The sequence below is a fragment of the Lolium perenne genome, chromosome 2, assembly GCF_019359855.2.
Source record: "Lolium perenne isolate Kyuss_39 chromosome 2, Kyuss_2.0, whole genome shotgun sequence".
In the NCBI taxonomy this organism is placed as follows: Eukaryota; Viridiplantae; Streptophyta; class Magnoliopsida; order Poales; family Poaceae; genus Lolium; species Lolium perenne.
Window position 1 is genome coordinate 84,770,393 of NC_067245.2, and position 72,089 is coordinate 84,842,481.

Consider the following 72,089-nt stretch of genomic DNA (forward strand, 5'->3'; position numbering starts at 1 on the left):
AATAAAGTGTGCATCTTAGAAAACATGTTTACTACCACAAATATAGAATCATGGCCTCTCTTAGTACGCGGCAAACCCAACATGAAATCCATACTAATATCCTCCCAAGGTGTAGTAGGTGCCGGTAAAGGAGTATACATACCGTGAGGCTTCAGCTTGGACTTGGACTTGTTGCAAGTAATGCACCTCTTCACATACCTGTCCACATCCCGCCTCATCTTTGGCCAATAAAAATGGTCAGCTAGCATGAGTAGCGTCTTCTCACGCCCAAAGTGACCCATCAAACCTCCAGCATGTGATTCCTGCAATAAGAGCAAACGCACAGACGATTCTGGAACACATAGTTTGTTAGCTCTAAACAAGAACCCATCATATGTGATATTTTTCCCATGCTTTACCAATTGCACACAAGCGATATGGTTCAGCAAAATCATGATCAGTAGCATACAAATCACATAGTACTTCTAATCCAGGAATTTTCACATCAAGTTGAGTTAATAGCATATTCTTCCTAGATAGAGCATCAGCAACAATATTATCTTGTCCCTTCTTATGCTTAATAATGTATGGAAAAGACTCAATGAACTCGACCCACTTAGCAAGACGCTTATGCAAAGTAGATTGAGCTTTCAAATATTTCAAAGCTTCATGATCAGAATGTATGATAAATTATTTTGGCCACAAGTAATGTTGCCAAACCTCAAGAAATCTAATTAAAGCGTACAATTCTTTATCATATATAGGATAGTTCAACTTAGCACTAGAAAGTTTCTCAGAAAAATATGCAATTGGGCGACCCTCTTGCATCAACACACCACCAATTCCAATACCACTAGAATCACATTCAATCTCAAATTGCTTATTGAAATCAGGAAGTGCAAGCAACGGTGCAAAAGTTAACAATCTCTTAAGTTCATCAAAAGCATGATCTTGGGTTGCGACCCACTCAAAAACAACACCCTTTTTAGTCAAATCATTTAAAGGTGTAGCAATAGTACTAAAGTTGGGCACAAATCTTCTATAAAACCCAGCTAGACCATGAAAACTTCTTACTTGACTCACATTCATGGGAGTAGGCCAATTTTGAATAGCTTCAATTTTAGACACATCTACTTCTACTCCATGCTTAGAGACAACATAACCTAGAAACATGACCTTATCTTTGCAAAATGTGCACTTCTCAAGATTACCATATAGTTTATTATCACGCAACACTTGCAAAACATGTCAAATATGTATAGTATGATCAGATTCATTGCGGCTGTAGATTAATATGTCATCAAAATACACAACCACAAACTTGCCAATAAATTCACGCAAAACATGGTTCATCAGTCTCATGAAAGTGCTAGGTGCATTAGTCAAACCAAAAGGCATTACTAACCACTCATATAAACCAAATTTTGTTCTAAAGGCTATCTTCCACTCATCCCCTTCTTTCATCCTAATTTGATGATAACCACTACGCAAATCAATTTTAGAGAACACAGCAGCACCACTCAATTTATCTAGCATATCCTCTAAATGGGGAATAGGATGACGATTTCGAATAGTAATGTTGTTTATCGCTCTACAATCTACGCACATACGCCATGTACCATCTTTCTTAGGAACAAGAATAACAGGAACATCACAAGGACTAAGGCTTATGCGGATATAACCTTTGTCGAGTAGCGCTTATACTTGCTTCTGCATCTCCTTCATCTCTTCGGGATTTTTCCTATATGGCACCCGATTGGGTAGCGAAGCTCCGGGAATCAAGTCAATTTGATGCTCAATACCTCATAATGGTGGAAGTCCTGCGGGTACCTCATCCGGAAACACGTCGCCAAATTCCTGCAAAACATTAGAAACACCAAGAGGAAGAGGGGTCATGTCAGTAGAAACCAAAACTGTACCCCTGTACAAGAGCACAAGAGGCATGGCTGTAGGATCCTCTCTAAATTGTCTCATGTCTTCTTTGGTGGCTAATGAGACTAAGGAATTCACTCTCTCACTTCTCGTTATATCAACAATTCTCTCGCCTATCTAAAGAAGCATCCTCCAAGTTTACTTCAAATTTCTGACGAGATTCATTGACAATTTGCTGTGGTGACATAGGCTGTAAGTTAATTTTCTTGCCCTTGAACTCCAAGTGATATGTATTTGCGGCCATTGTGTTGCACAGAACGGTCATAGAGCCAAGGCCGACCCAATAAGAGGTGACACACCGTCATAGGAACCACATCAAAGTCAATGCAATCCTTATACGGTCCAATAGCAAACTCAACACGCACCATGCGGTTTACCTTCATCTCACCATTGTCGCTCAACCACTGAATATAGTATGGATGCGGGTGTGGTAGATACTTCAACTTCAGCTTGGTACACAACTCCTTGCTTGCTAAATTTCGGCAACTCCTGCCATCAATAATGACCTTGCAAGCCTTGTCAGGACCAACTAAAGCCTTTGTTTGAAACAAATTGCAGCGCTGAGTAGATGCACTAGGCAACACATTAAGAGCACGCTGCGACACAACAATGGTGCGAGCTTCAGACAGATAAGCATCTTCACCATCAGTGTCATAGTTATCATCTTCTGGAGCATTAGGATCAACATCATCTCCAGTCTCGTACTCATTGTCCTCATTGATAATCATGACTTTGCGGTTAGGACAATCTCTCTTGAAGTGACCTTTGCCAACACATGTATGAAAAGCCATATCACGATTGCGTGCAGTAGACATGTTAGAGCCACTCGTACTTGCAGCAGATTTGGACTTCTTTGTGTTAGCCACATTGGAGGCCGACTTGCTAGGCGGAGTAGAGTAGGGTGCGGAGCGCGTCGAAGGCACCGGCGCCGTAGATGGGGCCGCGTGGGGTGTGAAACGCCCAGCTCATGTAGCTCGTCCTTTAATCTTTGCTTCGTCAGCCAACTGTGATTCAGCTTCTCTTGCATGATGTAACAATTGATTCATATTGGTATAACTGTAGTGACGAACAATGCCTTTGATATCATACTTCAAGCCGTTCAGAAAACGCTGCATTGTCATCTCAAGAGACTCACGGACACGACCACGCTGCATAAGCATCTCCATCTCCATGTAGTATTCATCCACAGTCTTCACACCTTGTCGCAATAGGGTAAACTTATCATATATATTCCGCAAGTAATTTGTAGGCACAAAGCAAGAAGTCATCGCCTCCTTCATAGCACGCCATGTACGTATAGGTTGCTCATCATCCTCGGCTCGGTTGCGAACAAATGCATCCCACCAACGCAAAGCATACCCATCAAATTCAGAAGAATCAAGCTTGTTCTTTCTATCTTCAGTGTAATGCGGATGTAAACTCCATAACTTCTCAATCTTGAGCTCCCAAGTGAGGTATTCTTCAACATCAGCACCTCCTTCAAACTTGGGTATAAAAAACTTGGGCTAACCCAATCCATCTTCCTCATCATGTCCACGACCATTGCGGCCAAGTGGAGCCCATCCTCGAGGACGATTACTGAAAGAACATTTCCCGCCCTTTTGGGTTTTGTGTGTTTGATGTCAACACTAGGTATATTTTTATGTGTGTTGATGTAGACAGGTACAAGTTATCAAGATATATGTTGGATCGGTGAATTGGTATGACTGTTCTGAAGCTCTGCAGGTTTTTTTGTCTCTGGCGGAAGTTCCGGCCCCAGCTGGCGGAAGTTCCGCCCTGGTACGTTCAGCAGGAGCCTCTCAGCGCAGTTCTGTGTTCAGATGTTTTTCCCTGACCGGAAGTTCCGGTGGAGTTGGCCGGAAGTTCCGGTCAGCGGAACTTCCACCCAACTTCCGGGCAAGTTCCGGAATTCTGGTTTAGGGGCTCTGTGTTGTCCAGTATGGTTTTCGCAAGATTCCGGAACTTGGCCGGAACTTGGCCGGAACTTCCGGTCACCGGAAGTTCCTCCCAAGTTCCGCCCCATCATCTCTTGAGCTGGACAACTATCGAAGGCGGAAGTTCCGGCCCTCCTAGCCGGTACTTCCGGTGGAAGCCGGAACTTCCGGCCCTCCAGGCCGGAACTTCCGGTGTAAGTGGATTTCGTCCCCAACGGTCAGATCTGAGAGCTCCAATCATATAAATAGCTTTCTTCTCCAAAGGGACAAGTTGCTCAATCATTGCAAGAAAAATCTGCCAAGCTTCACCACCATTAGAGCCACCTCAAGAACACAAGATTTGCAAGATCTCCTTCCTCCCCCAACCAAAGCTCTTGATCTTTGGAGATTCGAAGGAGAAGACACCGATCTACATCCTCACCGAAGCGTTTCTCATTTCCCCCTCTCTTGTTTGAGGGATCTCATGCTAGTGTTCCTATTTGGTTCCCTAGTTGATTTGTGTTGATGTGTTGTTGTTGATTGTTGTATTGTTACAGATTTGGGAGCCTCCAATTCAGTTGTGGATGTGTGCCCCAAGAACCTTGTAAAGGCCCGGTTTCCGCCTCGAGGAAATCTCTTAGTGGAAGTGGGCTAGGCCTTCGTGGCGTTGCTCACCGGAGATTTGAGTGAAGCCTTCGTGGCTGTTGGTTTGGCTTTCGTAGCAACCACACTCCTCCAAACGTAGACGTAGACGTACCTTCTTGCAAAGGAAGGGAACTACGGGAATCATCTCCGTGTCATCGCGTGCTCCACTCTCGGTTACCTCTATCCTATTCTATCTCTTATATTGCTTAGCTATATCTTGCTTAGTTGATTGCCTTGTCATATAGGTAAATTCACTTAGTTGCATATCTAGAGAATTTACCTTTGTGTCAAGCCTAAATTGAAAAAGAACTAAAAATTGGTTAGCACCTATTCACCCCCCCTCTAGGTGCGGCATACGATCCTTTCAATTGGTATCAGAGCCTCGGCTCTTATTTCGGGCTTAACCGCCTAAGAGTATGCCGGACGATGGACCTTCAGAAGGGGAGGCTAGGTCGGTCACCATGGATGATATCAATTCGTTGAAGTCATCCATGGATGCTCAAATGGAAAGCATGAGAAAAATGATTTCCGAGCTTTTGACTCCTCCCCGTCCCGTGGCTCCCACCATAGAGGTTAATGTCACGTATGCGGTAGTAGAGGGTGATACTTCGGTATTACCTTCCGCTACCACACCCTAGGATGGTGATAAGTTAAACACTATAAAACCCCCCATTGCATCTCCCAAGGGAACTAGTGGAAGTGAGAGCTACAATCGAGTACCTCCACCTTTTCTATCTCCCGATATACCGGTTCCCCATCCACATATAAACATCCGGGGCGACCCACCTAAGTTTTCCGTTAATGATTACGATACTTGGAAATTTGAGTTTAGCTCTCATGTTCGCAGTGCCTCCAATGAACTTTGGAGAATCATCGTGGAAGGCTTCAAGCCTTACAACCCCGACAAGTTGACTAGAAGAGAAGCGGTTGATAGTCAACTCAACAACACCGCCTTGCACATGATTCAAACTAGTGTGGGGACAAAGGAGTTGTCTCGTGTTCGGCATTTCACCACCGCCAAGGATGCTTGGGATGGTTTGGCCGCGAGTTGCATTGGAAGTGAGAGCACAAGAATGAACAAGTATAATGCTCTTCGGAATAAAGCCGAAGGATTCATGAGGCTACCGGATGAAGATCATGAAGACATGTATGGAAGACTTCTCACCGTTGCCGGTGCCTTTCGGAATGTTGGTGCCACTCACATTAATGACTCTTGGATCAAGGAGAAGTACATTGAGTGCATGATGCCGTTTGAGCCTATTGATGTCAAGACTCTCGTCGGTAGAGAATGCTATGCCTCTCTCACCTCTCAACAAGCCGTGCACGAGATGCAAGCTCTCAAGGTGCTTGAGCAAAACTCTCATGATTCCCGCAATCGTGCCATTGGGATGACAAAAGGGTCCAACCTTGCCTTGGTGGTCAACTCCCGTGAAGAAGTGATTCCTCAAGAATCTTATAGGGCATCTTGGAGCATGACCTATCCGGAAGACTTGGAACACCACTACCATGACCACATGGCGTTCCATGCAAACACCTTTTGGATTGATCCTTCCAAGGCCAAGGAAGACAACATCAATAGAAACAACTCAAGGGGTCCCTCAAGCTCGGGCCCAAGAACAAGATCTTGCTACAATTGCAATGACAAGCGCCATTTCATTGCCGAATGTCCCTATGAGAATAGGGAGACTCATGGTGGAAGGCGCATCCCCAAGGACAAGAGCAAAGACTCAAAGGGCAAATATTCAAAGCCCCCCAACAAGAAATTCTATAACAAGAACAAGAAGGGCAAAAGGCCCTCAAGGATTGTGCTAGTGGCTAATGAAGAATACTCTTCCGATGAGATTGAAAGTGCTAGTGATGATGAAGAGGAAAGCTCAAGAGAAGTGGCCGCCATTGTCACCACCAACATTCCCTCTTCCTCTCTCTTTGATTCACCCAATGAGAACCCTCAACGCAAGAATGCACATTGCTTCATGGCAAGGTCCACCTTGGACATATCTATTGTGCTATCAACTCAAGAAGAGTATACCTCCGGAGATGAAGATGTTGATGATGAAGAAGATGCAACCTCAAATGGATTGGTTGCCCTTGCCTCACTCTCTACTAACTCTTCATCAACAAGTGAATCTCCCAATGAGGTCATTCATGTGGAGGAAGAAAGTTGCCTCATGGCTAAATCTTCTGAGGTATCATTTCCCAACCCCTCTACGCCTAACATTTCTAATGATCTAGGGGTTGACCCCGCTAGTCTAAAAGTGAAACAAGAAATGCTAGAGTTTGATGATTTCATTAGTAACCTACAAGGTAACACTAAGAAGCATGTTTCAAGTCTCATGGTTCGTATAGCTCAACTAAATGATACTCTTGAGAAAAAGTGCCAAATAGAGAGAGAAGACTCTCTAGAAATACATGCTCTTAAAAATGCTCTTGAGGAATGTCAAGAAACTATAGCATCTCTTGAAGAGAGACTAGAAAATCTTGAAGAACCTCAAGATAAACTTAACAAGCTCACTAAAGCTAGAGATCTTGCTAGAGCTAAGACTAAAGTGCTTATAAAGGAAAAGGCCAAATTTGGTGTTGATCATGAGAAACTTGTGAAGGATCTAGATGAACTAGACAAGGCTCACAAAGCCTTGAAGAGTGAATACTCTCTCCTCTCCGAGTCTTATGAGCAACTTCAAATTAGGCTTGCTCATATGACATACCTAGTACCTCTACTCCTTCATGTGATCATGCAAATATTATTGAGGAAAATGCTAGGTTGAAAGATGAACTTGCTAAGGCCTCCTCTCCCCAAAGTGAACTTTCCTTGGATGATCTTTTGAGTAAGCAAAGGTCAAACAATGGGAAGGAGGGACTTGGTTATAATACCAAGGCTAAAAATGCAAACAAGAAAAATGCCAAGCCCGCACATGAGAAAGCTAATGGTGAAACCCGAAAGGGCAAAACCATTAATGATGATGGTGCGGGAATAGATAACCCTCACTATGTTCTTTTTAAAGATTATTATGGTGATGTTTATGCTAAATATGTTGGTCCATATGATGGTTATGTTGCTTGGTCTATTTGGGTCCCAAAGACCCTTGTTGCTAACAAAAGAGGACCCATTGAAAAATGGGTACCTAAATCCAAGAATTGATCTCATGTAGGACTATGCCGCCGGAGGTTCAAAATGGGTACTTGATAGTGGATGTACAAGTCATATGACCGGCGGCAAGAACCTCGTCAAGGAGTTGAGGCCCAACATAAACCATATCACTGTCTCCTTTGGCGATAATTCTACATCCGAGGTATTGGGTTTTGGCAAGGTTGTGGTTGCACACAACATTACTCTTGTGGATGTCATGCTTGTCAAAACCCTTGGTTACAATTTGCTTTCCGTTTCCGCCCTTGGCAAGATGGTTTTCGCCGTCTTTATTGATAATGATATTGTGGTCCTCTTGTGGAGCAAGACTCTAAAAGTCGCATTCGTTGGGTATCGCGAACACAACTTGTATGTGGTGGACTTTTCGGGGACCACCACGACAAGTGCGATGTGCCTATTCGGAAAGGCGGACATGGGTTGGTTGTGGCATCGCCGCCTAGCCCATGTCAACATGAGAACTTTGCAAAGTCTTCACAAGGGTAACCATATTGTGGGACTAATGGAAAATGTGTCTTTTGCCAAAGATCGTGTTTATAGGGCTTGTGTTGAAGGCAAAATGCATGACTCTCCGCATCTAAGCAAGACCATTATCTCTTCCAAGAGGATCTTGGAGCTCCTTCATGTGGATCTCTTTGGTCCCGTTACTCATGCAAGTCTTGGTGCGAAGAAACATTGCTTGGTGATTGTTGATGACTACTCAAGATACACTTGGGTCTACTTTCTCAAGACGAAAGATGAGACTCAACAAATATTCATTGACTTTGCTACCGAGGTGCAACGCCAACACAACCTCCTCATTATGGCAATAAGAAGTGACAACGGCTCCGAGTTCAAGAACTACACACTCAATGATTTTCTTAGTGATGAGGGGATTCGCCATCAATATTCCGCTGCTTACACCCCTCAACAAAATGGTGTTGCGGAGAGGAAGAACCAGACTCTTATGGATATGGCAAGGTCTATGATGGCGGAGTATAAATCCCGCTATAACTTTTGGGCCGAAGCCATCTCCACCGCTTGTCACTCCTCCAACCGGCTCTATCTCCGCAAGGGCTTGAACAAGACTCCATATGAAATACTCACCGGGAACAAGCCTAATATCTCATACTTCAAGGTGTTCGGGTGTAAGTGTTTCTACAAAATCAAAGGGGTTCGTTTATCTAAATTTGCTCCTAAAGCTTTGGAGGGTATATTTGTTGGTTACGGTGCCGAGTCTCACACTTATAGAATCTTTGATATAGCCTCCGGGATTATCATTGAATCTTGTAGTGTGAGGTTCGAAGAAAATGATGGCTCCCAAGTGGGGCAAGTTGATGTATGTGCAGGTGATGAAATACCTCAAGATGCCATAGTAAGAATGGGTGTGGGATTTTTCCGCCCCATTGAGGGACACGGTGTGGCGTCTCGGGAAGGACTATGCTCTACCACGGTGGAGCCCTCATCTTCTCAACATCAACAAACCCCATCAAGTGAAGCAAATGATGCACCAACCCAAGAACAAGAACAAGACCCTCCCTCTTGTGTGCAAGATCAAGGACAAGGTCAAGGACAAGATCAAGGACAAGATCAAGGACAAGATCAACCAAGAATTCATGATGGCTCCGACGAGTATCCATTTGATATTTGCTCCGCACCAAATGATGTCCAAGATCAAGCACATGAGGTTGAGCACACTCAAGAAATTGAAGTTGCTCAAGTTGAAGGTCAAGACGGGGACCCAAATGATCAAGTTGATCAAGTGACACCTCCAAGGCCAAGAAGAACCAAGGAGGAGATCGAGGCCCGTCATCTAGCAAGAAGAGAAAGGCAACTTGAGCGTCTTGAACACACACATGACAAGGTTCTTGGTGATGTAATGGCAAAGGTTTCCACAAGAAGGCAATTGGCTAATTTTAGCAACCATCATGCTTATATCTCCTTAGTGGAACCCAAGAAAGTATTTGAAGCCCTTGAAGATTCGGATTGGTTGGAAGCTATGCACGAAGAACTCAACAACTTCAAGCGCAACAAAGTGTGGACCTTAGTAGAGAAGCCAAAGGAGTGCCGCAATGTTATTGGCACTAAATGGATATTCAAGAACAAGCAAGATGAGTTTGGCAATGTTGTGAGGAACAAGGCAAGATTGGTGGCTCAAGGGTTCTCTCAAGTTGAGGGAATTGACTTTGGAGAAACCTATGCTCTCGTGGCTCGCCTTGAGTCCATCTGTATCCTTCTTGCTTATGCATCGCATCATAACTTTAAGTTACAACAAATGGATGTGAAAAGTGCATTTCTTAATGGTCCTTTGCATGAAGAGGTTTATGTTAAGCAACCCCCGGGGTTCGAGGATCTCAACTTTCCTAACCATGTCTACAAGCTTGATAAAGCCCTTTATGGTCTCAAACAAGCTCCTAGAGCTTGGTATGAGCACCTTAAGGAATTATTGGTAGACCGTGGGTTTGATGTTGGGCTAATCGATCCCACTCTTTTTACTAAGAGGGTCAATGGGGAGCTTTTCGTTTGCCAATTATATGTTGATGATATTATCTTTGGCTCTACTAACAAAGCTTTCAATGATGAATTCTCAAAGCTTATGACCGATAGGTTTGAGGTGTCTATGATGGGAGAGATGAAGTTCTTCCTTGGTTTTGAGATCAAGCAATTGAGAGGAGGAACCTTCATCAACCAAGCAAAATATCTCCAAGACATGCTCAAGAGGTTCAAGATGACCGAGATGAAAGGTGTTGCCACTCCTATGGTTACCAAATGTCATCTTGCACTTGATCCCAATGGTAAAGAGGTGGATCAAAAGGTATATCGCTCCATGATTGGATCCTTACTTTACCTTTGTGCATCTAGACCGGACATAGTGTTGAGTGTTGGTGTGTGTGCAAGGTATCAAGCTTCTCCTAAGGAGAGCCACATGATAGCTCTCAAGAGAATCTTTCGATATTTGGTTGATACCCCAAGATATGGTATTTGGTACCCCAAAGGCTCAAGCTTTATTCTCAATGGATACACCGATGCGGATTGGGCGGGAGACAAGGATGATAGGAAATCAACCTCCGGGGCTTGCCAATTTCTTGGTAGGTCCTTGGTGTGTTGGTCTTCTAAGAAGCAAAATTGTATATCTCTCTCCACCGCCGAAGCCGAATATGTTGCCGCCGCAAGTGGATGCACTCAATTGTTATGGATGAGGCAAACTTTAAAGGAATACGGTGTCATTTGTGACAAAGTGCCTCTATTATGTGACAATGAAAGTGCCATCAAGATTGCCTATAATCCGGTACAACATTCAAGAACGAAGCATATTGAGATCCGGAATCATTTCATTAGGGATCATGTTGCCCGTGGTGATATTGAGCTTATCTATGTTCCTACCAAAGATCAACTTGCCGATATATTCACGAAGCCTCTTGATGAAGCAAGGTTCTCTTATTTGAGGAATGAGCTAAATATCATTGATTCAAGGAGTATAGCTTGACCATCTTGCAAACACACCTTCGTCTCAAAACTTTATTTGGTTTAGATCTGGGCATGGAAATAGGGGGAGTGCGGTTTAAATTATTGAGCTATCCCTCCCCCCATAATGCCAACATTAAAGATTTCATTCTCGTTATATCATATGTTGATATGTGAGCTTAAATGATGAGTATTGGTTTGGACCCAAGATATATCTTCGCGGTGCCATACCATAACACTCATATATGGTGGCCTAGGCCACCACACTCTTCTTCGTGAAGAGTTGGAGTTATTTGGATCTTCATTGGTTTTTATTGACATCTCCTTGTTTATGGGAAATCACTCATTTTTGGCCTTCATTTGCATTATTTGCAAAAATGAGTGATCATGTACCATCTCACAGTTTGGCGTATCTGTCCTAAGCCTATCTCATCTAAGCCATATCCTTTACCTTCTCCGAGTGCACCTTGTTCCTGTCAAAATTCTGTTCCTGGCACAGTTTTCTTGTTTCACCGGAAGTTCCGGTCGTTCGACCGGTACTTCGGCCGAGTGTATCCGCCAGTTCCTGCCGCTGTCCTGACTGGTTAAGGTGGTTTCTGAGGGACCGGAAGTTCCGGCTCCAACGAGCGGAACTTCCGCCCTTAAGATTCCACTATATAAACGGTCCGGAACGGGGAGCAGTTCCTGCCTCCCTCATTTTTCCCCTTCCAAGATCTATTTCGTGTTCTTCTTTCCCTGTGGCGGCTGCTCCTCCCTCCGGCCGGATCTCCATCCTCCGGCGACCCCCGCCGGATCGACTCCGTGGATCGGCATCCCCTCCCTCTTCTCCTCCATGGCTCCCCCCGGTTTGTGCCCTCTCCCTCTCTATGTGTGGGTAGACCTCACTAGATGAACTATAGGGCATACTCTAGGCAAAGCTATGGTAGAATTTCTCTAGATACCTTTACTCTACTAGATCGTGCATAGGATGTCGTGGTAATGCGGTTCACCAAGCCATTGCCGCAGATCTGGTGAGAAACTGCCGCTGTTTTCGAACAGCCGGAAGTTCCGGCCCTTCACGCCGGAACTTCCGCCCCGGGGCGGAACTTCCGTCGGTTCTCACCGGAACTTCCGGCCTGGCGAATTTTTCTGCTGTTACCCAATATCCTGTGCAGACTCTGGTTTTGGCCTCCTTGCTTGTGTGCACTCATTCATCATTCCTATCATTTTGATTCCTTCCAGGTGGTTCCAAGAAGAGAGGCAAGTCTCATGTGGATGAGATTGAGGAAGAATTTGAGCAAACTAGGCCTTCCAAGCTCACCTCTCGTCAGCAAGCAGCTCAGAGGCTCAAGTCACCCGCTGTTCGAGGCAAGAACATCCATGTATCCGTGAAGAACATGCAATACCTTGAGTACAAGGAGCTCCGTGATATGAACCCTTACCTCACCCCTCGGAGCAATAGGGTTGGGGATAAGCGGTTCCACAACAATACTCAAGAGGAGATATTCTATGAGGTCTATGTGCCATTCAAGAAGGGGGTAGCCCCTCAACATGCCATTGACACCGGAAAGATGGCCGCATCCAAGTACTTTGATGAAGCCTATGCTATGTGTGGAGAGTTTGGGCTCTATCCCATTATGGAGCTCAACAAGGATTATGATATTGGGTTGATTCAATAATTTTATGCCACCGTCCACTTTGAGAAAGATGAAGCTAGAACATTTCGGTGGATGACTCATGAGAGGCTCCTTGAGTCGAACTTGGCAAAGTTTGGAGCCGCCCTTGGATACCCTCGCTACCCGGGCGTAGATGCAAATGGTTGGAGGTGCCATGATAGTTCATGGGCTCAAACAAGGGAAGTCTTGGAGAACCTCTACATCCCCGGTTGGGGTGTACCGGGCAAGAGTGCGGATCTTCTCCCTACTTGGGACATTATGCTTAGAGTCTACCGGGAAACCATTGGACCAAAGGGTGGCAACCTTGATGAGCTACATCTATATGAAGTGGATCTAATGGCAAACTCTTTTGCTAAGAAGGGCACCGGTGAGAAGCTTGATGTGATGGACTACATCTACCATGAGATGTGGTCATGTGTGATGGAGAAGAAGCTTCCCTCCTATGCTCCGTACATTATGAAGCTCATTGAGGACACTTGGGTTGATACTTGTGAGACTACACTCCTTCACTCCATTCCTCTCAATATCACATCCCATGAAGTGAAGTCATTGAGGACCAAGCGCCACAACTCTCCTCTTGAAGATGTTACCCCCATGGATGAGAAGCCACCTAGCTGGGCTTCCAAGCTTGCACGCCGCATGAGACAGATTTTTTGCCTCACCTCTGCAGTCAACCACCGTCAGTATCAGCAGCATGCAGAAGCCAAGAAGTCTAGGGTTCATCAGAAGAGCATCATGAGGGCCCTTGAGGTGGAAGTGTCTCCTCCCGGATCCGAGGAGAATATCACTCCGGAGGCTGAGTGGGTTTCTCGGCATGGTGTTCCTCTTCCTCCGGATGGCCTTGAGATCGAGTCTCCTCCTCACACTCCTCCCTACCCCGGCGCTTCATCGAACCTCCCTCCCGGCTGGGCTAACGCCGACCCTTGGAACGTGTAGATTCTCCTATCCCTTTTTGGTGCTTTGGTGCCAAAGGGGGAGAGTGAGACCATATTAGGTTGCTCTCCGTTGGGTATTTGCATGGGGGGTCACAAGCTCGTGTTGGCTTTGGTTTTTATTGCTTGTGATTCTATTTATCCTTGTGGTGTCGAACTATGTTCTTAGCTATTTGGTTTGTAAACTCTATCTATGTGTTTGGAACCTTATATTTGTGTATGGTAAACTCCGTATGTGAGTCTTCCTTGGTTATCTATGTGTGCATGATCTTATTATCCATATGCTTATCACTATGTTGTATTGCTAACCCTTGGAAGACGGATGCAAGATATAGGGGGAGCTTCTTTTGTACCAATGCTCATATCTAGGGGGAGCTCCTCTATATCTCTCACATTGTTGGTTTACTTTGTCCATTCCTTCCAAATACTTGTGTTGTCATCAAACACCAAAAAGGGGGAGATTGAAAGAACATTTCCCGCCCTTTTGGGTTTTGTGTGTTTGATGTCAACACTAGGTATATTTTTATGTGTGTTGATGTAGACAGGTACAAGTTATCAAGATATATGTTGGATCGGTGAATTGGTATGACTGTTCTGAAGCTCTGCAGGTTTTTTTGTCTCTGGCGGAAGTTTTGGCCCCAGCTGGCGGAAGTTCCGCCCTGGTACGTTCAGCAGGAGCCTCTCGTCATTACGTGTTCAGATGTTTTTCCCTGACCGGAAGTTCCGGTGGAGTTGGCCGGAAGTTCCGGTCAGCGGAACTTCCGCCCAACTTCCGGGCAAGTTCCAGAATTCTGGTTTAGGGGCTCTGTGTTGTCCAGTATGGTTTTCGCAAGATTCCGGAACTTGGCCGAAACTTGGCCGGAACTTCCGGTCACCGGAAGTTCCTCCCAAGTTCCGCCCCATCATCTCTTGAGCTGGACAACTGTCGAAGGCGGAAGTTCCGGCCCTCCTGGCCGGTACTTCCGGTGGAAGCCAGAACTTCCGGCCCTCCAGGCCGGAACTTCCGGTGTAAGTGGATTTTGTCCCCAACGGTCAGATCTGAGAGCTCCAATCATATAAATAGCTTTCTTCTCCAAAGGGACAAGTTGCTCAATCATTGCAAGAAAAATCTGCCAAGCTTCACCACCATTAGAGCCACCTCAAGAACACAAGATTTGCAAGATCTCCTTCCTCCCCCAACCAAAGCTCTTGATCTTTGGAGATTCAAAGGAGAAGACACCGATCTACATCCTCACCGAAGTGTTTCTCATTTCCCCCTCTCTTGTTTGAGGGATCTCATGCTAGTGTTCCTATTTGGTTCCCTAGTTGATTTGTGTTGATGTGTTGTTGTTGATTGTTGTATTGTTACAGATTTGGGAGCCTCCAATTCAGTTGTGGATGTGTGCCCCAAGAACCTTGTAAAGGCCCGGTTTCCGCCTCGAGGAAATCCCTTAGTGGAAGTGGGCTAGGCCTTCGTGGCGTTGCTCACCGGAGATTTGAGTGAAGCCTTCGTGGCTGTTGGTTTGGCTTTCGTAGCAACCACACTCCTCCAAACGTAGACGTACCTTCTTGCAAAGGAAGGGAACTACGGGAATCATCTCCGTGTCATCGCGTGCTCCACTCTCGGTTACCTCTATCCTATTCTATCTCTTATATTGCTTAGCTATATCTTGCTTAGTTGATTGCCTTGTCATATAGGTAAATTCACTTAGTTGCATATCTAGAAAATTTACCTTTGTGTCAAGCCTAAATTGAAAAAGAACTAAAAATTGGTTAGCACCTATTCACCCCCCCTCTAGGTGCGGCATACGATCCTTTCAATTACCACGTGGCGCACCACGAGCATTGTGTGCGTCATCTTGAGCTCCCTGGGGAAGAACATTATTTTTTGTCGTTCTGCGCGTAGCTTGAAACTGAAAATTTCGGCCCCGCGCTAAATCATCCCGCCTCATCCATTCGAAAATCCCGTGACCAGTTTTACCCTTTTAACCCTGGTCCGGAAGCTACAACCCACCGACCATGGAGGGCTCATTCGGTAACAATGAAATATCTTGGCTAGATCCCGAACCGTCCCCACAGGCCCACACCCACCCACCAACCATTCGCCCCATTCGCTCAAAAATACTCTCACACGCCAAAGTTCTGACTCTCTACAGTACTAGATCTACTTCGCCGCCATCATACTCCTCCACAGCGTAGCCTTGATCGTGTTGGCTGTCCACCCACAGGATCCGCTCCCCCGCCGCCCTCGCCACCGACGGATTTGCTTCAACGCCGACCTCGCCACCGACGGATCTGCTTCACCGCCGACCTCATCCACAGCGTAGCAATCAACGCCTTTCCTGTCGACGCACCGGATCCTCTCCAACGGAACCGGGTCTATTTCACCGCGCCCCCTCTACAGAAGCCGATCTATTCCACCGACTACCTCAGCGCAGCGGCTGTATCAACTTCACCGAATCCCTTGCCGGCCAACCAGATCTGCTTCACTAACGCCCGCTTCTCCTGAAACAGGGTCGATTCATCGTCTCCCGCGTTCACCGCCGCTGGAATGCAAGCTGCCGCCCCCGTCCACCCCGCCGCAGCTTGGTTAGTACGCTGGCCCGTTGGATCGCGGTGTTTCTTTAGCCATGTTTTGTGTAGTTATTTGCAGATCTCATATGCCATTAACTTTCTTGATGTGTTGCTTCGCATGAAGTTCGTTTAAATATTGTAAAGTACAAAAGCATTATCCGGTCGCTACCATCCTGTTCATTGTACTGACACATGTGTGCATCCACATATATATAGCCTTATACCCATTCATTTGCTGCCAGCTGTTTTTGTACTGCATGCTATTGTCGCACTGCTTTTATAGTCATGCTATTGGCATTTCCGGATCTGGTTGTTCTTATACCACGTCATTAGCTCACCGCTAGCCGCTAGCTGTTTTCTTGTGCCTACTATTCTCACACTGCTTTTATAATCATGCTATGTCCATTTCCAATCTGCTTGCTCTTATACCTCGTCATTAGCTTATAGCTATTTTTTTCCATGAATGCTCCTGTCGCACAGCTTGTATAGTTATTGTTGCGTGCATGTCTGGTCTTTGTATTATCGTAGACTAACTTGTCAATGTTATTTTTCCTAGGGATTGATCATGCGAACCTCTTATTAGAACATCCAACATTAACAGCGGTGACGCTAGGGAAGGTTGGAATCTGAGTTCTTGGTTGGTAATTTTGGCAGTTTACTTCCGTTATTATCTATAACCTATATGCATTGTTCCTTATGCAAGAGAATAACACTTGGAACCCTGCCATAGCAATTCCATTCATGCTTTAGTATGTTTCTGCCTATTTGATATGCTTGTCTTAGAGCAACTGCGAAGGTGATTTGAACCCGACATTTGGTCATTCTTAATGCCAGTTTACTTTATGTGGAAAACCTTGGCATTACCCTACTCTAAATCTGAATATCTGAAATTCGTATCTCATGCAAAGCAACATCTAGTTGGTTTTAATCTGATATCTGGTAAATATTGGCTTATTCATTTGGCAGCTCAAGTTTTTTGTTATTTGAAACCAGCTGATCGACTTGGTCTTAAATGTGATATCTAAACACAAATTAAGGACAATGGAGCAGGAGGATTAGCATTTCACCTGATGGCTGAACCTAAAATGACAAGCATGTCTACCACGACTAGTGCACGCAAGAGAAGGACCTGCAGCGAGCCAGTATGTGCCTAGTACATGTATCATATCTTATGTTGTGATTATTTCTGCTACATGATGTTATCTGATCTCTACATTGCATAATACATGTTTGAATAGTTAATTGTTGTAACTATGTTTGCAATATTACCAGAATGCAATTGTAATGAAGCAGTCATCATTAGAAGATAGTCGCCAAAAGAGGATCTATAGAGACCCTGTGCAACATTATGATGTAAGTCTATGCTTAGTACAAGTTCCATACATTGTCTTATTTATGCAACTTGTTATTATCTTATATCTACATTGCATAATAAATGTTTGAATAGTTCACTGTTGTAACTATGTTTGCAATATTACTAGAATGCAGTTGTAATGAAGAAGTCATTAGTAGAAGATAGAGGGCAAAAAAGGTTCCGGGGTGAGCCTATGCAACGATATAATGTAAGTCTGTGCTTAGTACTTGTGACTATCTCATATGGACAACGCTTAATACATGTTTGCATAGTTCATCGTTTAACTCTTTTTTGCATTATTATCAGAATGCAGTTGTGATGAAGCAATCTTCATCAGAAGAGAGGCCCACAAAAAGTTCTGATCTTTCTTCTGATGCAACCTCTCATAGCCGTCAACCTAGACCATTCCTTTCATCAAACAATAAATATCTCAAGGCTATGTTGTATGAAAGACATGGTATTGCTGCTTTAAGATCTGTAGCTGATATGTTGACAAAGAGTACACAAGAATCAATCAAGGCGATTGCCAAATGTCAACGTGTTATTGATGATGCTAATAGAAGTCCTCCATGATTATATGTAATTTTTTTATTTGGGCACATTAATTGCCTTGTAATTTTCCTAGTTATTTTATTTGTGTATGTAATTGTTTGTATCATTGATATCAGATTTTAGGCTTATGAAATTTAATGGTCCTTCTCATAAGCCTAACTTGGGTGGCCCAGAATGCAAGTTGACTAGTCAAACAACCAGGGCCCTACAACTTAGTGGGCCGACCCACATACAGTAGTGTGGGACCCATTTTCATTCTGGGCTGGCCCACTAACTTATTGGGCCAGCCCAATTGCTTTAAGTGGACCCCACTCACTAGCCGGGCTGGCCCGTTAACAGGAAAGTGGGACCCATCTACTTATTGGGCGAACACCATGGGTCCCACAGGCTACTTGGGCCGGCCCGTTAACAGGATAGTGGGACCCACTTTTGTTATTGGGCCGGCCCGCCAACCTGTTGGGCCAGCCCACGTGTTTTATGATGAGCCCCACTTTATAACTGAGCCGACCCGGTTACATGAAAGTGGGCCCCACCTGCTTATTGGGCCGGCCCAGTATTTTGTTGGGCCAGCCCACTTGCTATATGGTGGACCCCACTTGTTTAATGGGCCGGCCCAATAACATGAAAGTGGGACCCACCTGTGTTTTTGGACCAGCCCACTAGCTTGCTGGGCTAGCCCACTTGATCTATGGTGGACCCCACTTACTAAATGGCCTGACCCGATAGCAGAAAAGTGGGACCCACATGATAAATGGGCCGGCCCAATACCTTCTTGGGTCGGCCCAATTGCTTCGTGGTGGTCCCCACATGTTAAATGGGCCGGCCCTATAACAGGAAAGTGGGTCCCACATGTCTAGTGGGCCGGCCCGTTTGCCTGTTGACCGGTCAAACGAGTGCATTCGGCCCGGCCCGCGGGCTTAGTGGGCCGGCCCATATAAATTTTGACCAGTCAACCTTAGAGGTTAGGCTCGGCCCACGTAACTAATGGACCAGCCCAGTTGTATAGTTGACCGGTCAAACTAAGTCAGCTGGCCCGGCCCGCAAATTAAATGGGACGGCCCTCTTAAGGCGTGGCTGGCCTCGTGTGGGCCTACCATCTACCATGAGGTTTCTGCCGGTTAACGCCGTTAACTGCCAGTTAACGGCGTCTGCCACGTGTCAGTTTGCATGACATCAGCAGTCAACGGGCTCCCGAAAACACATCTGCAACAATCCGATTTTTCGTGGCGGAAGGACGCCCGAACGCGACGGACCGACAAAAACGTGGTAGGACTTTGCCTGACGCAGTTTGGACCACATAACCCATATCGTCGGGTTAGGCTCATAGGCGACGAAAAATGGCCCTTAACGGACGATTTTGGGACGTTGTCTATTTGAACTTTTCTTGTAGTGAGAAGTTCATTTCAAACTTGGTGTAGTTTCGAGCGTGTCAAAACTATGGAGCTATATTGTGTGTGACAATCTTGGTAACATATTTCAGACCGACGAATTAAGGTTCCCCAAGAAGTCCAAACTTATAGAATGCCATACTAATGTCTACAAGAACACAAGATGTATGTAGCTATTTTCAAATGTAAGAGTATCGAACCACCGTGGAGCTGATTGGTAATGGTTTTATTGCTTCTTGTTATCTTGTAAGATGTACGCGCGAGATGTCCTTAGTTCTAAACAAGAGTGCGTTAAAAGTATTTTTGGTGTTTGGAAATTGTAAACACAATAATAAAGATTAAAACTAAAATTAATTGAGACTGTACCATCAACAGTAAAGCGAATGAAACTCAATGGGGATGAAGTGTTCTTGGGAGTTCGGATCAACCACTAGCCAGATATGGTGATTAGGCATACTATTCTATTTTATATATGTATGTGTGTGTCAAGGTTCATTGTATGGATGCTCCCATAAGCACTATTTCACATCCCTCATGACAACTACCCTATCCCTCCACAAGTCGCGTGGGTCCAGTAATTAATTAAGGATCTCCCCATGGTCATGGTCATGTTATCTTCTTATACGCATGATTGACAGAGGCATCGTATTGTTGTCACTTGTACGCTCATGTACCGCCAACCATATGCAATAATGATTCTTACCAATATCCCTTAGAAAAATATTATGTGGTCAACAACACACAACAACATTGATAAGAACCAACAAGCTTCATAATTCTTAGACAATAAACAAACTTTATTTAATTTCACAATTTGGCTAGGGTTTCTCCATCTCCCCAATAACAAAGAGAACTACTCACATATGAAGGCACATAGCACAATAATAATAACAATATGAAAGGTGAATGAATTATTAAATGAGTACATGTGTAGATCCAATTTAGAGTTTGGAGTTACAACGAGATGAGTGGAGGGATCGATGATGGAGTCGTAGATGATGATGGTGTTGATGTAGATTGGTGTTGTGCCTTCAAGATCCAAGTATTCTTTTCTTCATGGTGGTGGCTATGGTGTTGGAGAGGTGAAGGTGAAGGTTGCACGCCAGCAGCACTTCCGCGTGTTGTTGATGAAGTTGGATTGGACATTTGATGTATCTCCCCTCCTTCATATAGGCCTAGGAGGGGCCTCCAATAGTCCCCCACCAACCTTAGCACCTAAGGAAAGTATAGAAACAAACTAGGAGGAAATACGGGGGAAATCGCATCAGGTCCCAGAACGCATGGTGCTGGTGAGCGATACAGGCATCCCAATCGTACTACTGCCCGTTAAAACTTCCGCCTCCTTTGGTATTTTGGCCACCATTTATTATTATAAACTCCAATTTAGGTGCTATTAGGCTCGTTGAATTCATATTGAAGAGGGCTACAACACCATGTACTTGGATCTTCATTATCTTGTGATGGGAAAATTGACCTTTTCCAAACTTGAAATGGCAAAGTCATGGTGCCTGTAACTCCTCCATATTGGCTCCTGTTGGTTCCTTTCTTCGTGCTTTATCCATAAAGGTTCATAAGACCTACACATACATCAAAAAAAAGGAAAAGTAATAGAATCCTATTAAAACTACTATTTGTTCAAATCTCTTGTGAAAATAAATCATAACTTGTAATCATCTATTTAGGACATAGTTAGAGCTAGATAGAGCATGTAAGGAGATAGAAATATATATATATATATGTTTAAAAAACATGTCACTTTTTTGTACTCATCAACATCCCCCATATAAACCCTTGCTCGTCCCACGTAAGATGGTGTATATTCCCATGCTTTCATCTAGCTTACCGATGAAAAGCGATGCTCCGTATCCTTATTTTTCATGCAAGCTCAAAAAAAGATAGATCATATTTATTTTCCCGACCCCCAGCGCCATCGTAGATAACGCCGAACGTTGGCGACACGCCGAGAAACAGATCTCGTCAGATCCGAGAAGTCAAGAAGACCAAGCCGCCGGTCTGAAGGATCGACAAGCACATGGTGCCATCAACTCCGGGACGCCGCCATGAAGACCTCCGCCGGCATGGGAGTGGAGCCGGGGCAGATTTATTCACCCGGACGTTGCTCCACCACCCCAACGACGCACCACAGGAGACAAACCCTAACTACAAACCGAAGGAATGGGTCCCCTCCCCTTCCTGCCACAGAGCGATGAGCGGAAAGAGAGGGAGCCAACGCCCACACCGGCGGTGTTTTGGGATATGGGACGCCACCGCCTCTCGTCGGAGACGAGCGGAGCGTTTTCTTTTCCGTATTTCACCGATTAGAGTTTAGTGTTACCATTAGATCAAATTATGTGACATTTGGTGCTTCTTCCTAGTACTAAATAGTAGGAGTAAACATCAATATTAGAGAGACAATACCCAATGAGCAAAATGAGAAGATGATCGAGTTTGTAATTTGAATCATTTTGTTGGGACTTTTGTATTGAGATCCGGAGTCCAAACCGTCAGTACTGACCGTGTCGTGGCTCTGATCCCATGTTTATCCCCTTGGACTTGCACTTGACGCCTTCTTTCTGTTCCTCGCAAGTCTTCCATTTCTTCCAGCAGCTTCCCTTCCCCACTACGCCCAAGAAGCAAACCGTGGCAAGCGAAGCCAGAACCCTAGCAATAGCAAGAGGAGATCCCGACCAGCCCCGCCATGCAGGCCCCGGCGAATCCCATCGTTGACCTGCCGCCGCTGGTGGCGCCGCCGCCGCGGGTGAAGGCGCCGACCCCGAGGCCCCCGACGCCGGCCTCCCTCCAGCCCGACTCCCCGGGCGTCTTCTTCAGCAACGCCGCCGCCGCCGCGCCCCTCGGCTCCGCCCACCGCCGCATCGCCATCGCCGTCGACCTGTCCGACGAGTCCGCCCTCGCCGTCACCTGGGCCGTCGCCAACTACCTCCGCCCCGGGGACGCCGTCATCCTGCTCCACGTCCGCTCCACCAACGTCCTCTACGGCGCCGACTGGGGCTCCGTCACGCCCACCTCCCCCGATGACCACGCCGAGGTCGCCGCGCGCAAGATGGACGACGACTTCGACGCCCTCACCGCCTCCAAGGCCGAGGACCTCGCCAAGCCCCTCCAGGACGCCAAGATCCCATACAAGATCCACATCGTCAAGGACCACGACATGAAGGAGAGGCTCTGCCTCGAGGTCGAGAGGCTAGGGCTCAGCGCGGTCATCATGGGGAGCAAGGGATTTGGTGCGGCGCGGAGGGCCAGCAAGGGCCGCCTCGGGAGCGTTAGCGATTACTGCGTCCACCACTGCATTTGCCCCGTGGTGGTGGTGCGTTCCCCGGCTGATGCTGCCCCGGAGGGTGGGGAGGCCACCAGTGTGTTGGATGCGGCGGTTGGCGCTGAAGACGTACTCCACCCTGTGCCCGAGGAGGACGCCGAGTACCATGATGCCACTGAGGAGCACAAGGGTAATTGCTGCTATACTTTTTATCTTTATGCCCGACGACCCACCAAATATTTATGGGTTATTTTCATCACAATCCATCATGATACTACTGATGAACTGTAGATTTTTATTCTATATCTCGATAATTATATTGAGCTGAGTAGATAATGCGAGCTATTTGTGCTTCAATAGTGTTAGTTCATTGCTAGATTCCTATGCCGGCTTCACACATCATTGGATTTCCCAGCGGGTAAAACGTTAAATGAGGGAAGGATTTAGCTAGGTCGCTTCATGGCTGGTTGGTTTCGATTCACATTTTCCTATAGGCAAGGAGATAGGCCATGAATAATTTTATCAGTTCTATTTGCTATACCCTGATATTATGTGACATGTTTGGGTACTTGACATTTTATTTGGCTAGTTTCATTCTTGCTTGCTAATTGAACTTTGGTAAATATCTAATGGAACATTTTGTATACCCATATGCTTTGTTTTAATGCTTCTGGACGAGGAATCTTCTGTCACAATAGAGGTCTTCTTTTCGAATTTAAGTGGGACTAGCTGCATGCTGTGCAATGTCGTCCTAATGTACTATTTTATTTTTTGACTTCCACCCATGGCATTGAGAATACCCTTGTCAGACTTGGCCAATTACTTCTTGTTAGTGAGGTTCTATTATTCGTTTGGCCCAATTCGGCATTTATATACACAACACAGCGAAGGATACCCTTCAACTCCAATAGCACCGGCTTTGTCTTCCTCCCTGCTGTCTATGACGTCAACTGACCTGGAGGAAATACATGCTGCCGTAGCTGTAGGTCTTACGTATTCCAGCAAAAACGGAGGGTAGGGTCAAGTATGTGGAGCTTACCTGATAGATTCACCATTCTATGGGTGTCACACTCACATGTAAATATGTAATGCACAGCCTAATGGTCAGCTTCTACAAGACCATGTATGCCAGATACGCAATTTTGCCTTGGTCTGGATGAATGTGAACAGACCCAAAATATCCTGGACAGCAGCATGTCATAGTTTCCTTCTGTGGCAAATTAATCACTGAACTGAAAGATGTCTCGAGTACAGGAATTTATTTTCCCCATAGCCATTAGGTAAGCTCACCCTACAAACCCTAATGTTGTCCCAAGTCAGCTGCAGTTTATCCATATTTGCTTTAGCTTATGTCCAACTAAGACTGGGTTAGTGAACCATCAGGACTGCTTCCATCTCATTCCAAAATTTACCGGTGAAAGGACAGGAGGGGAAGCGAATGTGTAGATGCTGGGGCATTAACTAGTAGGTTGTAATTGTGTTGATTTGAACTACTCAGCTAAAAAATACGAAGCAATATCCCTTCTTTAGTTTATTAGGAAACAGACAGTCACCAGCGTACACACTGTTCTTCTTTTGAAATCTGTTACTATAATCAAGGTCACTTCAGGGAAAGTATACCTAATTTATCTGGACTTATTGATCCCAGTTTTTCGTTAATTCTACAGTTCTACTTGACAACTTCTGTTTCTCTTAAATTATCTGGACTGTGGGAGTTGAATGCACTGCATGAAAATGGTATGTATACCTCCTGACCGATGCTTTCTGGTGGCATTCAGTAGGGAAAGTGGATAATCTTTAGTTTCGGTTTCGGATTCTGGTAGCAGTTACCAGTATCAGATATGAACGTGGTTCAGCTACTATCCGACAAAATCTGAGATACGGTTTTCTTCTGGTAGTATCCAATGATTATCCAGGAAACTGTTCGAAATAGGATAGCTCAGTAGAGGAAGAGCTCGTTGGTGGAGTTCACATTGCCAGTGCCACCCATGACGCAGACAACCATAAGCCACCCAAACACCGTGTCACATCATTCTGGAGGGAAGAGAAGTACGATGCGGCGGCCACTGAACAGTTGTGCTCGCGGTGGTGGCTGGGAAGGGCCGAAGAGGAGGTGGAGAACTGGAGAGCCACTAGACAATGCAATATCGCTATAGAGCGCAACTGGCGGCGGCAAATGAAAGATTTTCCCTGGATCTCACCCGCAGACTAGGGTTATGGAGCTTTCTGTGCCTTGTAGATGTGTAGGCTTTCCCTGGGCTAAGAAAGTGATGAGCTTGTCTGGAGATTGATTTCCTGGCTGATACGAGGTTAGACCATTCATAGCCTATTCCCAAGCATTTATTTTATTCAACCACATCCCTGAGGTCTCGAACCAAAACGGTGGAAAGTTATCAACACTTGTTTATGTGTCCATGCCTGTTTCTCAGGCCTAACATCTCTGATTAATCCACAATTCTCTCCCCTGTATATCTCTATCCTTCCTCCCTTTCTTCCCCCGTTGTCTCTTCTTCTAGAGACTTTGCTGTCAACAGGCCGTCCCCTCTCATGTCTGACCTTTATTGCGCTGTTGTGACCATCACTCCTTTTGGCTTGTTAAGTTTACATTTTGTTATATTCTTTTGGTTTGCTGTGTGGCATCTGGTAGAATATTCGTTACCATAGTGTACTCGCTCCATATTCGTGACCAGTAGGTTCTAGTTCAATCTTAGTATGCAGGCATGACCCGTTCCACTCCGATTACAAAAAGAAAGAGATGTAGGGTATTGTTTGAGCGACCTCTGAATGTAGTCATGTATTTCCTCCAATTCCACTCGCATTAACCAAGGGCACTTTATGGGAAAAGTATGCTTTAAAGTTGACCATATCCGGAAGTATTGAGTGTGTGTGCTTCTGCCTGTGCTTGTGTATTTCCCGTGCTCGTGTATTTATGGGGAAACTATGGATCATGCTGTTGTGTTGATAACCATTAAACATGTACTAAGACAATTGGACATCACAGCTGTTGCATACAGCATAACTTGCATCAGTTGATGTTCTTAAATACCCTAAGGGCACTGGTTGAACATAGCGCGACTACTAGTTCTCATTGCTGTTCAAAGTCAAGAAGTTGGTGCATAATTTGTTACTGATCAGTAGTGGAACGAACGCTATAATGAGCTGTGCCCATTTTATTATCTGCTACTATTAATTTTTAACAAGTTGTGAATCGATGTTAGTCATCAGTTTCCTTATGAATTTAGAATGGAAGACTGGAAATTGTACTTCAATTTTTATTAGTCTCTAGCTCGCCTCTTCTTTTATATTTGATATTTGTGGTGGATTGAATTTGAAGTTCCATTCACGTTTATCTTGTCAAGGCTGTAAGTTATTAATCGAGCTATTGCTATTTTCGCAGATACTTGATCGGATCCATCCATTTGATGTCTTCTTGGGTCCAGGTGAGCATAAAAGCAAATGTTTCACTTTAGTTTGTGTGTCCAGCTGGTTGCTTTCTTTGCAAAAGGCAAATTAGGTGTAGTTTTTCTTCTGTAACATGTCATTCCTGTCTTCTTTTTTTGCACTGAAAATTGCATTCTTTTGCACCAAAAATTGCAAGAGCACATAGTACACACACAAAGTACACTTCCTTTTCTTTTTGGATTTGGAGATGCATGTTTTGATTGTCATTTTTGGAATGGTGTAGGTGAGCTCTCGGGATATCTAATTTCACACAATTGGGGATAAATTTGCTAGCTACAATCGTTAGTTTTTATCCCTACCTAAGTAGATTCAGGGGATCCTATGCCCTAACTGGGGCCAGCTTGGACTTACCAGGCCTCTCATGTGGAATCTAGCCCACTTGACAGTGTGACTTTGAGCCACAGAATTATTTCATGCTCCAAGGCTAGGCCGGAAAACCCAGATGGGCCTGGACAACGTTATATACTAATATTATCACAAGGATGAAACTGTAGTTGAATAGCCCAATGGACCTAGCCTTTTATGCCGCCTCTAAAGAATCATGACCTCAGCTAACATCGATGTTCTACACCCACAGTTTGGGTGGGCAAGATCATACATCTGTCTTAGCCCCTAGGATTATACATTTACAAAAATCTCACTTCTGACTAGCACTCAAGTTTGATGCACTGGGATCCCCACCTCCAATTTATTGCAATTTTGAGGAAATATACTTAGGCAGGATTTTAGAATCTGACTGACAACGACGACAAAATCTTGTTTGACATACACTTGTTGAAATAACTCCCTACTGTTTCTGTTCAATCTCTAACTCCTTTCTTTTGTTCCACAGCAGGCAAAAGTTCTAGCAGTCAACTGTTGGCTGGGTGCTTCCTTTGGTTCGTACTGAGCACATTAGCTGTTTGTTGGGCTTTAGTGCTCTTGTCTACCCGTGATTTCACTCTGTTGTATTTCCTGTTGTGCTTGGTGAACATTTGCTCGCCAGAACCTTTGTGCTTCCTGAACATCGCGCTATCTGTTTCTGATGAAATTTACAGTCTGACTGCAGTTAGTTGCCTCCGTATCATTTTAGCTACGATGGATCTTACTTTCAAGTAACTTTGTGGTAGATACTGTGAATCTCTTGATGTCCTCCCTGCCAAAATCCTGTCAAGGGAAGCTTTTTTTTTTTTCCTGAATGCGTAAGAAAAGCTACTCCCTCTGTCCCAAAATAAGCTGCTCAAATTTGTCTAGACGCAGTTGCATATTGACATGTTTTTAGTGTGTAGATACATCCATATCTACAAAAGTTGGGGCAACTTATTTTTAGTCAGGGGAGTAGATGTCTCTGAGAGACTGGTTAATCTTATGATACTCAGCTAAATATCTCTGTTAGAGTCTGGTTACTTTTCTTACGCAATCTGGTCCCTGCCTTAGTTCGTTAGTTGTATCAGTAGAAGGGTAGTTTATTCTGATTTAGAACTTAAAGTGGACACGGGTATCTTCTCTTATTCAGATAACCTTTTGGAAACTATGTAAAGTACCAAGCCGGTGTCGTTTGCTACGGGTGTTGTCCACAATGATGACATGACTGGATTAGTTCATGTTTGTCTTGAAGTCTAAATTGGCATTACTTGCTTGTCAGTTTAGAGTTTTTTTTCTGATCCCGAGAATACAGTACTAATGTGCTGTCGTCGCATTTTTGTGTGGAACCCTGCCAGTAGTGACCATACCATGTCTTAAAGATCTGACTTTGTGTTCTGTGGACATGTTAAAAGATTCATAACCTTTCTGTAATAGTAAGTCAGTGAAAAAATGACTAGTGTGTAGTTTCTATGATGTCCAGCTGCTGTGAGAGTTCTAGATCTCGATCCTCTCCGAATCATGTAAACTAGATGGTCTTCTTATTACTCTGTATTAGGCATTGGCTAGTTGTTGGTCGGTGCATATATCCATCTAATCCTAACCACTAAATGCATGAATGATGCTCTTGAGGAGAATTTTGCGAGATATCCAGGTAGCAACTTGTCATTATTTTGGTTTTGGTTTGTTTGAAAATGCTTGCTTAAATTCTTTTTTTGTTCCGAGTTCATGCATCTATTCCAAGCTGCCCATTGTCCAGCTCAACCTGCACTTTGCCCAACATGATTATTGGCATCTCACATTCTGGGTGGCCACTTGCTACCCCTTTTTAGTAGCGAATTAGTACTTCATGTCACCAACCTGCCTTTTAGGTATTTGATAAATTATGTACTACTGTGTATATCACTATATGCAGCACGTTGGCAACATTGGGTCCTCCTGTTAGAATATTTGGGAAGCATCTTGTTCTTCACACTCCATGTGACTTGCTAATTCTCTTGTTCCGGTCACATTATGGGTTCCTGCTGCATAATCGTTGGTTGCATCATCATTGTCATCGTTTTCAATACTTTGGACGGATTACAGACCAATATGACCCATCCCTGTTCGGTGGTGTCTTTTTATTTCCTCCATGTTTTCAATTGTGCTGGTCATTTTCATGGACCAAGAAAGCACCCAGCAACAAGGTATTTTCCTGTGTCTTTTTGGATGTTCCTTCTCTCAAGCCACCCGGCATGTCTCATGCTTTATTAGTTAACCTCAACGGCTGGGCATGTTTTGTTGAGATCAACGAAGTCATGCGGGTACAATCAACACCGTTGATTTATCAGTCAACAAGTTGAGCTCGACTCTCACGAGCTCTTATTATTTATCTGAGCAGGCGGTTTAGGAGTCTCGGGGCAGGGTTGCTGAGCAATCTATTCCAGATTTTGGGTTTTTGGTCAGCTGTTAGACAGTTCAAAGATTCTAGAAGCCAGGAGGGGCTACCGTGCCGTAGAGTGTATATGATAAACGGTAGTAGGTTAGGAGTATAAAACCCAGCCACGGGCTGCTGTGTCTGGAATTTGTGTGTGCAGACAAGTCATTGGATATAGATGTGGTCCTTGTCTCCCGGATAGGTAGAGCATAGCGTGGGACTCCTATAGATTATGTACAGCGACTTGATGTGATTAGCATGAAGAGAACGCTGCATCTAGGCGTATACAGTGAGGTGGAGTTTGATCCGTTCTGACATTGTGATTGGAGAATTCACAACCTACCCTCAACAGCTGATGCGATCTCCTGCCCACAGTCAAAACTAAAGAAAGTACTAGCTGCTCAATCGAGCCGGTCAAAACTATTGTTTCCTGCGACAGGAAAAATAGAATAATCCGAGGTTGTGCTGGACCCTCCACGTCCAACCTTTCGATGTCGTTACACCTCTGCAGCTACCAAACAACGTTATGATTGCTCCAAAAGGTCATTACCTGAACCCAATTCGATCATTATGTCTTGTGTTTGTACAGTTAAAAATACGTGATGCCGGTCCAAGCAAGCAGTTGAGAGCGCTTTACGCTCATGGGACCTGTACGACCCACCGACTCCGGCCATGCATCTGCCGCGTGCTTTCCAGCGGCCGGGTCGTCACGACATGCGTGTTAACGGGAATTCGATGGCCTCGCGTGCGCAATTCTCTCGTGTCGCCATATAGTGACCTTACTTAAACTGACTAAACAAGAGAAACACTAGACTCTTAGCCCAGACTACAAAAAGTAAAATATAAAATGTTTCCTTTACTATGGCTATTTTTTTTTTTTTTTTGAAACTGTTACTATGGCTAATTTCGGTCGTGGGGGTTTGGAATAATGGTCGTAGATTTGTATTTTTCTTTTGAAAGGGACATGGTCGTAGATTTGTATGTAGTTAAGGGTTTATACCATGATCCAATGTGCTAACTACTCAGGGCACATATATATGTATACGTGTTCGAGCGTCTGAGGCATTCAATGTGTGATGGATGGGGTGGCGGGCTTCTCAGGAAGCCGTCCTATGCTGCACTGCCCTTTAAAAGGGGGCAGAGGATGTATATGGTGTCTGAAAATGAAGAAGTGTTGGGTCTCTCCCTACGGCCATGGTGTGTGAAAATGATGGTGTAGTTAAGGGCTTATGACCATGATCCAATGGGACACAAGCTGACTTTGGCACTTTGCTCGGCATGGCCGTGGCGTGATGTGCTTGTCGATGGGACACGGCTGACTTTGCTTGCTGTGGCCATGCTAGTTGGCGTGACCGTACATGTCGAAGTACAGCATCTAGTCGTCATGGAGTACCTTAAGTACGTTGATGTTCGCCTGATTGCCTGGTGCTGGCTGAACTCATATTGCTCCTGGCTTGAGTTTGCGGATCTATGGGTACGGCGAAGCTCATGAACCCATCATAGGTTGATCAAAGATTAAAATAGTTTTAGGTTGACTCTAGAATCATTGTTAGATTGCATCGTGATTTATGCATATAAAATTACACATAGATTTACCAACAGTTCTGGCATCTTCTGGAAATTGAGAGACTACTGAGGGCTTTCGGCAAAAGCACAATTCATGGAAGCGATTGCCTGGTTGCTTGGGACTTTGTCTGCAGAGATTACAGGGAAGGAGGGCTTGGTATAAAAAATCTTCGAATTCAAAATGAGTGCCTTCTGACAAATTTTTTTTTTGGAGCAACCGGCAGGAGCACTGCTTTTTCATTAAGCAAGGGGAAAAACCGACCAAACTGTACATGAGAGGGCATATTTAGCTTAAGGTGGGAATATGCCCCAGAAAACCACGCAAAGAAAAAAGAAGAAAAAGAAGAGGGGAAAAAAGGTCAGTCAGGTTCGGCCGGTATGGCCGGCCCGAAGCCGTTGATGGCACGATCCCTCTGGAGGACGTCTTCCTTTGCGATATCGGCGACCTCCAGATAGGTAAGGCGGCGCCCAGTGAAAATGCGTCTGTTTCGTTCCTTCCAAGCATTCCAAAGAACATATAGGAACCGGCCGCTGATGCGTTTTTGTTCCTTTGTAGCCTTTCCAGAGATCAAGTCATCCCACCACTCAGTGATGGATTGGTGGATGTGGCGATTATCAGGGCTGTCATCATTGTCCCAGGTCTTCATCCGGTTCCAAATGGCTATAGTGAAGGGGCAATCTTTGCATAGGTGGTTGGCCGTCTCGGGCGCATGTAGACATAGAGGACATAGAGGTTCATGTGGCCAGCCCCTAATGGCGAGCATATCAGCAGTTAGCAGCTTTCCGTGCAGGGCAAGCCAACCAAAAAGCTTACACTTCGGTTCGGCGTGAGCAGCCCAAATCTTTGTTGCGAGAAATCTAGCCTGACCACCGAAGAACTGTGCCTTGTAAGCAGAGCTAGCACTGTAAGTCGAGTCGGTAGTGAGAGTCCATATAATGGAGTCCGGTTGCTCAGGGGCCAGGTTGACGACTTGGATGATGTCCCAAAGCTCCAAATATTGCGTCAGCTGCGTGGGTGTGTTTATCCTGTTGACGGAGCGGATCCAGTTGTTGTCGCTCAACTCTTTGGCAACCATGCGGTTTTTCCTGGAGGCGATCTTGAAAAGGTCAGGCGCCCAAGTCGAAAGGGGGCCCCGTCCACACCAGTTGTCGTGCCAGAAGGAGGTAAGCTTTCCGTTGCCAATAGTGATCTTGGTGGAGGCCCTGAAAAGTGCCATGTCAGTCTCGTCACAGGGAAGCTTTGATCCCACCCACGTACGCTCAGGGTCAGTCCATTGGAGCCAAGGCCAGCGGAGCCGTAAAGCTCTTCCAGATCTTTCAATATCTGGCATTCCCAAGCCCCCCAGGTCCATCGATTACTTGTTGAGCCTAACTCTCCATGGGCGAGATGGGTTCGAATGACCCATCTCAATGGCAAAGATCTTGGAGATCGAATAACCAATCAAACAAGGGCTTGGGTACAGATCAATTCCATGATTGAAATATATAGAAATTCTACTTGTGTGCAAATTGGAGATGGAAAATGCACCTCTATGTGGAAGGACAAATGGACAACCAATGGACCACTCTGCTTCCAATTCCCGGCGCTTTTCTCACATGCTTTCCGGCCCAACATCTCGATTTCAGACTGTTGGATTGATGGCAATTGGACTATACCTTTAAATCATATCACTTCCAGCCAAGCTGCCGATGAAAAAGAAGTACTACTCACTTTCTTGCATACATGTACTCTCCAAGATACAGTCCTTGATAAAAGAGCATGGAGGTCTAACAGAAGTGAAAATTTCTCGGTGAGAAACCTCTACAAACTTATGAACTGGGGAGGAATCGATCATGTAGGTACTGATGAAATCTGGAATTGCTCGGCACCTAGAAAAGGAAAAATCTTTGCCTGGCAACTGATTAAGGGTAGGATCAAGGTCAGAGCTCTTCTGTTCAAACAAAATATTGTTGCTGATGAAAAATGCCCTTTCGGGTGCAATGCTACAGAGACAGTGAAACATTTCTCCATGGATTGCATAAGAACCAAGCAAATCCTCGCTCTCGTTGGGATCGACTTAACTGGCATAAGTGAGATACCAGACATTTATGTTATAGGTAAAGAAGGATGGCCAACTCATAAAAGGAATGCTTGGGGAACGGTTATTACTGCCATGCTTTGAAGCATTTGGTTATCAAAAAATAAAAAGGTGTTTGATGACATAGATCTACCAGCCAACCTGGTAGCAAGGCAAGGGCTAGATTTCTGCAAACTTTGGGCTCTTAGAGCAAGGAATGAAGTAAAAACCGAGATCCGAAAATGGATTTCGGATTGGACAATGTAATTGTCATCATATATTGTTTTTTCTTTCAGGAACCTCCTGTCAGCTCCTATTTTTTCTGCATGATTGTAAGACTATGAGCTGCCTTAGCTCGGCAATTTTTTCTATAAAATGGTATGAGGTAGGGGTCAGCCCCCTTCCGATGTTGGTTAAAAAAAATTACACATAGATGTACACATTAACTAAGCGAGAACTATATTAGTTCTAAATCAATCGAGAACTAGCCGCGTTTTCTTGAGAAGCACAGGAGAGCAGGCTTGTCCAAAAAATCATCTCGTCGACCTGGAAACATAGCAGCAACGTAAATGGATGAGCTAGTGCTTGACACCACACCACAACTCCACAAGGAACAAGCCATCCACTACAACACAAAAGCAGGTTCCAAAACTGTGGTGGCGGTGTGATACTCTTGTCACCGTCACGGCTTTCCCCGGTCGTTACCTATCCTTTTCTCCTCCATTATAACGCGCACGTACGACCAACGCGGCAGGTGTTCCGCCAGGAGCCCCGTGTTGCACTGTACGACGCCACTGTTCTGTTCCGATCGAAAGATGATGACCACGCAGACCACCTCGTCCACCTGGATCACATCACAGCACTTATACGGAGTACGAGCTAGTGCGTGTACAAACAAGGGGACAAGCCGTTCCACTACAGGTCTACAGCAGGAAAAGAGGTTCCAGAACTGTGGTTGTGGTGGTGCCGTCCGGGCTTCCCCTGTCACCTTTCCAATTGTCCGCCATTGGACGCTCGCGCACCAGCGAACGCGCCAGATCTTCCATCCACCTTCCACCATGATGCCCGTGTTGCACTGTACCGTGCGTGCGTGCACGGTGGCGCTTAAGTAACATCACATATTCTTCTCTGTTCCGTTTGGAAAGAAAGTCCTCTCTAAACTAGAGGTTGGATAGATCGAACCGTGATGTAAATTAAACCTTAGACTTATTTGGCGCACCTAGCTGGAAAACGATGACCGCGGCCAGGAATCAGCCATTGTCTAGATGGGCACCCATGTAGAGCTCTCTGAGAGTGAGGTGTGACTTTTTGTTTGTGGAAGCGATGTTTATTCTCCCATCGGTCAAATGCTTATATAGGAGCAAAGTCACAACGGTAAGATTGATGTTTTGGTAAGGGGGAACACCGACACCACGATCATCGTGATCAACTCAATCCTATCAATCATGATTGGGTATGGTTACGTTCTTGCCTTATATTCTGACCCGTGCCTTATATAGTTCGTGCACATTTATTTGGCAAGGACTATTCTTAACAAGAGGGTGGGGCGTGTGGTAACAAGGCGGCGTCCCACTGTCCCAGGGTCTGCGCCTCAACGGGGAACATGGCGTTGGTGAGCGCCACAAATGTCTACATATCCCATCTTTATGGAGCCGCATGATGATTCCATTGCCGACGTGCAGCATATCGATGTGCCACACGTGCTTTCCTTTGTGGCTCCGGCCGTCGGCTCGCCGTGGGTAATTGCTACCTGGACCTTGAGCTCCGGGGGTGCAAAACCCTACTTTTCCGGCGGTGGAATGAGTGAATAGGGAGGTTAGGATGCAGCTCACTCTAGACCGATCCCATGCCGATATGCTCGAGCAAGCCATTAGGCCACAATTTGGATATAGATTAAAGAAGAATATAGATATGACAGGTGAGCCACTGCAATAAGTGAGAGAGAAACAGTTTTAACTTTTATGATTCTGCTCCAAAAAACAGGCTCAAGTTTGGATTTAGACCGGAATTTAATAGGTCATGGTGCAAACGAGAGGATTACAACGTCAGGGTTGGATCTATCCGATGGGCAGAGCAGCAAGCCTTGACAACATATAGGGGATGTTAATATGCGTTGGGCCGATGGATGCACTGCCATCTAAACAAACCGTGACCCATTATCGTTTTCGATAAAGGCAATATATTAATTTCGAGAGATACCAATTACACCTAGCCTCGGCAACAACGCAATACCCTAATGATCGTACGGATGCACATAGCTTAAAAAAACTAAGAAAATAAAAGTCATGCTACGGTATCCCAACCCTACAAGCAACAATACATCCACCACCAAGACAACACCTGAACTCCAGGCTATCCAAAAGCGATGCCTCCAAGAAGGGAACAATGCACAAGCATCGTCGTCCCTCGACTAAAAGATTTTAGGTTTTCACCCTGAAGATAGTCTCCGCTCTCAAAACAATGCCTTCAACAAGACCATGGACAAGCACAACCAATTAAGGCTAAACCTTGGATTTTCACCCTGAAAGGTAAGACTCTGAAGTTCACGTGTGGTGCCGCCCCCCGCTTGCATACTGCTAAAACCCAGAACACCAAACAAGTCCGTCCTCAATATCGTAGAGACTTGAACCTCCATTGCTAGTCCTCCAATCCGGCTTTCATGATATTCTCTGCCTTTGACTTTACCATCGACCAAAATGTCACCTCATGGCAAGAAGAACAAAGCTTCGCGCCGCTCCCTCTAGAACCAAATGGTCGGAATAAAAGCATGAGGATGTGTACGATCGAATACCACCCGATCAAGCATACTCCAGGTATAAGGTGCACTGATACATTCTTCCAGAACTCCCCTCTCCGGCCAGATGAAGAAGGACCGGCCTCAGGAATGTCACCATCCTCGCAAAACAGGAACCCTAGGACTGTCATCTTTATTCGGCCGGACCAGCACCACCTCATCGTTGACCGGTTTTCGGCGAACATATGGAGTGGGTGGACCTATTCTGGCCCAGATCGAACAAAAGGTTGTCCCTAGATTGGGCACACATGACAGTGGCCTAGGAGGCAGGAACGAACCCTAGACGGAGAAGTGCTGTCTCAGGACCTGAGCCAGTGCCGACGCACAACCGCACACACGCCTCCTCTATCTCCCCTCGCATCCCTGCCGCGTGCCGCCTTGACTCCACCTACGCCACAGAAAAATGAACCCCCGCGCGAAGGGAGCTCAATGGGCTGCGCCATCTCCTCCCGCCATCTTCGACATCCATGGAATGACCTCCACAGCCGACGTATGTGGCGGCAGCGGCCGGTTGGGCAGATCTGGATCAGCATGGTAGGGTTGTGGAGGGCCTCCAGAGCCGCCCTTGCGCGAGCGGCCCTTGAGTTGTTTGTAAACTTGTCCTCGCTCTGGACTTACTCCCTCCCTATCGGTTTAAGAGGCGCGCACGTAGTTCAAGAATTTGCTTTGACCATTATTTTGGTCAATAAAATATAGAATATACTACCTCCGTCCCAAGGAATAAGGCGCACGCGTATTCTAAGGCGAACTTTGACCATAAAAATTGAGCAACAAAATTTTGGTAATATTATCTGTAATTAGTATCGTTGGATTCGTAAATAAACACTTTATAATGATGTTAATTTCATATAAACAATCTTTATATATTTGAAGCAATTCTTAGTCAAACAAAAAGCACGTAAAACGAGGACGCCTTATTCCTTGAACCGGAGGTAGTATGTCACACAAATTATATCGTCGGAAACCTTGTTTAAATATGAATCTAATAGCATCTTCAGTCACGTCCCCCAAACCGTCCCCAAAGCGATTTGGGGCGCGCCGGACAAAAAAATGTTCCCAGCCGCATCCCCCAAAGCCGTTTTTTATCCGACGCGGCCCGATACGGTGTCCGGTGCCCCGAGCCCATCCCTTCCCCACAAGGGACGCTCCGGGGACGCCGTACACACCGAAAAGCGAGGCGGGGAGTGGCTGGGCCGACGCGTCAGCGACACATTGAATTTTAACCTAACCGTCGCCTACCTCTCGACGGAAGTTATTTGCGCGCAGCGACGATGCAGTTCCCGCAGAGGCGCAGCGAAGTGTCTCATCGCGCCTAGCTCCGCGTGCTGGCGTTAATTAGCGCCACCGCTCCCCCGCCTCCCTCCGGCCTATAAAAAGGGCCGCCTCTCATTGTCCATCTCACACACAAACCCTAGCGCCTCTCTTCCCAACCCTAGCCGCCACCATCTCAAGAGTCGACGACATGGCTGGTAGAGGCGGAGGTCGAGCTCGCGACTGTGGTCGTGGCTGCGGCCGCGGCAGAGCTGCACGCTCGCCGTCTCCTGCAACGCTGTTGTTGTCATCATCGTCGGACATGCAGGACGAGGAGGGGCCCGTGTTGTTCGAGTTCATCGTCGTCCTCAAGGGTGACCCACACGGCATCCAGAGGCTGCCGGACACCTTCGCCGACTTCATCGTCGGTGACGAGCGCACGCGCCCGCTGGATCTGCGGGAGGATGACTGCAGCTGCTACCGGTGGATCGTCGACGTGATCTACGACGCACGCGGCAAGGTGTACCTCCACATTGGCTGGGAGAATTTCGTGCGCTACCACCACCTCGAAGCCGGCTTCGTGCTCGTATTCTCCTACTTTGGCGATAGGGACATGAGCGTCAAGGTGTTTGACGAGACGCGTTGCCGTCGGAACTACCACGGCGACAACATCGATGAGGACGACGACTGATGAGTGTTGTTTCTTCGCAGCGAATATATGCACGAAGGTTTCTGGTTGTTCTTCCTCTCAAGAACCAATAGGGGCACCCTCACCAGCTGTATTTTCCAGTTTGGGTGAATGAGTGTGCCCTCGAGTGTTCTTTCTTGGCAGCGAACACACGAAACCTTCGATGCACAACCTAGTTAGGTTTAGTCATTTTGCAATATTTTATATTTGTGTCAACCATGGTTCAAACTATGTATTCGTGTAAACCAGGTTCTCAATTATGTATTAGTTTGTGAAATATTTCTTATCTTTATTGACATAAAAATGCAAAAAAAACAAAAAGGAGTATTTTAATGTTCGGGGGCGACATTCGGGAGACGCGGCTGGGGAGCGACGTCCCCAAACGCGGCACGAACGAAACACGCCCCCCCAAACGCTGAATCCGGTACAGTTTGAGGAACTGTTTGAGGGACACGAGTGAAGATGCACTTATATACATATATTTGTGAGGTCTATTTCTTTTTCGTAGCCGCAGTGGCCCGGCACCGACCGCTCGCCATCCTCGCACCGTAGGGGAAGGGCGATTTTTTTAAATAATACGAATTTTTTATTTAATTCTAGGAATAGCGGCGCGATTTCAAAAAAGTGTGTGATCTGGTCGGTCAGCTACTGACCGATTGGTCATTAGCAGGCCGAACTAGTTGGTCGATAGCTGACCAATTGGCCAGCTACAGACCAATTGGCCAGCTATCGACCGATCGACCAACTACTATCCGACCAGTGCATGGATTTAGTTTAGGTTTATTACGAGTGATATCTCCTGGCACTTCTCCCCCATTATTTTCCAGCCACCGCTTTCTCGCCATATATTCTCCCTCTCCCGTTCACACCGCCGTGTTTCCCTCCCGCCCTTGCCGTCACCCTTCTCGCCACTTCTTACCGCCATCCTTCCCGCCACTCCTTCCTCCTCCTCCTCGTAGGCATAAATATATTGGTTGGACAATTAGTGTCCCAATGACCAAATGGATTGCATAGGAAACATTGTCTCGTTGGCCCTGCAGCTTCAGATTCATCCATATAATTCCTGCGCCTCTTGCTTGTCACCTCCTCGTCGGAAGAGGAACTGGAGAACGACGCGTCCGTGGAGGAGTTGGAATTGGACTCAGTGTCGTCGTTGAACGGATGACGACGACGACGCGCCGCCCGCGCCAGCGACCTTGCCCTTGCCTTGGCCTCCTTCCTTGCCGCCGTCTCGTCGTTCGTCGCCTCCTGCGCCCCCAGCAGGTCGAACCTGGCATCGGAGTCCTCCTCCTGCCCCTCCTCCTCCTCCTCCTCCTCCTCCTCATCGTCCTCGCCGTCGCTGCCAGCGGTGCCTCCGTCCACCTCCTGGCCGTCGCTGGCACTGCCGGCTCCGTCCTCCTCCTCCTCACTCGGCGTGGAGGCTGGGTCACTTGGCGTGGAGCCCGGGTCGCTTGGCGTGGCGTCTGTTTCCCACCAATGCATCCATCCCGGCGGCTTGCCCTCGCTCTCGGAGTCGGACGGCAGGGTCTAGTTGCTCATGGCTCGCCGGTGTTGGAGAAGAAGAAGAAGCGTAAGAAGGAGGCGGTTGGACGTGAATTACAGCGGACGCAGGGGCGCAGCAGGCGACTCCCAGTTGGCCTGCTGACCAACCAGATCACACTTTTGCATTTTTTTTGAAATCACGCGCTATTTCTAGAATAAAATAAAAATTCGTATTATTTAAAAAAAAAAATCGCTGGGGGAAGGCGGGTCCTGCCGTCCTGGCCCTGCGCACGGGCCGCGTGCTAGAATAATGCCGGCCAGGGGCCAGATCTGCGGCTCACCGGTGCCGGCTCGACCTGCCACGCCGGCAGCTTCTCGCTTTTGAACCACGCTAATTAATATACTAGTACGCCGCCGCACTAAACAAAGCCACCACACTGGTCTCGCCATAGTCTCTCCCTCTCTCTTTCCCTGCTCGCCACCACTGAGGTGGTAGTTGGTTCTTGCTAGCTGGGTGCTTGCTTACAGCGCTGCCCGCTGGTGGCCAAAAGCGGGGCACAGGGAAGCCGTCCGTCCTCCAGCAGTAGGAGGAAGGCTGCAAGCCTGCATCCATGGCGATGGCGGCTTCCCGTCGCCTCCCCTCGCTCCTGGCCTGCCTCCACGTCTTGCTAGCCATCGCGGCGGCAGCAACAAACGACACGCTGAAGCAAGGGGAGTCGCTCTCCGCAGGTTCGACGCTGGTGTCCTCCCCAACGGGGGTGTTCGAGGCGGGCTTCCACGCGCCGGACCCGAACCAACCCGCCCGCCTCTACCTCTGCATCTGGTACCGCGGCATCCACCCCCGGACCGTGGCCTGGGTGGCCAACCGCGCGGCGGCGGCCACGGGGCCCTCGCCGTCGCTGGCGCTCGCCGCCAGCGGCGAGCTGCGCGTGCTCGACGGCGCCGCGCTGCTCTGGTCCTCCAACACCACCTCGCGCGCCGCGCCGCGCGGGGGCTTCTCGGCCGTCCTGCTCGACTCCGGCAGCCTCCAGGTGCGCGACGACGACGGCGCCCAGGTCTGGGACAGCTTCTGGCACCCCGCAGACACCATGCTCTCCGGGATGCGCATCACCGTCAGGGCGCAGGGCAGGGGACCGCCCGAGCGGATGCTATTCACCTCATGGGCCAGCGCCACCGACCCCTCGCCGGGACGGTACGCGCTCGGCCTCGACCCGGTTAACCCCAGCCAAGCTTACATCTGGAGAGACGGCAATGTTCCCGTCTGGAGGTCTGTCTCTTCATCTCCTCACGCCCTGCCCGCCCCTTTGCGTTTTGCTTCCAATTTATTTATTGCTAAATAATAATTTTTATACTACCGTTAAATAAATTACTACGACTAGTTTAAATTTCGCAAGTAATCTGATTTGGGTCAGTCAGTTTTACACGAATTTAATGAAAACATTGCCGCTCGTTCATCCTCTCTCACTTTCTTCCGGCAACGGCAAGCCAGCATCAATTGTCTCAAACTCTGAATTGCAAGTTGCGACTATATCCTTTTCACATGTGATAGCTACGTGGTTCCCATTTCATCATAGAAGGGTTGGAGAAAGTAAATATTTTCCGCCCGCAAAAGTTTATTCTTAAAGCATAAAATCCTGCATGCTAGAGAACCGTTTGAATAAATCTCTGAAAGATAAAAGGCTATATCTGGTGGGTCTGTGTCTGACCAACAGTCTTAGCGCAGTGCTTGTTAACACGCTGTATTGACTTTTGGTTAATGATTTCGCTGAAAACTGAAAAGGAGTAGAGTTCCATAAGTTTCCTAGTTGGTGGTGCTTCTAAAACAAGCGGGACTATTTTTTTAACAACCTAATGGTTTGCCGCAGTCGCCTAGTACAAAGATTTCGAGTTGGTGCTTGGTGGTTCGTTGGTCGCATTTTATCGCGCAACACTGGATTGTGGCGGCACTCCCCGCAAGCCTGCTTCATTGCAGATGCACCCATTTGCGTATATCCATGTATTTAGAGCTGATCAATCTCTAGATGTAAGACCAAGTGTTGAATTATAATTAGGATGTCTGCCATTTGCTTACTCTACAGACAAGCAAGGCTCTCTAGCATTAGGGTGTCTGCCATTTGCTTAGTGTACATACTTTTTGGGACAAGTTTAGTTTACCAAGCTCAGCAAAGCTCAACTGCAAGTCTGTAACTGATGTGCAACAATATTGTTTTGTTGTGAGTTGCAACCCTGGAACCCATGTTGCACATGTGCTGGCCTTCTATATAATGGCTATTCTCAATTAAGTCCACCTGCTAAATCGTGGAATGTAGCCTGTAATTTAACCGGTTAATCCTCTGCAAACCTATCCAGTCTGCACTGACATTTATGAACTTGCTTGATTTATCTTTTCACAAATCTGATGCATGTATACTTCCAAGTTATTTCTTTTGCGTTTGAAATGGGATTTCAATCTTTCTTTTAATTGTTAGCCAGTTTCACTTGTGCTTGTTTTATTTTCCATAAGAAGCACCCTGTTCTGGGTTCCACTATCATGAGATTACGAAACAGAGTTCAATGTCCAGCACCCACACCCACCACCAGAGGTAGAATAGAACTGAAAAGCCAGTAGCTTCCATGCAACAGAAGTCATTACCTTGGAAAGCAAGTAATCCAGGTTTCACAAACCAAAATGTGATCGAAAATTCCTATGGACAAACTCACTAAGAGTACACAATGTTGTCATTCTTTGACAGACCTCTCAAACCTTTTTAACCGTCAGATCTCAGTCCTTCTAAAAATATATAGTGTTAAAAGAACGGCCTAGATTCTTTATCCTCTGTCCACGCAATTTTTCTACCTTGCTTTGGATGAAATCTGGCTCCTTGGGTCGTGCTCTTCATGGCCAGTTCTCATAGCTTTTATGTGGTCCCCAACCTCAAAACTAGTAAGCATTACGAGGTTAGAATCACCATGAGGATTCAATAGTCACACCCGTCCAAATAGGATTCGACTCGTAATGAAATAGGTGCCAACTTTCTCAACATAAATTGTACAAATGACTGAATGTCTTAGTTCAAGATATTATAACTTGTATTTAAATCTTTACAGGTCCGGCCAATGGAGTGGGCTGGATTTTGTAGGCATTCCATATAGACCGCTGTACGTGTATGGGTACAAGCAAGGAAATGATCCAATTCTTGGACCATACTTCACTTACACTGCAACAAATACATCTCTGCAGAGGTTTGTTGTTACACCAGATGGCAAGGACGTCTGCTACATGGTTAAGCAGTCTACACAGGAGTGGGAAATTGTCTGGATGCAACCGTCAAATGAGTGTGAGAATTATGGCGCATGCGGTTCAAATGCGATTTGTAAGGTGCTGCAAGATGGGAAGGCAAAATGTACATGCCTTAAAGGTACATCCTCGGCTCTTGGTGCAATTTCTGACAAGTTCGAGTTTTGCTCTTATGAGTTGCCAGTAAAAGAGAATCTATCTTATTTCTTATGCAAATGGGTGAACTTCCTCCCTGTTCACACAGCCGACTATAAGCCGCAATTAGGACCCTAAAATAGGGATACATGGATGTTGTCTGCTTCTTTTGACACCTTAATGCCCTCGTTACATGCCAGACAGGAATGCTAACTTTTTTTTCCTTTCTTTCCGTTGCTTTAATAGGTTTTCAGCCAAAGTTGCTGGATGAGTGGAATGCAGGAAATCGGAGCCAAGGTTGTGTTAGGAATCCACCTTTGGGCTGTCAGGTTAATCAAACTGGAGATGGATTTCTCTCTATTACGAACGTGAAGTGGCCAGATTTCTCATATTGGGTATCTGGTGTGACCGATGGGGATGGGTGCATGGATTCCTGCCAGCAAAACTGTTCATGCGGTGCCTATGTATACATGCCTATGTTGACGGGGTGTCTACACTGGGGTAGTGACCTGATTGATGTTTGCCAGTTGCAGACTGGAGGTTATACCCTTAACCTCAAACTTCCTGCTTCCGAGTTACGTAAGTAATGATGATTATCCAGAATCTAAAGTTAGTATATGCAGTTATGCACACTTCCATATTTTCTCACCTTGGGCTTACAATGTTTATGTTGGGTTATGCTGTCCTTTCATGAGCAGGCTCACATCATGCAACTTGGAAAATAGCCACTATAGTATCTGCCGTGGTGCTATTCGTTTTGGTAGCTTGTCTCCTTTTATGGTGGAAGCGTGGCAGAAATATCAAAGGTAAGGTTCTGTGAATTTTTTATTCAGTGATTGAAGTTCAATAAAAAGCTCATTCTGTTGCCGTCCAAAGAGACTGCATTCTTTGTGGTGGTTACTAGTTAGTATAATCAAGTGTCCCTACTTAGTTCCACACACATCTTTGAGATTATGGAGAGTAAAAATCCCACTTTGCACCCCTCAACTCTTGTCATGGTCTAAATTTCACCAGTCCGCTCTAAAACTGGGAAAAGAAATCACACCCTTAACTGTGAATACCAGAAAACTTGACCACACGAGACCAGGCAAAAGTGGGTTCGGAAAGACATGGCATAATGCGCTATTGTGGTGTCACATGGATCCTAATCACCCCACATGTCTGCCATATCAGAGATTCCAAAGTCTTCTAATTAAAATTAAAACTTTGACTAGAATTCCAGGAAAATCACAAATAGTTTGAATAATAGCAATATTTGAGAAAATAGGCGAAATTTTGCTAAAGATGCACACAATCAATCTAGATATATTCGTGAAAAAATAGGCTACACTGAATCCGAATAATAATTTAATTGCGAAGACCCTGTTTTTTGGAATATTATAAGTTACTTTTGTGTGTAGTTCCTGTTTTTTTCCAGAATATTTTTGCTCTCGTTATTCTTTATAATCCTTTGCCTCTCCAAAGTTCCTGATTATTTTCAGTAAATTTCTGAATGGTTTTGAATATGTGTGAGGGTGATCAGGATCCATATGCGCCTTACCATGCTGAAATCGCTGACCGCATTTGATTGGCTTAAGAGGGTAGTTTATCCAATGTTAGTGTGTAAGGGTGTCATTTGTAATATGTTTGGCATTAGAGTCAAGGATGAAATCTTAACTTTTGTAGGATTTAAGGGGTTTTAACTTTTAAGGACTGGAACCTTTGAGAAACCATAAACTTGGTTGTCAAGCTGTTGTGAACTGATAGCTGTACTAATCAGTCTTAGTTTCAAAATGATCTCTTGAAGGCAAGTACAGTGTTAACTACTATGCTTGGCAGATGCAGTGCACAGAAGCTGGAGGTCAAGACGTACATCTACCAGATCTCAGAGTACTGCTAGCATGCTGGATATTTCACGTTCAATTCATTTCGATGATGAAACTGAGGATGGAAAAAGTCATGAACTCAAAGTACTTTCCCTGGACCGCATTAAAGCTGCTACTAGTAATTTCAGTGAATCCAACAAGCTTGGGGAAGGTGGATTTGGCCCTGTTTATATGGTATGCATCATGTTACAAGTGACTACTAGTCTTTGTACTACCTCCATCCCAGTTCATAGGGCTTGCGCGTATCTCTAGGTTTTCATTTGTATAATATAAAAATTATATCATTAGAAAGTAGAAAATCTAATCTTTCAAATGATATATATTTCGTAATACATGTGTTGCATTATCATTGTCAAATTTACGACCTAGGGACACGCGTAAGCCCTATGAACTGGGACGGAGGGAGTATTATACTTGGGTTGACGATAATTAATACCATTAATCACTTCAGGGAACATTACCTGGTGGGGAAGAAGTAGCTGTGAAGAGGCTTTGTAAGAATTCAGGTCAAGGCCATGAGGAGTTCAAGAATGAGGTCATATTGATTGCAAAGTTGCAACACCGCAATCTTGTCAGATTATTAGCATGCTGTATACAGGGAGAAGAGAAGATCTTGGTGTATGAGTACATGCCCAACAAGAGCCTCGATACATTTATCTTTAGTACGTATCAGTTCCATACATCCTCATTCCTCTTCTAGATTGAACAAATATGCTGATCGAATTGTAATTACTATGGGCGAATAGATGCTGAAAAGCGAGGTCTCCTCGACTGGAGGACACGGTTTGATATCATTGAAGGTATTGCTCGAGGGCTACTATATCTCCACCGGGACTCAAGGCTGCGTATTGTTCACCGTGACCTCAAGGCCAGCAACATTCTCCTAGACACAGACATGATCCCGAAAATATCGGATTTCGGAATGGCAAGGATGTTCGGAGGGGATGAAAACCAGTTCAATACAAACCGTGTCGTTGGAACATTGTATGTGCAATTCAAATAGACCTTATGATGACTGGAATATTGCCACTGCATTATGTCAAGTTGGATTTTCATTTCTTTTCTTTTTTGCAGTGGCTACATGTCTCCTGAATATGCGATGGAAGGCATTTTCTCAGTTAAGTCTGATGTTTATAGCTTCGGAGTTCTGATCTTGGAGATCATCACAGGGAAGAGGGCTGTCAGCTTTCATGGTCAACAGGACTCTCTCAACATCGCGGGATATGTAAGCACATACCATATCCCAAATGCCACACATATCTTCATACTTTGCTTCTGTTTCTTCATGGCTTGAATTGACAATCATTTTCAGGCGTGGCAACAATGGAATGAGGACAAGGGTGAGGAAATGATTGACCCATTGATAAGACCATCGTGCTCAGTTCGACAAGTCATGAGGTGCATCCACATTGCATTGCTATGTGTGCAAGATCATGCCCAGGAACGTCCCGACATCCCTGCGGTCATTAATATGTTGAGCAGTGACAACTCCGCTCTTACCATGCCGAGGCCGCCAACCCTGATGCTTCGAGGCCGTGCTGTCGAGTCGAGCAAATCAAGCGAGAACGAGAGAAGCCACTCCATAGGTACCGTATCAATGACACAGCTGCATGGAAGATAGCATAGCAAGGACAGTATGCCGAAAATATGGTGTTTTCCTTTTCCAAGATGTTCTGCAATGCTGGTGTTTTTCTGTAGACTAGAATTTGGGGAGGGCTTTGATGAAGCCAGTTTGTACAAAAAAATATGTTAAGTTTTGTCATCTGTAAAGTTACAATGAAAGCCGATTTTCAAAATGGGAGTTTAGTTAGGACCAGCTACATGCTTTGACAGAAAGCGACTGAATGTCTAACTTGACAGTGATTGCTTGACTGTACTCATGTGTAAGTATAATTTAAATATCACATCATCTGAACTTGGGGCAAACGTGAGCTTCCCCATAAGCAAAAGAAAGGAAAGATTTAAGCCACGCTTTGCTAATGTAAGATAGGTGACGTCTAATCTTAAGTTGGTAAGTGATTTAGATTTTTTTAAAAAAAAGTGAACTGGGAATCAGCAATATTGAAAAGAATTCGTGATTTCAGTTGACAGAGCCTTGGCAGAACTGAAGGAACGAGAAAAAAAAATCGTCGTCGTTCCTTCTGTCCGAAAATAGCTGATGTGTATTAAAGGGAATTTTTGAAATATAGGTACTCACCCGACCAACCCTCAAGTTACAGAAATTACTGCCCTGGCGAGTTTCCTTCATACTATTCATTTGAAACTTGTCATTTCTCCCTAAGCTACATATTTTCGAATTTGAAACTGAAAAATGACACACACATACATACATGCATCCTCTACATGCATGATTTTTATTCGGAATTTTTTGAGTTTCGAAAATACGGATTTTTTGCCGGAACAGTGATCCGGGCTCCGTTGGACCCATGATCCATCACGTATTTTCGGATGTGTATAAAGGGATTTTTTAGAACCTACGTACTTTTGAAACGGATTAAACTTAGTCTGGGACTAAGTTACGTAGTTGCCCCGATCTTCAAGTTACAAAAATTACTGTGCGGATGAGTTTCCTTAAGGCAATGTAACTGGGTGGAGCAGCAATGCAACGTACCACGTGACTGCAGACTTTTGAAGCACGAGCTACATGTGACATGTTTTTTAAAACTTCAGAAACTCTCATTCAATCTTTTAAAAAATCTAAAATACCCGCATATGGTTATTGGTGTATCTACCGGTGTGTAATTTTTTTTATATGAAATACCTTTTTTTTTTTACTTTCATGAACTTTATAAAACCACTTGCTCAGCAGAATTGCTAGCAACCAGACTAGAAACAAAGTCCGGAGAAAGCTCGATCCACTCGGAGATAAAAAAAAGGGGTAGACCTGGGGTACGTTAAACAATACTGAATTCGGAACTTCTAACTTTTTCCTTTTGATGGGTTATTTTACGAGTCTAGAATATGAAGTTTTCAATGCATTCAAAATTTTCACATCCGTAGTACTAGTAGTACATGTAGGCTATTATTGAGAGTTTGTTGAAACTTTGATTAGAAATTGACTTTCGAGGTTTTCGGAAAAACTGAGGCTGCCTTGCAGGCCGTGCTCTAGCTTGAGGGGAAGCAGCTTCCAACGTCAGTCAGCGGCCACCATACAGTCCTGCGCCTACCTTGCGGGTTGACCAGATGAGAGGACCAGTTCGTCTCCTCCTCGTAGTAGTCTCGCTGCAATGCTGTGGCCTGTGGCGTCCAAATCTTGACCCGTTTCCAGATACTACTTGCCACCCCGTTTCATATACCTTTCGCTTCGCTTGCCTCTCTGCGCGTCGCGCCGGCGATTCCACTTTCCAGCGCACAGCGCACATGCCAACTTGCCAAGCGGCGTCCATCCAGCGACCGCCCAGAGAGAAGAACCGTCGCTGGCCGTTCCTAGGGACGCACGTGCTCCCGTTCTTTTCTTTCCTCGGCAGCATCCGTCATCTGGTTTGACCCTTCCCTTGTTTCTATGTATGCTCTGCCTCCCCTGAAGAGACCGATGTACTACCACGAGGACCAAGTTGGAAGGCCACTCACTAGGACGCGCGCTATTGTTAGGGCATCTCCAGCGGGGCGACATATTTCTGGTTTTTTGCCTTTTTGCGTCCGTTTGCGTCTGTACCCTTCTCCAGCGGGGAGACGCATTCCGGTTTTTTTTGTCCATTGCGTCCGCAGAGACGCATTTACTACCCAAATATGCGTCAGTTTTGCGTCGGGGCGGACTGACCGCGTGACCGCTTCTCGTCCGCATGCGTCCGGCTCTGTGCCAAAACTCGTCAATCACTCATTTTCCCACCTAACTCACTTTTCTCTCTTCTGTCTCTCTCTTCTTCTCCCGTCTCTCCCCAAATCCTCTGACGAGATTCATCCACGCTCCTCCTCCTGGGGCGGCGACGGTGGTAGGCGAGCTCCAGCGGCGGCGGTGGTAGGCGAGCTCCAGCGGTGGTACATGGTACAGGTCCTCGTCGATCGGTCGGACCACCCTGGTGGAGCTGGACGTGAAGCGCGAGGGCTTCGTGGACCTTCCACGGCGGCGAGCTCCGGCGATGGTACCCGGTGACGCGCTTTGGCGGTGGCCTCGCAGGCGGTTTTCCCCTTGGCGTCACGCATCGAGGCCGTGCCATGCGCCAGGATGAGTCGCGTGACGGCCTCATCGCCCCGCCTCGCGGCGGCGTGGAGCGCTGCGCCACAGTTCGTGCCGCACCGCGCGTCGGCCCTCGCGCTCGCAGCAAGGAGCGCCTTCACCGTGTCGCGGTGTCCGCTCTCAGGACATCGTTGTGCCCTGCGGCTGCCGCGACATGGAGCGCGTCGGAGCCGGCGGGCGTGGCGCCGTTGGCGACGAGGAGCTCCGCGATAAGCACTCGCCAGAAGCGGCTGCTGGAATTTTGGGCATTTGGCCTTTGGCCCATGGCCCATTATCAAATTCTGAAACTCACATGGCCCATTCCAATAATCAGTGGCAGCACTAGTGGGGGCTAAAAGTTTAGTCCCACATTGCTAGTTGGGAGAGAATTGGAGTGGTATATAAGGTGAGCTGTTCTAGTCCTAGTGAGTGAGAAGAAAGAGAGCCCTCGCGCACTCCTCCTCCTCCGCCGCCCGCCTCGCCTCGTCACATCACGACACGCCGCGGGTTGCGGGAATCTCGCCGAGCCGAGCTTATCTTTTTGCTGTTTGGGAAATTAATTGTGTAATCAATTTCGAGTCATTAACGGACGCGTTACTCGGCCGTTTTGCCTTCCGGTTTTTCTGGATCGTGGCTGTGCCGACTCGGACGTGGGCTGCGTCCCACGACCTTCCCGAACCGCACTATATAAGCGCGGACGCCAACCCTAGTCTGTACCAGACGCATATGCGACTACCTGTTTCCAGTTCATTGCGCCGCCGCCTTCGTCTTCCTCATCCCGTCCATCGGCGTGCACCGACTGCCGGGACAGTAGGCCTCCGGAACCCTGCCTCTCGTGAACCTGTACGGGTGAGGGGCAATCAGGTTTTTGGGGAGCGCTCCGGCGCGACTACTGGCATCACGACGTCGTCATCGGACGACGAGTTCCTCCACACCGACAACTTCTTCCCGGACCTCACCGACTTCTTCGACAACCTCAACATGGGCGACAACGACGCTGCTGCGAAGTATGTGATCTTGTCGTTTCTCTTTCAGTTTCTGGTAGAGTTTCTTCTTCTAGTTTCTGTGGTAGATGCGATCGGTTTGTCTTGTTTACATGTGATCTGTTCATCTACCTTACTAGTCTACACGATTAGGTTATCCGTTAATTTCATCGTCATGGTTTATCAATTACTTGTACGGATTATTTCATATGGATATTTGCTTATATATTCAACAATCCAAAAACCTGAATATAGGCAAATCAATTCAAGCAGCGTTGCTGCCGCTACTCGACCTCCCCTCTTTGATGGTATGCATTACAAGAGGTGGCGCACAAAGGCAGTCCTATGGTTTACAAACCTAGGCCGTTTTAGCGCCACAGATGCTAGATCTGAGGGCCCTCTCTTTGCAGAGGAGTAGGAAAAGTTTGAGAAGGTCGACTCCATGTTTAAGGCGGTGATGCGCGTGAGACACACGTCCGTTGGGAACCCCAAGAGGAAGGTGTGATGTGCACAGCAGTAAGTTTTCCCTCAGAAAGAAACCAAGGTTTATCGAACCAGTAGGAGCCAAGAAGCACGTTGAAGGTTGTTGGTGGTGGAGTGTAGTGCGGCGCAACACCAGGGATTCCGGCGCCAACGTGGAACCTGCACAACACAACCAAAGTACTTTGCCCCAACGTAATAAAGTTGAGGTTGTCAATCTCACCGGCTTGCTGAAAACAAAGGATTAAACGTATTGTGTGGAAGATGATGATTGTTTGCGAAGAACAGTAAAGAACAATTGCAGTAGATTGTATTTCAGATGTAAAGAATAGACCGGGGTCCACAGTTCACTAGTGGTGTCTCTCCCATAAGATAAATAGCATGTTGGGTGAACGAATTACAGTTGGGCAATTGACAAATAAAGAAGGCATAACAATGCACATACATATATCATGATGAGTACTATGAGATTTAATCAGGGCATTACGACAAAGTACATAGACCGCTATCCAGCACGCATCTATGCCTAAAAAGTCCACTTTCAGGTTATCATCCGAACCGCTTCCGGTATTAAGTTGCAAGCAACAGACAATTGCATTAAGTATGGTGCGTAATGTAATCAACACAAATATCCTTAGACAAAGCATCGATGTTTTATCCCTAGTGGCAACAGCACATCCACAACCTTAGAACTTTCTTTCACTGTCCCAGATTTAATGGAGGCATGAACCCACTATCGAGCATAAATACTCCCTCTTGGTGTCACAAGTATCAACTTGGCCAGAGCTTCTACTAGCAACGGAGAGCATGCAAGAACATAAACAACATATATGATAGATTGATAATCAACTTGACATAGTATTCAATATCCATCGGATCCCAACAAACACAACATGTAGGATTACAAATAAACGATCTTGATCATGATAGGCAGCTCACAAGATCGAACATGATAGCACAATTAGGAGAAGACGACCATCTAGCTACTGCTATGGACCCATAGTCCAGGGGTGGACTACTCACACATCGATCCGGAGGCGATCATGGCAATGAAGAGACCTCCGGGAGATGATTCCCCTCTCCGGCAGGGTGCCGGAGGCGATCTCCTGAATCCCCCGAGATGGGATTGGCGGCGACTGCGTCTCTGGAAGGTTTTCCATATCGTGGCTCTCGTGACCGGGGTTTCGCGACGAAGACTATATGTAGGCGGAAGGGTAGGTCGGGGCGTCACGAGGGGCCCACACAAAGAGGCCGGCGCGGCCAGGGCTTGGGCCGCGCCGCCTGTTGTGTGGCCACCTCGTGGCCCCACTTCATTTCCCTTCGGACTTCAAGCTTCGTGGAAAAATAGGACCCTGGGCGTTGATTTCGTCCAATTCCGAGAATATTTCCTTACTAGGATTTCTGAAACCAAAAACAGCAGAAAACAACAACTGGCTCTTCGGCATCTCGTCAATAGGTTAGTGCCGGAAAATGCATAATAATGACATATAATGTGTATAAAACATGTGAGTATCATCATAAAAGTAGCATGGAACATAAGAAATTATAGATACGTTTGGGACGTATCAAGCATCCCCAAGCTTAGTTCCTACTCGCCCTCGAGTAGGTAAACGATAACAAAGATAATTTCTGAAGTGACATGCTATCATAATCTTGATCAATACTATTATAAAGCACATGAGATGAATGCAGCGATTCGAAGCAATGATTAAGATAATGAGTAAACAAATGAATCATATAACAAAGACTTTTCATGAATAGTACTTTCAAGACAAGCATCAATAAGTCTTGCATAAGAGTTAACTCATAAGCAATAAATTCTTAGTAGAAAGCTTTGAAACAACACAAAGGAAGATATAAGTTTCAGCGGTTGCTTTTGAAAGTATAGAGATGGTAAACCTAGAGGGGGGGTGAATAGGTTTCTACAAATTTTAATTCTTTCTTTGCAATATTAGGCTTTGCGGAATATAAAGATGAGCCTAATGCAAACTAGGTGAAGCAACCTATATGAGGATACAACTAACTCGAGCACGAAGGCTCTCACAGGCAGTTAAATCACAAGTAAGGAGTTCGGTTAGAGATAACCGATAGCACGCGGAGACGAGGATGTATTCCCGTGTTTCCTTGCTTTACAACAAGGTACGTCACGTTTGGAGGAGTGGAGGTCCCACGAAGGATTCCCCGCGCCACGAAGGCTCACCCTATTCTCCGGAGCCTATCCCACGAAGGAATAGCTCACTCACTTGTGGTAGACTTTGAGGTAGCCTCCAAACCTTCACAATCTTGCCCGGAGCAAATCCACAGCCCGGATGCTTCCGGACTCCTCTTGCGTACCTAGGGTTTCCAAGGAACCCTAGAAAGCAAGCTTCTCAATGAATACAAGGGGGAATGAGATTTGGCTTGGTAGAACGGTAGATCGGATCCTCCTCTAATGATTCCCCGGAGGGATTTGAGTTTGAGTGGAGAAGGAGGGAGATCTGAGGCTTTTGGTGTTTCTAGCAATGGAGTAAGAGAGAGAGATCTCAAGAACAGCTTGTAGTGTAGTGCCTAACTGTTCAGAGGTAGGAGAAGGCCTATTTATAGTGTTCTTCGAAAAATGGCCGTTGGTCAACTTGCCACATCAGATTTTCTTCGAGGAATCCGGTTGACCGGGTTTGGCGCCGGGCCGGCTGGCGCAAAGCCGTCGAGCCGGGCTCTCGACCGGGCCGGCCGGTTTCAACCGGAGCAGGGACCGGAGCTTGACCGGAGGGGCTTCTGGGCTTACTGGAATGCGCCCGGATGGCACAAGCGCCAAATCCGGTTGGCGCCGGGGCAGCCGGTCGGTAGCCCGGTCCGACCGGGCCGGTGACCGGATGCGCCGGTCCTAACCGGGCTGGAGACCGGGCGGCGACCGGACGGCTTGCCCCCCTTTACTGGATCCTGCCCAGATGGCACAAGCGCCGGAGCCGGTCTCGACCGGCTGGCCGGTGCTGTGGCCGGGTCCGACCGGCCGATGGATCGGCTGTGCACAGAAAATCCTGTTGATCTTATCGTCGAATTGGGGGGGGGGGGGGTCGCCATTGCATTCTTCTTCCATTGATACTCCTTTATACCTCTTTGGCTAATACAGGGGAATCAGCTTCTAGCCATGTATTAGTCCAAATACACTAGCACGGTGTCATTGTTACCAAAATAATGGATAAGGGTAAAATACCCTTACAATCTCCCCCTTTTTGGTATACGATGACAAACCGAGCTAGAGTCACAAATAGATATTATGATAAGCTCTAAACCTTGATTCCATATAAGATATTACAAAAGCTCCCCCATAATGTGTGCACTTGGAGAATTTGCGTTTGAATGCAAAGTGCACCATTTGTGAAATATGAGAAGCTCCCCCAATATCTTTAGGAAACAAGCATGGTATGGAGATGTGCATATCAAGATATATAAGCATAGCACACATAATCATCCTAACATAGAGTAGCACACATAATAGTCGTCCATACACATCCATACACGAATTATTGGAAATAGCAAATGGTTCTTGAAAAACTCAAAGTAAACAAGCACAAGCCATATAAAATCCAAATAAAGCAACTCCCATGGCTTGTGGCAACACCCCGTGAATCCTAGACTCTACTCTCTTCTCCCCCTTTGGCATCGGAACACCAAAAAGGCGAAGAAAAAGAGGAGAGATGCTAGCGCTCCCATCAGAAGATCTCATGCCCAGCGGAGTATGAGCTCTCGCCATCATCACGCGTATCAGTAGCACCTTCATCTTCTTCATCATCATCATCAGTAGGGACAGGAGCAGGCTGAGGAGGAGGAGGACCGCCAAAGCCGTACCATGTAGGATCAAAGTTCTGGAACATTTGATCAGTGAGAGGAGGCATCTCCCAGTTAGGTGCATGAACAGGCTCTAACTCAGGGCCGGGAGGAGGAAAGGTGACATTCCGAGTGGCCATGTACTCATTCTGGCGCCTTCTCATCTCTTGGGTCATAGCAAGGCTTTGATGTGCAACATCATTAGTATTCTTGCACATCTGCCACATGGAGGAGAAGAACCTAGAGATACCATGCTGCGGGCACCGAGTGAAGTTGGAGCTAGTAGGGTCATGGCGTTCCTTGGACCGGCGCTCAGAAGGCATCATTTCAGGAACATCCTGTCTATCACCTTTGACAGGAACCTTGAATGCTTCCATCTTGACCCGTTCACCATGCGTATTGAGAGGAGCAGGCACAACCTTGTTGATGAGGAGCTGGATGTATTGAGCATAGTTCGGGGTCATCCTGTCGCGAACACATCTCCTCAGCTCATAGTAGATGAGATCACATCCATCAATGCATCGCCGGTGCTCAGGGTTGCAGTAGTACATCAAGTTCAAGTGATATCCTCGGCATTCACTTGTATCACCTGACTTGCTGATGAGAGACTCTCTGAATAACTTGGCAAGCAGGAGATAGGAGTAGAACATGCCAGATATGGTGGGAGGACGAGCGGTGGGCTCCTGAGGATAGCAGAAAGCAATGTCTCCTTTGTTGAACTTCTGCTGAGAGTAAAGCTTGAAACCGTGAGCACGACCTCCACCAAACCCAAGGGCATCACACAAGTCAAGATAGTTGCAGGAGTACTTGTCTTTGCCTGTCATCCATGTCATGGTACGGGCTGGATCATCATGGAAGTACACAGTGCAGTGGAATTGCCTTACCAAGAGTGGGCAATAGCATCCATCAGAAGGCGTCAGACATACAAGCTCATACAGCCCCATGTTCTTCAAAGTCTCAACCACAAACCGATGTGAGGTGGCTTCATGCATCTCAATAACATCCTTGACAGCCTTGGGCATAACAATGCAGCCATTCTTCATGTGCTCTCGGGAGTCATAGTACTCATGCCACATCCTCTCCTGACTCTGGGTCCAGAAGAACTTGTCGCCCCCGGTGTAAGTGGGAGTCTCAAAGCGATAGTGATTGGTTTCTCGAAGCCTTTTCCATGCACCAATATGGACATCGCCAACATTGAAGTCTGGCAATTCCTCATCATCTCCTTGTACAGCATGCTTATCTTTCCTCTTCTGGGCAGGTTTTTTGGTGCGGCCTCCAGTTGAGCTGCCACCAGTAGTCTGAGGAGCACGACCAGTAGAGCGCCGTGGTGGAACCCCTGAGTGCCTCCCTCGCTTGGCAACAGTGCCACGGTCCTCATCAGTCCATTCATCACCTGTGAATCAGCAAAATAGAGCGAGGATAGCAAAGAGGTAAGTGTACATGTCATCAATGAGGGAGAAACCAGAAAGCATAGCATATATCCAAGTGTATTGATGAGATTGTGCGAAAAACTGGGCAGGCCGGCGCACAGGCCGGTCCGACCGGACTGCAGACCGGGCGAGCCGGTCGACAATCCGGTTGACCGGGCCACGCGCCGGACCGGCCGGTTGAATGGCCGGTTGACCGGGCTGTGAACCGGGTGGTGATGGTTTGTGATGTTTGCCCAGATTTCCTACCACAAATTCATGCAAAAACTCGAAAAACTTGAGTACATGCTATAGCAATAGAGTGGAGTATGTGCTTTGTGTTGAGAGACACTCTAAAGGCATGAGGACTTGCAAACCCTAACCCTAACCCTAAGATTTCCTCAAATTTTGGCAAGAACTTGCAATGTGTGAGGAGGACTAGAGATTAGGGAGGATAGGAGAGTACATTACCCGAAGACATTGTCCTTCTTGATCAAGGGAGCAAGAAGAACACGAGGTAGGGCTTGAAAACCAAGAACTCCAAAAATTCCCAAACTAATTGGAGGGGGACCAAATCCTTCGGTGGAGATGTTCCAAGGGCCCCGATCTATGGTGTGGTGGAGTTTGGGGAAGTTCTTGTGGTGGGAAGTGCCTAGATCTTGGTGGAGGTGCTGAGGGCGCCGGCCATGGAGGTGTGGGAGTTGGGGAATAATGAGGAAGAAGATCCCCAAGGGGTATCCTCTTCAAGACATAACAGCCCGCACGGCCGGTCGGGCGCCCGGTCGACCGGGCCAGACGTCGGACGATCCGGCGCAAAGGCCGGTCCGACCGGGCCAGTGACCGGCCAGAGTCAATTTGCCCAAAAATGTGTCATTTTGCCTCGTTTTGCCCCTATTCTTTGTGTAAATGTGTGTGAGTGCTCAAATGATGACATGTACATATAGATAGATAGATGATGATGAGATGAGCATAGACATGGGGTTGGAAACACAAAGTTCTCTAGGCATACCCATTGGAGAGAAAAACCAAACAAGATGTGAATGGCAACAATGGGCATGATTCGAAGTGTATATCAAGAATCATAAGTCATTTTGGAAATGATGCTCGCACTAAAATCATTGGGCCTTATATAGTCAAATCAATTTATAATGAAGGCTCAATGAGGGGCGGGGGATTACTCCCCCTATGTGAAAGCGCAAATGTCATGTGACCGCGAAGAGACATGCTTGGGTCCATATAATGACATTGGGTCTATTTATGTTGCACACATAGGTATGCATCATACCAAGACATGGTAAGATGACTATCCCCATATGTGCTATGCCTCTAAGCTAGATAGCAAGATAAATGCAAGAATATAGTGCAAGAAGTTAATCAATCCAAGTTTTTAGGATCAAGAATACCAAGTTCTCCTCTCAAGTTAACAAAGCGGGCTTCATCCAAAGGCTTAGTGAAAATATCCGCCAATTGGTAGGTTGTTCCCACATGAGTGAGATCAATATCCTTATTGGCAACATGATCACGTAGGAAGTGATGGCGAATGTCAATATGTTTGGTGCGACAATGTTGAACCGGGTTGTTGGCGATCTTTATTGCACTTTCATTGTCACAAAGAAGAGGCACCGTACCAAGAGACACACCATAGTCTTTCAAGGTTTGCTTCATCCATAACAATTGAGTGCAACAAGATGCCGCGGATATGTATTCGGCTTCGGCGGTGGATAGGGCGGTGGAGTTTTGTTTCTTGGATGACCAACTCACCAATGACCGGCCAATAAATTGGCAAGCCCCGGAGGTAGACTTCCGATCAACCTTATCACCGGCCCAATCGGAATCCGAATAGCCAATGAGTTCAAAGGCTGACCCCTTTGGATACCATAGCCCGAGAGTAGGAGTGAGAACAAGGTATCTTAGTATCCGTTTGACCGCCACTAAATGGCTCTCCTTGGGAGCGGATTGAAAACGAGCACACATCCCTACACTTAGCATGATATCCGGCCTAGAGGCACAAAGGTAGAGCAAGGATCCTATCATGGAGCGGTATACCTTTATGTCCACATCCTTCTCACCGTCACATGAACCAAGTTGCCCCTTTACGGGCATGGGTGTCTTAATTGGACTTGCATTGGTCATGTTGAATTTCTTGAGCATGTCCTTCACATACTTTTCTTGAGAGATGAAGGTGCCTTTTGCAAGTTGCCTCACTTGGAAGCCTAGAAAGAACTTCAACTCTCCCATCATGGACATCTCAAATTTCCTAGTCATCAATAGCTCAAAAGCTTTGTTATGATTGGGGTTAGTTCCACCAAAAATAATATCATCAACATATATTTGACATATAAAGAGGCCACCCCCTTTAACCCGCTTGGTGAAAAGGGTGGAATCGACCGTACCCATGCAAAACCCATCATGTAGTAAGAAATCCCTAAGGAACTCATACCAAACACGTGGAGCTTGCTTGAGACCGTAGAGTGCCTTATGGAGTAAATACACGTGGTTGGGTCGGCATGGGTCTTCGAAACCCGGGGGTTGAGCCACATATGCGGTTTCTTTTAGGGGACCATTCAAAAATGCACTTTTCACATCCATTTGATATAATTTGAAATTGTGGAAAGATGCAAATGCAAGCAAAAGACGAATAGCTTCAAGACGGGCTACCGGCGCAAAGGTATCCTCAAAATCCATACCTTCTATTTGGGCAAACCCTTGCGCCACTAACCTTGCTTTGTTTCGTATAACAATGCCATTCTCATCTTGCTTGTTCTTGAATACCCATTTGGTCCCAATGACATTGATGCGATGATCCTTGGGTCTCTCAACTAGAGACCATACTTCATTACGAGTGAAACACTCCAATTCTTCTTGCATGGCAATTACCCAATCCGGATTGACCAAGGCTTCATGTACCTTAAGTGGTTCAAAACTAGACACAAAAGCATGATGTTGACAATAAGTGATAAGTAATGCATGGTGTCTACGAGTTACCACTCCTCTTGAGATGCTACCAAGGACTTGATCCACTTTCATGTCACTTGCCCTTGTAGCGGCCTTGATCTTCCGAACGGTTCCTTCATGATCAATGAATTCATCTCTTGCTAGTACTTGATCATGAGGGACCACTTGAGCTTTATCATGAGTTGAGGATGTTTCTTGATCGTCATCATGATCTTGCTCCATGGAATGAGGATCTTCTTCTTGTTCTTCGGATTGAGACTCATCTTGAGTAGAGGATGGTTCTTGAGTTGCACTTGATGGTTCGGCTTGAGTTGAGCTAGGCTCCACTTGTGGCATGCTTGAAACATCTACTCCATCATCTTGATCATCATTATGAACCTCCATGGGCCGGATGTGTCCAATGCCCATATGCTTGATGGCACTAGATGGATCATCATCATTACCTGCAACACATGGAACAACTTGCTCCACTTGGGAGCCATTATCCTCCAAGAACACCACGTCACAAGATACTTCAATAGTCCCGGAGGACCGGTTGTAGTATCTATAGGCGTGAGAGTTCTCCGCATATCCAACAAATATACCCTCTATGGTTCTAGTTTCAAATTTACCGAGCTTTCCTTTGTTGTTCTTAACAAGGCATTTGCATCCAAAGACACGAATATACATGACATTAGGCTTGTTACCGGTAAGGAGCTCGTATGGGGTTTTGTTGTGGAGGGGACGGAGGAAGAGCCGGTTGGAGTAGTGAACGGCCGTGGAGATGGCTTCTCCCCAAAAGTTGTGGGGTGAGTTGAATTCACTCAACATGGTTCTTGCCATCTCAATGATAGTCCGGTTCTTCCTTTCAACAACACCGTTTTGTTGAGGAGTGTATGGCGCCGAAAACTCATGCTTGATGCCCTCATCATCAACAAACTCTTGCATAGTGTAGTTCTTGAACTCGGTGCCATTGTCGGTCCTAATTGCCTTGATCTCGGATTCATACATACGTTGAGCTTTCTTGGCGAAGGTGATGAACTCTCTATGGGTCTCATCCTTAGACTTAAGGAGAAAGACCCAAGAGTATCTTGAGTAATCATCAACAATGACAAGTCCATACTTGCTCCCACCAAGAGTATCATAATGTGATGGCCCAAAGAGGTCCAAATGAAGGAGCTCCAAAGGCCTAGATGTGGTAACAATACTCTTGATGGGATGCTTCTTCTTGAGTTGCTTTCCGGCTACACATGCACTACAAACACGATCTTTCTCAAAAGAAACGCCGGTTAGTCCCACAATATGCTCACCCTTTAGGAGTTGTTTAAGATTCCTCATGTTAACATGACCAAGGCGGCGATGCCACAACCATCCTTCGTCATGCTTGGCCGCCATTAGACATGTGGAGAAGGAGGGGCTCTCTTTCGAGAGGTCAACCACGTAAAGGTTGTTCTCCACATATCCAACAAGGACCAATTTGAGATTGTCACTCCTAAAGACTTGCACATAATATTTAGTGAAATATGAATTGTAACCGGCATCGGCAAGATGATATATAGAAAGTAAGTTATAGCCAAGGTGTTCAACAAGCATAACCGTCTCAAGGCACAAGTCCTTAGAGATTGCTACCTTGCCATACCCAAGTACCTTTCCCTTTGAGTTGTCACCAAAGGTAATGCTTGACTTCTTGTTGATATCTTCAATGAATTGATCAAGCACACCTTTTCCTCCGGTCATATGATTGGTGCATCCACTATCAAACACCCATTTTGGACCACCGGAGGAATACCCCTACAAAATCAAGTAGAGGATTTAGGAACCCATCGATTAATGGGTTCCTTTGCAATGGCAACAATATCTTTTGGTACCCAAATTGAGTACTCTCTATAAGCATAGCCATTAGGAGGGCCAACATAGTTAGCATAGGCATCACCATAATAATCAACAAATAATGCATAGTGATCGTTTGTTTCGTGCGGTCACCACTAGTGGCTTTGCCCTTTGAGGCTTTGCCATTGTTAGTGACCTTCTTGTTCTTATCTTGAGCGGGTTTCTCCTTCTTGTAGTTGTTCTTCTTGTGGGACTTGGGAGTATATCCAAGTCCATACTTTTGATTGTTTGACCTTTGCTTACTCAAGAGGTCATCCAATCCCATCTTGTGTCTTGGCGGTGGTGAACTTTGCAAGTTCCTTTGTTAGCCTAACATTTTCCTCAAGAATAGATGCTTGCTCACAAGAAGATTCATTAGGATGATAGTCAATACCATATTTGGTCACCAAGGACTCAAGATATGCATTGGTCTCAACATGCAAAGAAAGTTCCTCTTGTAAACGAACATGTTCCTCAACAAGTTTAGCATGCTCACTAGTAAAGGAAATGGAGGAACAAGCAAGCTTTTCAACATCAATGGGATCCTTCATTGATCCAAGAGCCCTTTTGTAGGATTCTTGAAGTAGATCATGATTCTCTCCAAGTTTCTTGAGCTCATCCTTGACAAGCTTGTTAGCTCTTTCAAGGTGGTCAAGATCCCTAGTGAGAGAAGCAGGAGCAACTTCAAGTTCCTCCTTTGAGGCATTGAGCTATTGGGTCAATAATTGAGCCCTATCAATAGTTTCTAGGTCCCTAACTTTATCAAGTTCATAAGTTTCAATTTGTTGCTTAAGGCCTTGAGATATGCACCTTTCGGTTTTTAGCTCTTGTCTTAGGAGATTGAATCTCCGTTCCTTCTCATTCAATTGATATTCTAATTCCTCAATGGACTCATCCTTTTCTTTGAGTGAGTCCATCAAGAAATCAAACTTGACAAGAGCTTCACCACGAAGGGTGCATCTAACATCATAGAGTTCCTTAAGCATAATTAATTCTTCTTGATCTTCGTTTTCATCATCAAGAACACTAGATAGGGAAGGTGGAGGTTCCATTACCTTGGTTTCCCTTGCCATAAGACAAGAGCCAATGATTGGAGAGGAGGGAGAGTCATCGGAGTCATCATCTTGAGTTGTTCTTGCCATGAAGGAAGAGCCAACATCATTCTCCGTGGAGTAATCTTTGGAGTAGTCATATGTGAAGAGTGACCCGGGCTTAGAGTAAGCTAAACCGGCCACTCCGGCCTCCTTCTCCTCATCTTCCTCTTCTTCATCGGACAAGTACTCGGCCCCAACAAAAGCTCTTCCCTTGTTCTTCTTGTACCGATCGTTGATTGGGTTCGGCTTCAATCTTGGCTTGACCCCTTTGATGAACTTTGGCTTGTCTACCCTTTTCTCATAAGGGCACTCATTTGCAAAGTGGTTATCTTCATCACAATTGTAGCAAGTTCTCTTCTTCTTCTTCTTGTCATTGAGGAGCATTGGGAACTTTGCCTTGTACTTCTTGGCAAAGAAAGCAAAGTCGGTAGCAATGTCACTAGTTGAAGTCATCTCTTCATCTTCTTCAATTTCATAGTCTTCTTTGCTTTCATGGTCGGCTCTAGCTTTGAGAGCAAGGTTGTGTGATGCTTCATGGTTGTGTGAGGCTTCATCAACACGGTTCATTGCCTTGAGCCTCTTTCCGGCTTTGGCCATGCTTTCATTGGCGGCCACATAGGAGACTAGATCATCGGAGTTGAGATCGGCACTCTTGGTCATGATTTGCAAGTTGAGTGCAAGGTTGGTGTCTTCTTGTTTGACGGCAATCATAGCAATGACCTTGGATTTTATGAAGGCTTCGTTCATCTCGAAGCCGTCATTGTACTTCTCAGCACCAAGTCCCTTGACCCTTACTTTCAGAGCACCAAGCCTAGCATAGGCATCGGATACGGATTCTCCATCTCGAATCATGAACTGGTGGGCCTCTTGCTTTGCGGTCTCATAGAGAGCTGATTGAATAAAATCGGTTCCCTCTTGGAGTACTACGATCCGATCCCACAACTCTTTAGCGGAGACAATGTCATCGACTTGATCAAGAAGCTTGCGGTTGATGCCACTTCTAATCTTGTCACGTGTGGATGCATTGAGTTGACGGTTGTAGAACTCGGTGGAGGTCAACCGAGTAGGATCTTGTGGCTCCCGATGTCCATGAACAATGAGCTCCCATAGCTCCACACTGCAGCTGCGAATATGAGATTCCATAGCAGATTTCCAATGTGGAAAGTGAGTTCCATCGTAATGGGGAACGGTCCCACTATGGTTTATATGAGGCATGGGTGAAGTGTTTCTGGGATAGTCATGGTTAACATCATGGTAGGTTTCCTTAGAGGCCGAAGCCCCACTAGAAGTTCCACCCGCAGTTAGGTTCTTAAGCATGGCAGTCATTTCTGTCATTTGGTTTTGTAGCTCATCCTCCTTTTTCTTCTTCTCGGCATCATATGCCAAGAATCTAGATTTCATCTCTTTAACCGAAAGGTTAGAGTCGTCATCTAGATCCTCGAAGAGTTTATCCATCTCACTCTTAAGGCGGTGAAGCCCTTAATAAGAGTCCAGGCTCTGATACCAATTGAAAGTATAGAGATGGTAAACCTAGAGGGGGGGTGAATAGGTTTCTACAAATTTTAATTCTTTCTTTGCAATATTAGGCTTTGCGGAATATAAAGATGAGCCTAATGCAAACTAGGTGAAGCAACCTATATGAGGATACAACTAACTCGAGCACGAAGGCTCTCACAGGCAGTTAAATCACAAGTAAGGAGTTCGGTTAGAGATAACCGATAGCACGCGGAGACGAGGATGTATTCCCGTGTTCCCTTGCTTTGCAACAAGGTACGTCACGTTTGGAGGAGTGGAGGTCCCACGAAGGATTCCCCGCGCCACGAAGGCTCACCCTATTCTCCGGAGCCTATCCCACGAAGGAATAGCTCACTCACTTGTGGTAGACTTTGAGGTAGCCTCCAAACCTTCACAATCTTGCCCGGAGCAAATCCACAGCCCGGATGCTTCCGGACTCCTCTTGCCTACCTAGGGTTTCCAAGGAACCCTAGGAAGCAAGCTTCTCAATGAATACAAGGGGGAATGAGATTTGGCTTGGTAGAACGGTAGATCGGGTCCTCCTCTAATGATTCCCCGGAGGGATTTGAGTTTGAGTGGAGGAGGAGGGAGATCTGAGGCTTTTGGTGTTTCTAGCAATGGAGTAAGAGAGAGAGAGCTCAAGAACAGCTTGTAGTGTAGTGCCTAACTGTTCAGAGGTAGGAGAAGGCCTATTTATAGTGTTCTTCGAAAAATGGCCGTTGGTCAACTTGCCACATCAGATTTTCTTCGAGGAATCCGGTTGACCGGGTTTGGCGCCGGGCCGGCCGGCGCACGGGCGGTCGAGACCGGGGCTCTCGACCGGGCCGGCCGGTTTCAACCGGAGCGAGGACCGGAGCTTGGCCGGAGGGGGCTTCGGGCTTCTTTGGAATGCGCCCGGATGGCACAAGCGCCAAATCCGGTTGGCGCCGGGCAGCCGATCGGTAGCCAGTCCGACCGGGCCGGTGACCGGATGCGCCGGTCCTAACCGGGCTGGAGACCGGGCGGCGACCGGACGGCTTGCCCCCCTTTACTGGATCCTGCCCGGATGGCACAAGCGCCGGAGCCGGTCCTGACCGGGCTGGCCGGTGCCAGGGCCGGTCCGACCGGGCCAGTGACCGGCCAGGCACAGGAAAATCCTGTTGATCTTTTCGTCGAATTGGGGGGGTCTCCATTGCCTTCTTCTTCCATTGATACACCTTTATACCTCTTTGGCTAATACCTGGGAATCATCTTGTAGCCATGTATTAGTCCAAATACACTAGCACGGTGTCATTGTTACCAAAATAATGGATAAGGGTAAAATACCCTTACAGCTTTCAACTTTAACATGTATATTTCATGGATAATTGTCAACACAAAGTAATATAACAAGTGCAATAGGTAAACATGTAAGAATCAATGCACACAGTTTACACAAGTGTTTGCTTTTAAGATAGAAAGAATAGGTAAACTGACTCAACAATAAAGTAGAAGAATGGCCCTTCGCAGAGGGAAGCATGGATTACTATTTTTGTGCTAGAGCTTTTCATTTTGAAAACAAGAAACAATTTTGTCAATGGTAGTAATAAATCATATGTGTTATGTATAAGATATCTTATAAGTTGCAAGCCTCATGCATAGTATACCAATAGTGCCCGCACCTTGTCCTAATTAGCTTGGATTAACACGGATTATCATTGCATAACATATGTTTCAACCAAGTGTCACAATGGGGTACCTCTATGCCGCCTGTACAAGGGTCTAAGGAGAAGGTTCGCATTGGATTTCTCGCTTTTGATCATTCTCAACTTAGATACCCATACCGGGACAACATAGACAACAGATAATGGACTCCTCTTTTAATGCTTAAGCATTCAACAATAGATAATATTCTCATAAGAGATTGAGGTTTTGTGTCCAAACTGAAACTTCCACCATGATTCATGGCTTTAGTTAGCGGCCCAATGTTCTTCTCTAACATTATGCATACTCAAACCATTTGATCATGAAAATCGCCCTTACTTCAGACAAGACGAACATGCATAGCAACTCACATGATATTCAACAAAGGTGTAATAGTTGATGGCGTCCCCAGAAACATGGTTACCGCTCAACAAGCAACTTATTAAGAAATAAGATACATAAGTACATATTCAATATCACAATAGTTTTTAAGGCTATTTTCCCATGAGCTATATATTGCAAAGACAAAGAATGGAATTTTAAAGGTAGCACTCAAGTAATGTACTTTGGAATGGCGGAGAAATACCATGTGGTAGGTAGGTATGGTGGACACAAATGGCATGGATTTCGGCTCAAGGATTTGGATGCACGAGAAGAATTCCTCTCAATACAAGGCTAGGCTAGCAAGGTTGTTTGAAGCAAACTCAAGTATAAATGGTGCAGCAAGACTCACATATAAACATATTGTAAGCATTATAAGACTTTACATCGTCTCTTTGTTGTTCAAACACTTCAACCAGAAAATATCTAGACTTAGAGAGACCAATCATGCAAACCAAATTTTAACAAGCTCTATGTAGTTCTTCATTAATAGGTGCAAGGTACATGATGCAAGAGCTTAAACATGATCTATATGAGCACAAAAATTGCCAAGTATCACATTATTCAAGACATTATACCATTTACCACATGCGGCATTTTCCGTTTCCAACCATATATCAATGAACGAGGTAGTTCAACCTTCGCCATGAACATTAAGAGTAAAGCTAAGAACACATGTGTTCATACGAAACAGCGGAGCGTAATATCTCCAATATAAAGAATGCTAGGATCCGATTTTATTCAAACAAAACAAAAACTAAAGCAAACAGGCGCTCCAAGCAAAGCACATAAGATGTGATTGAATAAAAATATAGTTTCACTAGAGGAACCTGATAATGTTGTCGATGAAGAAGGGGATGCCCTTGGGCATCCCCAAGCTTAGATGCTTGAGTCTTCTTGAAATATGCAGGGATGAACCACGGGGGCATCCCCAAGCTTAGACTTTTCACTCTTCTTGATCATATTGTATCATCCTCCTCTCTTGATCCTTGAAAACTTCCTCCACACCAAACTCAAAACAAACTCATTAGAGGGTTAGTGCATATTTGAAAATTCACATATTCAGAGGTGAAATAATCATTCTTAACACTTCTGGACATTGCACAAAGCTACTGAAAGTTAATGGAACAAAGAAATCCATCAAATATAGCAAAACAGGCAATGCGAAATAAAAGGCAGAATCTGTCAAAACAGAACAGTCCATAAATACGAATTTTACAGGGGCACTTAACTTGCTCATATGAAAATGCTCAAATTGAATGAAAGTTGCGTACATATCTGAGGATCACACACGTAAATTTGTAGATTTTTCTGAGTTACCTACAGAGAATTCTGCCCAGATTCGTGACAGCAAGAAATCTGTTTCTGCGCAGTAATCCAAATCTAGTATTGACTTTACTATCAAAGACTTTACTTGGCACAACAATGCAATAAAATAAAGATAAGGAGAGGTTGCTACAGTAGTAACAACTTCCAAGACTCAAATATAAAACAAAGTACTGTAGTAAAAACATGGGTTGTCCCCCATAAGCGCTTTTCTTTAACGCCTTTCAGCTAGGCGCAGAAAGTGTGAATCAAGTATTATCAAGAGATGAAGCATTGACATCAAAAATTTTCTCACAAACAAGACTTGTTGCAGAGGGTACCTTAGATGCTCCATTATCTAAATTTCCCATAGTGGTACTAAGGGTTTTATTAATTTTAGGCTTATAATTCTTTGGCTTAGGCACCTTAGAGACATACATGAATTTTTGCTCCTTGCCGACATAAGCTTTCTCCTTAAATTTAAGAGAAGAACCCATAGCTTCTTCAAGTTTACCAATTCTATGGGTTTGATTATCATGGATAGCACAAGTTTCTAAAATAGCAATTCTTTCATTAATTCCTCCTAGGGATTTATCAAGTTTATCAGTATTATCAAGTAATACCCCCAGTTTAGTCTCAACACTTGGAAGATTTTTCTCTATGGCTTCCAACTTTTTCATGACTTCCTCAAGAGAGATTTCAATTTTAGTTTCATTAACAGGTGGTATTCCAACTAGACTCTCAATGATGCAACTAGCTTCTAAAGCAGGAGTACCTAGGAAATTACCCCCCGAAAGAGTATCAAGAACATACCTATTCCAACTAGATATACCAACATAAAAGTTCCTAAGTAGGATAATAGTGGAGTGTTTCTTAATGCACCTATGATGAGCATCACTAATTCTATACCAAGCATCTTTAAAACTTTCTCCACCTTGTTGTTTAAACGAACGAACTTCAACTTCAGGATTACTCATTTTAGCAGTAGTAAATAAAGCAAACTAGATAAAGTAAATGTAAGTAACTAATTTTTTTGTGTTTTTAATATGGAGAACAAGACAGTAAATAAAGTAAAGCTAGCAACTAATTTTTGTGTGTTTTGTTTAAGTGCAGCAAACAAAGTAGTAAATAAAATAAAGCAAGACAAAAACAAAGTAAAGAGATTGGAAGTGGAGACTCCCCTTGCAGCGTGTCTTGATCTCCCCGGCAACGGCGCAAGAAAACAGTCTTGATGCGTGTGAGACACACGTCCGTTGGGAACCCCAAGAGGAAGGTGTGATGTGCACAGCAGTAAGTTTTCCCTCTGAAAGAAACCAAGGTTTATCGAACCAGTAGGAGCCAAGAAGCACGTTGAAGGTTGTTGGTGGCGGAGTGTAGTGTGGCGCAACACCAGGGATTCCGGCGCCAACGTGGAACTTGCACAACACAACCAAAGTACTTTGCCCCAACGTAACAGTGAGGTTGTCAATCTCACCGGCTTGCTGAAAACAAAGGATTAAACGTATTGTGTGGAAGATGATGATTGTTTGCGAAGAACAGTAAAGAACAATTGCAGTAGATTGTATTTCAGATGTAAAGAATAGACCGGGGTCCACAGTTCACTAGTGGTGTCTCTCCCATAAGATAAATAGCATGTTGGGTGAACGAATTACAGTTGGGCAATTGACAAATAAAGAAGGCATAACAATGCACATACATATATCTAGATGAGTACTATGAGATTTAATCAGGGCATTACGACAAAGTACATAGACCGCTATCCAGCATGCATCTATGCCTAAAAAGTCCACTTTCAGGTTATCATCCGAACCCCTTCCGGTATTAAGTTGCAAGCAACAGACAATTGCATTAAGTATGGTGCGTAATGTAATCAACACAAATATCCTTAGACAAAGCATCGATGTTTTATCCCTAGTGGCAACAGCACATCCACAACCTTAGAACTTTCTCACACGTCCTGCATTTAATGGAGGCATGAACCCACTATCGAGCATAAATACTCCCTCTTGGAGTCACAAGTATCAACTTGGCCAGAGCCTCTACTAGCAACGGAGAGCATGCAAGAACATAAACAACATATATGATAGATTGATAATCAACTTGACATAGTATTCAATATCCATCGGATCCCAACAAACACAACATGTAGGATTACAAATAAACGATCTTGATCATGATAGGCAGCTCACAAGATCGAACATGATAGCACAATTAGGAGAAGACGACCATCTAGCTACTGCTATGGACCCATAGTCCAGGGGTGGACTACTCACACATCGATCCGGAGGCGATCATGGCGATGAAGAGACCTCCGGGAGATGATTCCCCTCTCCGGCAGGGTGCCGGAGGCGATCTCCTGAATCCCCCGAGATGGGATTTGCGGCGACTGCGTCTCTGGAAGGTTTTCCGTATCGTGGCTTTCGGTACTGGGGGTTTCGCGACGAAGACTATATGTAGGCGGAAGGGTAGGTCAGGGGGCATCACGAGGGGCCCACACAGTAGGCCGGCGCGGCCAGGGCTTGGGCCGCGCCGCCCTGTTGTGTGGCCACCTCGTGGCCCCACTTCGTTTCCTCTTCGGACTTCTGGAAGCTTCGTGGAAAAATAGGACCCTGGGCGTTGATTTCGTCCAATTCCGAGAATATTTCCTTACTAGGATTTCTGAAACCAAAAACAACAGAAAACAGCAACTGGCTCTTCCGGAAAATGCATAATAATGACATATAATGTGTATAAAACATGTGAGTATCATCATAAAAGTAGCATGAACCATAAGAAATTATAGATACGTTTGGGACGTATCAGGCGGCCTTGTTCAGCATTCTTGGGGACAACATTGTTGACCCGTACATGGCTTTCGACCATGGTAAAGATGCGTGGGATGCGCTCGAGGCCAAATTTGGGGTCTTGGACGCTGGCACTGAATTGTATGTCATGGAGCGATACTATGACTACAGGATGACTGATGAGTGCTCCGTGGTTGAGCAAGCTCATGAGATTCAGTCACTTGCCAAAGAACTCGAGCAGTTTAAGTGTACCTTACCGGACAAATTTGTGGCCGGTGGCATTATTGCCAAGTTTCCTCCTTCGTGGAGGAACTTTGCTACTTCTCTGAAACATAAGAGACAAGAGTTTTCCGTTTTGGATCTCATTGGCTCGCTTCATGTGGAAGAGAAGGCGAGAGCAAAGGACACACGCGCTCGTAGTTTTGAAGGAGGTTCTAGTGCTAATGTGGTACAAAAGAAAAACTTCCAATCTCACAAGTCTAAGAATAAGAACAATGGGAAAGGCAAGTTTGACGAGAAGAAGAAAGCCTCTAACTCAACCAACTTCAAGAGGAAGACTCCTTATAAGAAGAAAGGGAACTGCCATGTTTGTGGCGCTCCTGGACATTGGGCTCCTGATTGCCCAGAACGCCATGATCGGCGTGGGAACAGCGGCAAGTCCGCAAATGTTGTTATTGGTGTTGATACTGAGATGAAGGACGTTGGGTACGGTATTTCTCCTACTGTCATTTCAGTATGTAATTCTCCTAATTGGTGGATAGACACCGGAGCCAATACACATGTATGTTCTGATGTCTCTATGTTTTCTTCTTATCAGGTCGCAAGGACTTGCTCCGTGCTGATGGGAAACGGCTCACGTGCTTCTGTTCGTGGTGTTGGTACGGTGGATCTGAAGTTTACTTCGGGAAAGACCATCCAGCTGAAGAATGTGCAGCACGTTCCCTCCATTAATAAGAATCTCGTTAGCTGATCGCTTTTATGTCGAGATGGTTTTAAGTTGGTTTTTGAATCCAATAAAGTTGTAATTTCCAAGTGTGAACAATTTGTTGGAAATGGTCATGTGTGCGGAGGTTTGTTCCGCTTATCTCTGTCAGACATATGTACTCAAATTATTAATCATGTTTGCAATGATAGTGAGTCCGATATTTGGCATTCACGACTTTGTCATATTAATTTTGGGTGCATGACGCGGCTAGCGAATATGAATATAATTCCGAAATTTGCTATTGTCAAGAAATCCAAGTGCCAAGTATGTGTGCAAGCTAAGCAACCACGTAAGTCTCACAAGACTGCGGAGGCAAGAGACTTGGCACCGCTGGAGGTTATACATTCAGATCTTTGTGAAATGAATGGTGAATTGACAAAAGGAGGGAAAAGATACTTCATGACTTTAATTGATGACTCTACTCGATATTGTTATGTGTACCTCCTGAAATCTAAAGATGAAGCTCTTAATTACTTCAAAATCTTTAAAGCTGAAGCAGAAAACCAACTTGATCGAAAGATCAAGCGGCTAAGGTCTGATCGTGGTGGAGAGTATTTTTCCAATGAGTTTGATTCTTTTTGTGCGGAACATGGTATTATCCATGAGAGGACGCCTCCCTACTCACCTCAGTCAAATGGGGTGGCCGAAAGAAAGAACCGTACTCTAACTGATTTGGTTAACGCCATGTTAGATACATCAGGTCTATCCAAGGCATGGTGGGGGGAGGCGATATTGACTGCATGTCATGTCCTAAACCGTGTCCCCACAAAGAACAAACCATTACCCCGTTTGAGGAATGGGAAAGGAAAAGGTTGAAACTCTCTTACCTACGAAATTGGGGCTGTATGGCGAAAGTAAATGTGCCAATACCCAAGAAGCGCAAGCTTGGACCAAAAACCATGGATTGTGTTCTTCTAGGATATGCCTTTCATAGCATTGGCTACAGATTTTTGATAGTAAAATCTGAGGTATCCGACATGCATGTTGGTACAATTATGGACTCGAATGATGCGACTTTCTTTGAGGACATCTTTCCTATGAAAGAAACGTCTAGCTCATCAATTCAGGAAATGCCTAGTTCATCTAGTCAGGAAATATTTCCTGAACCTACCATGGCTTTAGAACACTTTGATAATCCCGTGGAGGATGACAATGAAGCTCCCAGAAGGAGCAAGAGACAGAGGACTGTAAAGTCCTTTGGACATGATTTCATTGTGTACCTCGTGGATGATACTCCCACTTCTATTTCAGAAGCCTATGCATCTCAGGATGCTGACTACTGGAAGGAAGTTGTCCGTAGCGAGATGGATTCCATCTTAGCAAATGGAACTTGGGAGGTTACTGATCGTCCTTATGGGTGCAAACCTGTAGGATGCAATTGGGTGTTCAAGAAAAAGCTTAGGCCCGATGGTACTATTGAAAAGTACAAGGCACGTCTTGTGGCCAAGGGTTATACCCAGAAAGAAGGTGAAGATTTCTTTGATACATACTCGCCTGTTGCCAGATTGACCACCATTCGAGTGCTACTATCTTTGGCTGCCTCACATGGTCTTCTCGTTCGTCAAATGGATGTTAAGACTGCTTTCCTAAATGGAGAGCTTGAAGAGGAAATTTATATGGAGCAGCCTGATGGATTTGTAGTAGATGGTCAAGAAGGAAAGGTGTGTAAATTACTGAAGTCTTTGTATGGGCTTAAGCAAGCACCTAAGCAGTGGCATGAGAAGTTTGAAAGAACTTTAACCGCTGAAGGCTTTGTTGTAAACGAAGCTGACAAGTGTGTATACTATCACCATGGTGGGGGCGAGGGAGTTATTCTTTGTCTCTATGTCGATGACATATTGATATTCGGGACCAGCCTTACTGTGATTAAGGAGGATGAAGGACTTGGGAGTAGCCGATGTGATCTTAAACATCAAGCTGCTGAAGGATGACGATGGTGGGATTACATTGCTTCAGTCCCACTATGTGGAAAAGATCCTGAGTCGCTTCGGGTATAGCGACTGCAAATCTTCTCCAACGTCTTATGATCCTAGTGTGATAATTCGTAAGAATAAAAGAATTGCTAGAGATCAATTGCGATACTCGCAGATCATTGGCTCGCTTATGTATTTAGCCAGCGCCACGAGGCCTGACATCTCCTTTGCTGTAAGTAAACTCAGCCATTTTGTGTCTAGACCTGGAGATGTTCATTGGCATGCTCTTGCGAGAGTTTTGCGCTATTTGAAAGGCACTGCGAGTTATGGCATTCACTATACTGGGTATCCAAGGGTACTTGAGGGTTATAGTGATGCAAATTGGATCTCTGATGCTGGCGAGACTAACGCCACAAGTGGTTATTTGTTTACACTTGGAGGTGGCGCTGTTTCCTGGAAGTCTTGCAAGCAGACCATCATTACGAGGTCAACTATGGAAGCAGAACTCACAGCATTAGACACAGCCACTGTTGAAGCAGAGTGGCTTCGTGAGCTCTTGATGGACTTACCTGTGGTTGAGAAACCAATACCCGCTATTCCTATGAACTGTGATAATCAAACTGTGATCATCAAAGTAAACAGTTCTAAGGATAATATGAAGTCATCAAGACATGTGAAGAGGTGACTGAAAACTGTTAGGAAAATGAGAAACTCCGGA

General features: G+C 45.7%; 3 protein-coding genes across 4 annotated transcripts in view; all 3 read left to right on the forward strand.

The window, feature by feature from the left end:
* Positions 1-22,050: 22,050 nt before the first annotated feature.
* LOC127333150 (universal stress protein PHOS32) lies at positions 22,051-27,272 on the forward strand. Of its 2 annotated transcripts, none has more exons than XM_051359477.1 (3): positions 22,051-22,953; positions 26,161-26,203; positions 27,061-27,272. In XM_051359477.1, the coding sequence occupies exons 1-2, from the start codon at positions 22,188-22,190 to the stop codon at positions 26,166-26,168; spliced, it is 774 nt and encodes a 257-aa protein (XP_051215437.1). In that variant the 5' UTR covers positions 22,051-22,187; the 3' UTR covers positions 26,169-26,203; positions 27,061-27,272. The 2 variants fall into 2 exon arrangements, with proteins under 2 accessions (XP_051215437.1, XP_051215436.1); XM_051359476.2 differs by having other exon boundaries at positions 22,052-22,953; positions 27,058-27,272.
* An 11,958-nt stretch (positions 27,273-39,230) lies between these two features.
* LOC127333151 (G-type lectin S-receptor-like serine/threonine-protein kinase B120) lies at positions 39,231-45,974 on the forward strand. Its single transcript, XM_051359478.2, has 9 exons — positions 39,231-40,088; positions 41,909-42,219; positions 42,480-42,812; positions 42,932-43,039; positions 44,052-44,272; positions 44,550-44,760; positions 44,845-45,082; positions 45,173-45,323; positions 45,411-45,974. Exons 1-9 carry the CDS (start codon positions 39,433-39,435, stop codon positions 45,717-45,719), a joined length of 2,538 nt encoding a protein of 845 aa, XP_051215438.1. The 5' UTR covers positions 39,231-39,432; the 3' UTR covers positions 45,720-45,974.
* A 22,563-nt stretch (positions 45,975-68,537) lies between these two features.
* LOC139835528 (uncharacterized) overlaps positions 68,538-72,089 on the forward strand; it is a 5,282-nt gene continuing 1,730 nt past the window's right edge. The window contains exon 1 of the mRNA XM_071825387.1: positions 68,538-69,178. Coding sequence (XP_071681488.1) covers positions 68,538-69,178 — 641 coding nt within the window. The remainder of the gene's footprint in view (positions 69,179-72,089) is intronic.

What these genes read in the sequence shown, in the direction of transcription:
- LOC127333150 (XM_051359477.1), top strand. Translation starts at nt 22,188, where the DNA reads ATGCAGGCCCCGGCGAATCCCATCGTTGACCTGCCGCCGCTGGTGGCG.
- LOC127333151 (XM_051359478.2), top strand. Translation starts at nt 39,433, where the DNA reads ATGGCGATGGCGGCTTCCCGTCGCCTCCCCTCGCTCCTGGCCTGCCTC. An exon ending in AACCGTGTCGTTGGAACATT is followed by an intron (nt 45,083 to 45,172) that starts GTATGTGCAATT and finishes TCTTTTTTGCAG; the next exon opens with TGGCTACATGTCTCCTGAAT. An exon ending in CTCTCAACATCGCGGGATAT is followed by an intron (nt 45,324 to 45,410) that starts GTAAGCACATAC and finishes AATCATTTTCAG; the next exon opens with GCGTGGCAACAATGGAATGA.